The sequence below is a fragment of the Elephas maximus genome, chromosome 21 (genome assembly GCF_024166365.1).
Source record: "Elephas maximus indicus isolate mEleMax1 chromosome 21, mEleMax1 primary haplotype, whole genome shotgun sequence".
In the NCBI taxonomy this organism is placed as follows: Eukaryota; Metazoa; Chordata; class Mammalia; order Proboscidea; family Elephantidae; genus Elephas; species Elephas maximus.
Window position 1 is genome coordinate 55293687 of NC_064839.1, and position 72089 is coordinate 55365775.

General features: G+C 41.6%; 3 protein-coding genes across 3 annotated transcripts; all 3 read left to right on the top strand.

The window, feature by feature from the left end:
• The first annotated feature begins 2969 nt into the window (after positions 1-2969).
• LOC126064575 (protein FAM90A27P-like) lies at positions 2970-4991 on the top strand. The gene is made up of 3 exons (XM_049863782.1): positions 2970-3049; positions 3511-3619; positions 4287-4991. The coding sequence occupies exons 1-3, from the start codon at positions 2970-2972 to the stop codon at positions 4989-4991; spliced, it is 894 nt and encodes a 297-aa protein (XP_049719739.1).
• A 29567-nt stretch (positions 4992-34558) lies between these two features.
• On the top strand, positions 34559-36627 carry LOC126064576 (protein FAM90A27P-like). Its single transcript, XM_049863783.1, has 3 exons — positions 34559-34638; positions 35070-35178; positions 35836-36627. The coding sequence occupies exons 1-3, from the start codon at positions 34559-34561 to the stop codon at positions 36625-36627; spliced, it is 981 nt and encodes a 326-aa protein (XP_049719740.1).
• Positions 36628-53510: 16883 nt separating this feature from the next.
• On the top strand, positions 53511-55617 carry LOC126064577 (protein FAM90A27P-like). The gene is made up of 3 exons (XM_049863785.1): positions 53511-53605; positions 54049-54157; positions 54826-55617. The coding sequence occupies exons 1-3, from the start codon at positions 53511-53513 to the stop codon at positions 55615-55617; spliced, it is 996 nt and encodes a 331-aa protein (XP_049719742.1).
• The last annotated feature ends 16472 nt before the right edge of the window (positions 55618-72089 follow it).

A 72089-nucleotide genomic window follows, 5' to 3' on the forward strand; every position in this document is an offset into this window, starting at 1 on the left:
GCCTTAGAGTGAATGGTTTACATTACCTTGGGAGCAGATCTAAAGATTTGATTAGGTCATCTGAGCCTGGGACTCAGGAATTACCTGTGGGTTAAAGAAAAAGACTAAAGAAAATAATCAAAGCCATTGGGGTAGAGTCGATTCCTACTCATGGTGACCCTATGGGACCTAGGATATCTGCCTCATAGGGTTTCCAAAGAGCAGCTGGTGGATTCAAACTTTCTTGGACTCAGACTCCATCTTCTCAGCTCTTCAGCCCGGCAAAGCACAAGCATCTGCAACCCTACCCCACTGGCCCCTCTCAAGAGATTCGGCCCTTCCAATTCAGCCTGAATCCATTTCCTCTTTGACTCCTTATCATGCACCCAACTCATGTCCATATCCCGCTGTAACCAAGTGTCTATCTGTGAGATCTGAATAGACTGTGTAGGGCCAAGTGCCTTGAGAACTTGTGTCCTGGAAGGTCTGAGGAAGCAGATTGTCAGTACTCTTGTGCCCAGTGTTATTTGTCTGGGAAGAAGCCTGGACCCTACGACCTTTGTGGCCAGGACCTGGCACTGTCCCCACCAACATCCAGCTCTACCATCTTGGTACCACATGAAAGTCTGGGATCTTCTTTTCACATTTTCCCTCCTGTCTTCCATTGGATTCTTTCTTCAGCTAGTACTGCTTCAGGTTCCAGATTTTTTTTTAAAAAACTGGAAATATTAAGCAACAAATTGACAAATTACCTGATTAGATAACTGTGATGGTATTAGATTAACTAGAATAGGTAGATGTGATTGGATTTAGGAAGTCGAATTATTGATTGATTGCATTAGAGTGAATGAATTACATTACAAAAGGATCCAATCCAAAGATTTAATTAGATCAACTGTGTTTCGGTTCTATTGGATTAATTGAATGTGATTGGATTGGGTCGATTGGATTAAAGAGCACATAAATTACGTGACTTTGAGACAACATAAAAGCTTGTGAGTCCATTGTTCTTAGTCAGTCCAGTCCAGTCTTCTCTTCAGGTTTGTGAGCTCCTCTCCCGGCTATTTAGCCTATTCGGACTCTTTGAGAAGGAATCCTACTCCCTAGTTTGGAATCACTCGTTTTGGAAACTGTACCATGGAGTCAGCCCAGAATCCACCTATTGAGGACCTGTTGACAAAGCCACAGACAGCTGGGCTTCAGGTTAGTCTTTTTTTTTTTTTTAATTTTATTTCTTTTCAATGCTCAGAGATATAGTACTTGTGAAAATCTACAGTGGTTTGGCTCTTGGTATGGAGGTAAGCATTGTTTAGCATTTTAAAGACTGATAACATGCATCATTCTGAATTTAATTATTACATTAAAATTTGAGTTTCAAAGTAAATATATCGCAGTGCCCTGACTTGTGTGGGATAGTGCATGAGTAGTTGTAGAGTCCTGGTGGTTTTGCCAAACTAATTAAAAAACTAAATAACTAAATTGTGCATTCTTATTTCATGTAGATTCATTGTGCATTTATTAGAAATGAGTTATAAAGTGAGACAATGAAGGTAAACCGGTAAATAAAACAGTCCAGGTCATCAACTGTGAAGGTCCCAATCTACTAAGGGAGACAATGATTTTCGGTGTTCATTCGTCATTGGAAATTGCCTCCTCTCATGGAAAAGGTGAAGCCCTGGTGTTGCAGTGGTGAAGCACTGGGCTGCTAACCACAAGGGTGGCAGTTTGAGTCTACCAGCCACTCCTTGGAAACCCTATAGGGTAGTTTTACTCTGTCCTATGGGGTTGCTATGAGTCGGAATCGACTTGACTGCAGCATGTAAAGGGTAGAAGTTTTAGCTTTTAAGAAGAAAATGTTTTTTTTCCCCAGACTTTTATATACATCTAATAAAGAATAGGCATACCATTCCCATAGCCTTCTTTTTTTTTGTAAGTCTGGGGAAACTTAGGCTTTTTTTTCCTAGTACAGTCGATTATGCTAAACTATCAAAATCAGAACCAGGCATTCAATGGTACAAATCCTAATTCACCAATTATGTGACAAGAGTTTGATCTGAGGGAAGCTCCCTTTTTGGGAGGAGGTAATCGTGGTAGAGGGTGAGATCACTATGTGAGCAGAGGAAAGTGTTCTAGATTTGCCTTAGTGAACAGGAAGACACCTTCATACCGAATGTGAGGTGAAGGCGTATGAGGAATTTTGTCTCGGTCTATATACAATATTTTCCTTATCTTATGATTCAGGAAACCAAGTCAATTTCTGAGGAAGACTGGCCTGAAGCTTGAAGGAGCTGAGGCAGATGGCAGTTGATTACACATAGCGTCAGCCTGACAGACCCCATAAAGTCCAGACCATGAAGAGACAATGGAGAGGATCGGTGGCGCAGAGCGTTCCCCAACCAGAGCAGAAGGATCCCAGGGTAAGTGGAGGCTTGGACCTCTCAGGAACCAGAAGGGCTGAATGGATACCAGAGAGATGGTTTGAACATGTAAACTTCTGTGTCCTTAACTCAGTTGTTCTTTCCATTTAAGGCTGGTCCTGTTTGCGACCTTCTCACCGGGCTAATTAGCCCATTTATAGTATTTGAGGAGGAGTCTTACTCCCTCGATAGTGTCCTTTCCTGCCTAGTGTTTGTGAATTTCTTGAAATCTGGCTCATAATCCTCATCCTTAGACTTCCCAGTTGTTCCTCCCAGTGTCCTGCTCTGACATGGGCAGGGCCATAATCTCCTGAAATTCCTTACACATATCGGGCCATGTGCAGATGTTCCCTCCTCAAAACAAGACCTAACTATGAAAATCTGATCTTATATTGAGCTTTGAAATCTGCCTGTTATTTCTGCTGAGTCACCAACCACCCCTTTCTCCACCCACAGAGGAAGTGCAAGAATTGCGGACCTTTTGGTCACACAAGAAGTAAGAGGTGCCCCATAAAATGCTGGAGTAGGGTTGTAGTGCCCAAAGCCTTGGGCTCAAAGAAGATGAAGGAGAACATGGAGCCTAAGAAACCCCAGGAACCTCAGACTCTTTGGCCGTTTAACAACTTGGAAAGAGAGAAGGAACAAAGACAAAGGTGAGGAACATGGAAAGTCCTTGTGTATTGAAATAGATGATGTGTTTTCATCTCTATGCCGTGTGTCCTGTCATCAGGGCAACTGGAGAGAAATAGGACAGGGTAACTGGAAAGAAATAGCCAAGAGCTCAATATGCTCCAGGTGTCCACATTCAGGAGATCATTGTAGTCCCGGATAATCCCTAAGGGGAGGGACCAGGGTAAATCTTGGAGCTTTGCCCATGGCGGGGACAATACAACAGAATCTCGCTTAAGGTAGAGAATGGACAAAATGTGGGGGGCTGAATGAGGTTGTAGGATGAATCTGAGATGAGGGACTGGGCAGCCTTGGAAAAGATCACAGTGATTCAATACCTCCCTCATCCTGAAACAATAGGACTGGGCCCCTGGAATTCTTATCTTAAGTTGGGAGAGTAACCTGGGGTGTGTCCTCTTAACATGTTTTTTTTGTTTCCCATCAGGCAAGGAGAGCATGACAGAAAAGCTCCACTCCAGAAATTTCCCGAGAGACCCGAAGGGAAGCAGCAGCAAAATTGGAAAGAATCAACAGAATCTTGTGACTACTTAAGGGTGAGTCAACCAGGTTCCCTGCTCTATTTCTCTTCTGTGTAAGCGAGTTTTTCTTCACTCCCATGCCCCTTCTGTGGCAAGAGGTTTTAAAATTGTGTTCTGGCCAATAGGATACCAAATTTTTTGTATAAACTTCAGATGTCATTTTCCATTTGTTTCTTTGTTTTTGCAGTATTCCTTGCGTGCCTACCAAAAACATGCTAGTGGGAGCATTTCTGCGCAGAGGTATAAGTGATTTAATCAGATGCCTTCCAAGAGGTAGACTCCTACATGGGAAAATATGCATCTTTTAAGTTGTGTTATATGTTTCCAAATATCTCTTGAAAAAACATTAGGCATCCTTCTGCCTTCAAAAGACCTTTAGGTATGTCCACTCCATCGAAGTCTGTAGGAAAGGGCTTGTTCCACATCATTAAGCAAGAGACGGTAGTAAAAAAGTTGATAGTTTTCAGTGTGATGGGAACAATATATCCAGCTGATATTGTAGTTTATTTCCCCTGAGCCTACCTGAGTTTGGGTAGCTCTTCATATACAAAGAGACTGCCTGTATTTCTTCTACTGTTAGAGAAAATTCGAAAACTTCCATGCCTTTATGTTGGTGGATTTTTCTTTTCCACTTGACTTGGAGGAAATCCTAATATATGTCCTGCAGTGTCTTCTCCCACAGCACCCTTGCAGGCCCATGCCCATTCACACTACCACGATGCGATCTGTCTTGGACCCTTCTCTCAGAAACTGGCCACATGTAAGGAAACCTGACCTGAAATCTATCTTCCCTGAAAGGTCTCCTATCCAAGATCATGATCCAAGCTTTTTCTCATGTCATGGACAAACTAAAGAAGAAGAAGTGGGTATCACTGGCTCTTCTCAGCCAGCAACCAAACACTTTGGCCAGGACTGTACCCTCATGGCCAAGACAGCAGACAACAGATGTGATGCTTGTGCTCATTATGTTTCCCGGCCAGCCACAAAAACCCTTGCTCTGGGCCATGTCCTCAGCCCCCAAGCACAAGCCAAGGGTCCTGATAGGATCTCAAAATCCAGTCCACAGCCTGCCAGAGGTAGAAGGGGCCAGGACTCTCCACTTAGAATCCAGGCACCAGGAACAAGATCTGTCCAGACCCCCGTACAGATTTGCTTGAATCCTGCGAAGAAAGCAAAACTCACGACCCTCCAGATTCTCCAACAGAGCAGTCAGAGACCTGATGTGGGAGCTGGCCAGCCTCTTTCCAGTACAACTGAATTTGGACCCAAAGGGCCACCCCAAGTCACCAGGATGACTGTCCTCCAGCCTCCACACAGTACACCTCAACTGAATACTGTCGAAATCAGCCCTATCCTTCCACCCCCAATTTCTAGCCACGTTCCATGACAGCCACTCAGAATTGTCTTCACAAAAATAGAAAATGGACAGTGGAGCTCCAGGTTCAGAAAATCTCCCACTTCTCTCCTTCCTGAGTAGTCTACACCTCTTGTAGGGAGCCCTTAGGTTCTTGAGAATTGTGAGAGACACAGTTCCCGGATTCTAGTGAGGCTTCTGGCTTCCTTTTAAGGAGAGTGACTGGGAGTGAGACCTCTATGGTAGGAACCTCAACCTCCAGTGTCCCACGAATTGATTGTGACTAAATGAGCACAGAGGGGAAAGATGCAGGGAACAGGGTGTATTTGTTGAATCACATCCTCAGATGTGGTGGGAGTGCAATGGTGGAATCTCAAGTCTTGTCAAAGACAGGCATGCTGAGACTGCCTTTTTAATTTTTTATATTAAGTTGTACATAATATGGACCTTATGCAAGAGGCTTATAGTAGTTGTTGTAATTTAGTTTTTTTTGTAAGGAACTAAGTCAATATGGGAGTAAATGTTCAAGTATAATGTCACTGGAAGCTATGTAATTAACTGTATTTGGTGTGAAAATGACTAGATTTTAGAAAGACTTAAAGAACCCATCAGTGGGATCTGTCTCATTGAAGCAGTGCCCTGTACTGAGGCTAAGGTTTTGAGTCTGTGGGAATGTTTAAGTGAAACCAGCATTGGGAATATTCTATTGATCTTGTTTGTTATTAACATTTACTGTAAAGTTGTATTGTAAATTTTCTTCAATGTTAATAAAATGTTCACAGGTATGACATTTTGTGTGGGTATTTTTATTTGCACATAATCTAAACACCAAAGGTCCATATAAATATGTATTTGTTTGATTAAGTGGATAGTGAAAAAGAACTTTCATACACACAGTTTATTCTTGGACTTAGAATTTGCTAGAAATATGCATTTTCAGGTGCAACCCAGCCCTACTGCATCCAAATAGCAATATTCTCAATTGATTCATGTGCGGATTAAGTTGTGAGAAGCACTACTTGTGGACTGATTTCTCTCATATGAGTCACTTGGTGAACTTTAATTTACATGGGTGCTTAGCCCAGAAATAGAAATTTACTGTGTGTTGTATGAGGCTTGGGCCTGAGGATTGTTAAAGATTCTGCAGACGAATCAAGTGTTCACCAGAGTGTGAGAAGCACTGCGTATGATGGGCAAAGCTAACTCTTCAAGCTTTTGCTATCTACATTTGCTAACCTGATCAAGAAAAAGGGGCTGGCTTTTAAGGGAGTTTGATTTCCTTAGGAATCGCAAATAACTTGCTTCTCCCTCCATATGCAGCACCGCTTCCTAGAGTGCTTTTTTATATCTTCGGGACCTCATTCCTTCAGCATAGCTACCTACTAGTTGTGCGATAAGGTGCATGAGAAAGATGTGGAGATATGAAGAAAGTAGACACAATGTACACATGAAGAGAAAGGTATCAGGAACCCTATCTAATAAGTGTCTCATATCCAAATTCAAAAAAACAAAGAGAAGAACTTTTGCAACCAAAGCACAAATATACAAACAACCCAATTAAAAAAGTGGGTAAAGGACTTTGCTGTGGATTGAATCGTGTCCCCTTAAAATGTGGCTAGGCCGATTCCCAGTATTGTGTGATTGTCCACCATTTTGTCATCTGATGAGTTTTCCCTGTGGGGTGTAAATCGACGATGTTAATGAAGCAGTGTTTGAGACAGTTATATTGATGAGGGAAGACTCAATCTACAAGAAGCAAGAAAACTCTCAAAATAGAAGAACATTGTAAACTGGTTGTAAGATAAATAAACATTATGTATACATGTATGCATATGCATATTTGCATACATCCATACTTTCATACATACAAAAGGAAAAAAAACCAAAGCCGTTGCTGAGGAGTTGATTTTGATTCAGATGCGACTCTACACATCTGCCCCATAGGCTTTCCATGGCCACCATCTTTTTGGAAGCTGATTTCCACATGATTGGACCTCTGATGTCTGTTAGCAGCCAAGTGCTGAATCCTGCTTAGCCAGAGTTTGACCTCTCTCTGTCTAAACATTAGCAGCTGAGCTCTCATCCTCTATGCCACCAGGTCTCCAAATAAACATAGGGTTGTTGATCTGGTGGTGGTACCCGCTGAGTCAGCCAAAAACCAGGACCTTGACTGGCTTGACCTGGAGTATTGCCCAACGGTTGTGGGTTTTTTTCTTTTTTTTAATTTTTTTTGACTATGCTTTTAAGATAGGATTTTTGCAATTTGGAGGAAAATTCCTTTCAGAAATTACTGTGATGTGATGAATGTGATTCCTAAAAAGCCTTCTGATATGGTTTGAATTCCTTTATCTAAAGCTGAGGTTTTACTTTTGTGAGCAAGATGTATTTCAAACTAGCTCCATTCTTAAGGATTACAATTGATGCCAAATATTTCATTTTAAATGTTTCAGTTCTAAGTCCAGATGAACAGACTCAATATACAGGATCCTGTCTAGATGATACTCTCCCAATTTTTTCACATTTAAAATAAATCACTCTCACGATAATGTTATCTACCTAGGTTGTTGTAACTTCTCTATTGTATGAGTAAAAATATCATTGTTGTCAGAATATAATCAATGTTTCATTGAATTAAAGAGAGTCCGGATGTCAGTAGGTAGGAGGAGGGACTCTTTATAAAAGCTCTAAGTCTGTGGACATCATTCCAGAACTGACTGTTGGTAGAAGACACTGGAAGCCAGAGAAGAACCTGCTGATAGGAAGTGTCCATGGCTTAGCAATGTACAAAGCAAGCAGATGTCCTATATGCTGGTGTTATCTTGAAAACCCCATGTACCTGAAATGTGGCAATGCCTGCTGCTTTCCTGCTTCAATTCACTGCAGATGCAGCCTCGTGGGAAACTTTATTGTGTCCATTCTGCCCTCTGATTACTAGAAGAAGGACATCAGAGAGATTTTCCAGCTGTATGAGGTGGTTTCCAGTATCAGGAACTGGAGCCCCAGCTGGGACCTATTCTACGTATGGTCGAAAGGATGCTGAAGTTCCAAGTGGATATGACCTTAGATGTTGACACAGACAACAATAACCTCCCAGTCCAAGCTGTGATGGATACTCAGATTTCATCCACAATTGGGAAGATCATGCTGAGAGATTTAACTTCGTGTGTGTCTTTGGCTCCCCTCTGTTCACCTCTGGCAGCCATTACTGGGAGGTGGATGTGGAAACAAGCCCAGAATGGGATCAGGGTTTTTGCAAAGAAGCAGATAATCTGTAAGCCCCACCAGGTCTTCACCACTTGCATGTTGTATGTTAGGTGCCCTTGAGTCAGTTCCAACTTATAGCTACCCTATGTACCACAGAACAAAGCACTGCCCAGACTTGCACCATCCTCACAAGTATTGTTGTGCTTGAGCCCATCATTGCAGCCATCGTGTCAATTGATCTCATTGAGGGTCTTCTTTTCTGCTTACCCTCTACTTTACTAAGTACGATGTCCTTCTCCAGGGACTGATCTCTCCTGACAACATGTTTATAGTATGTAAGAAGCAGTCCCGCCATCTTTGCTTCTATGGAGCATTCTGGTTGTACTCGTTCCGAGACAGATTTCTTTGTTCTTGTGGCAATCTGTGTATTTTCAATATTCTTCACCAAAACAACAATTTAAAAAGATTAATTCTTCGGTGTTCCTTATTCATTGTCCAGCTTTCACATGCATATGATGTGATTGAGAATACCACGGCTAGGGTCAGGTGCACCTTAGTCTTCAAGGTAACATCTTTGGTTTTCAATGCTTCAAAGAGGTCCCTTGTAGCAGATTTGCCCAATGCAATGGGTCTTTTGATTTCTTGATTGTAATATGAAATTCTTGACAACTTCGATCTTTTCTCCATTTATTATGATGGGGCTTATTGGTACAGTTGTGAGGATTTTTGTTTTCTTGATGTTGAGATGCAATCCACACAGAAGGCTTTGGTCTTCAGTCTTCATCAATAAGTGTTTCAACTCCTCTTCACTTTCAGCAAGCAAGGGTGTGTCATCTGCACAACACAGGTTGTTAATAAGTCTTCCTCCAATCCTGATGCCCCATTCTTCCTCATATAGTCCAGTTTCTCGGATTATGTGCTCAGCATAGAGATTGAATAGGTAAGGTGAAAGGATGCAACCCTGGCGCACACCTTTTCTGACTTTATACCATGCTGTATCCCCTTTTTCTGTATGAAAAACTGCCTCTTGATGTATGTACATGTTCCTCATGAGCACAGTTAAGTGCTCTGCAATTCCTATTCTTCTCAATGTTTTTCATAATTTGTTATGATTCACACAGTCAAATACCTTTACATAGTCAATAAAACACAGGAAACATCCTTCTGTTATTGTCTGCTTTCAGCCAGGACCCATCTGTCTTCAGCAATGATACCCCTGGTTCCATGTCCTCTTATGAATCCTGCCTGAATTTCTTGCAATTATCTGTTGGTACACTGCCAGAGCTGCTTTCGAATGATCTTCAGCTACATTTTGCTTGCATGTGATTTTAACGATAGTTTTCATTAACTTGTGCATTCTTTGGATCACCTTTCTTGGGAGTAGGCATAAATATGGATCTCTTCCAGCTGGGTGACCAAGTAGCTGTCTTCCAAATTTCTTAGCATAGAGGAGTGCGCACTTCCAGTGCAAGATCCATATGCTGAAATATTTCAACAGATATTCCGTCAACTCCTGGAGCCTTGTTTTTCACCAATGCCTTCAGTGCAGCTTGGACTTCTTCCTTCAGTATTATTGGCTCCTTATCATTTTTTTATCATATGCTACCTCATGAAGTGGTTGAATGTTGACGAATTCTTTTTGGCGTAATGACAGTGTATTCCTTCCATCGTCTTCTGATACTTCCTGCATCGTTTAGTATTTTCCCCATGGAGTTCGCCACTGTTGGAAATTGAGGCTTGATTTTTTTTCTTGAGTTCTTTCAGCTTCAGAAATGCCGAGTGTCTTTGCCTCTTGGATTTATATCTCCAGGTCTTTGCACATGTCATTATAATATTTTCCTTTGTCTTCTCCAGCCGCCCTTTGAAATCTCATCTTCAGTTCATGTCGGTATTTTTATTTGCACATAATCTAAGCACCAAAGGTCCATATAATATTTATTCATTTGATTAACTTGAGAGTAAACAATACTTCCATACCCACGGTTTATTCTTGGACCTAGAATTTGCCAGAAATGCAGACTTTCAGGTACAACCCAGCCCTACTGCATCAAAATAGCAATATTCTCAATTGATTCATGTGCAGATTAATTTGTGAGAAGCACTACTTGTGGACTGATTTGTCTCATATGAGTCACTTGGTGAACTTTAATTTACATGGGTGCTCAGCCCAGAAATAGAAATTGAGTGTGTGTTGCGTGAGGCTGGGGCAAGGGGATTGTTAAAGATTCTGCAGATGAATCAAATGTTCACCAGAGTGTAAGAAGCACTGGATCATGGTGGGCAAAGCTAAATCTTTAAGGTTTTGCTATCTACATTTTCTACCTTGATCAAGAGAAAGAGGCTGGCCTTTTAGGGAGTTTGATTTCCTTAGGAACAGCAAATAACTTGCTTCTCCCTCCATATGCAGCACCTGTTTCTAGAGTGCTTTTTTATTTCTCCGGGGCCTCATTCCTTTAGCATAGCTACCTACTAGTTGTGCGATAAGGTGCATAAGAAAGATGTGGAGATATCAAGAAAGTGAAGAGACAATGTACAGATTGGGAGAAAATAATCAGGAGCCACATCTAATAAGGGTTTAAAATCCAATTTTTTTTAAATTAATTTTTATTAAGCTTCAAGTGAACATTTACCATTCCAATCAGTCTGTCACATGTAGGTTTACATACATCATACTCCCTTCTCCCACTTGCTCTCCCCCTATTGAGTCAGCCCTTTCAGTCTCTCGTTTCGTGCCAATTTTGGCATCTTCCCTCTCTCTCTATCTTCCCATCCCCCCTCCAGTCAAGAGTTACCAACACACTCTCCAGTGTCCACCTAATTTAATTAGCTCACTCTTCATCAGCATCTCTCTCCCCCACCGCTGACCAGTCCTTTTCATGCCTGATGAGTTGTCTTCGGGGATGGTTCCTGTCCTGTGCCATCAGAAGTTCTGGGGAGCATTGTCTCTGGGATTCCTCTAGTCGCATTAGGTCTGGTCTTTTTATGAGAATTTGGGGTCTGTATCCCATTGTTCTCTTGCTCCCTCAGGAGTTGTCTGTTGTGCTCCCTGACAGGGCAGACATCGATTGTGGCCGGGCACCAACTAGTTCTTCTGGTCTCAGGATAATGTAGGTCTCTGGTTCATGTGGCCCTTTCTGTCTCTTCGGTTCTTAGTTGTCATGTGACCTTGGTGTTCTTCCTTTGCCTTTGCTCCAGGTGGGTTGAGACCAATTGATGTATCTTAGATGGCCGCTTGTTGGCATTTAGGACCCCAGGCGCCACAATTCAAAGTGGGATGCAGAATGTTTTCATAATAGAATTATTTTGCCCGTTGACTTAGAAGTCTCCTCAAACCATGTTCCCCAGACCCCAGCCCCTGCTCCGCTGACCTTTGAAGCTTTCATTTTATCCCGGAAACCTCTTTGCTTTTAGTCCAGTCCAATTAGGCTGACCTTCCTTGTATTGTGTTTTGTCTTTCCCTTCACCCAAAGCAGTTCTTATCTCCTGATTGATCAATAAAAAACCCTCTCCCTCCCTCCCTCCCTCCCTCCCCCCTTTGTAACCACAAAAGTATGTGTTCTCCGTTTTTTCTATTTCCCAAGATCTTATAATAGTGATCTTATACAATATTTGTCCTTTTGCCTCTGACTCATTTCGCTCAGCATAATGCCTTCCAGATTCCTCTATGTTATGAAATGTTTCAGAGATTCGTCACTGTTCTTTATCGATGCGTAGTATTCCATTGTGTGAATATACCACAATTTATTTAACCATTCATCCGTTGATGGACACCTTGGTTGCTTCCAACTTTTTGCTATTGTAAACAGAGCTGCAATAAACATGGGTGTGCATATATCTGTTTGTATGAAGGCTCTTGTATCTCTAGGGTATATTCCGAGGAGTGGGATTTCTGGGTTGTATGGTAGTTCTATTTCTAACTGTTTAAGATAACGCCAGATGGATTTCCAAAGTGGTTGTACCATTTTACAATCCCACCAGCAGTGTATGAGAGTTCCAATCTCTCCGCAGCCTCTCCAACATTTATTATTTTGTGTTTTTTGGATTAATGCCAGTTCAGTTGGTGTGAGATGGAATCTCATCGTAGTTTTAATTTGCATTTCTCTAATGGCTAATGATCGGGAGCATTTTCTCATGTATCTGTTGGCTGCCTGAATATCTTCTTTAGTGAAATGTGTGTTCATATCCTTTGCCCACTTCTTGATTGGGTTGCTTGTCTTTTTGTGGTTGAGTTGTGACAGAATCATGTAGATTTTAGAGATCAGGCGCTGGTCGGAGATGTCATAGCTGAATATTCTTTCCCAGTCTGTAGGTGGTCTTTTTACTCTTTTGGTGAAGTCTTTAGATGAGCATAGGTGTTTGATTTTTAGGAGCTCCCAGTTATCTGGTTTCTCTTCATCATTTTTGGTAATGTTTTGTATTCTGTTTATGCCCTGTATTAGGGCTCCTAGGGTTGTCCCTAATTTTTCTTCCATGATCTTTATCGTTTTAGTCTTTATGTTTAGGTCTTTGATCCACTTGGAGTTAGTTTTTGTGCATGGTGTGAGGTATGGGTCCTGTTTCATTCTTTTGCAAATGGATATCCAGTTATGCCAGCACCATTTGTTAAAAAGACTATCCTTTCCCCAATTAACTGACACTGGTCCTTTGTCAAATATCAGCTGCTCATACATGGATGGATTTATATCTGGGTTCTCAATTCTGTTCCATTGGTCTATGTGCCTGTTGTTGTACCAGTACCAGGTTGTTTTGACTACCGCAGCTGTATAATAGGTTCTGAAATCAGGTAGAGTGAGGCCTCCCACTTTCTTCTTCTTTTTCAGTAATGCTTTGCTTATCCGGGGGTTCTTTCCCTTCCATATGAAATTAGTGATTTGTTTCTCTATCCCCTTAAAATATGACATTGGTATTTGGATTGGAAGTGTGTTATATGTATAGATGGCTTTTGGTAGAATAGACATTTTTACTATGTTAAGTCTTCCTATCCATGAGCAGGGTATGTTCTTCCACTTAAGTATGTCCTTTTGAATTCCTTGTAGCAGAGTTTTATAGTTTTCTTTGTATAGGTCTTTTACATCCTTGGTAAGATTTATTCCTAAGTATTTTATCTTCTTGGGGGCTACTGTGAATGGTATTGATTTGGTTATTTCCTCTTCGGTGTTCTTTTTGTTGATGTAGAGGAATCCAAGTGATTTTTGTATGTTTATTTTATAACCCGAGACTCTGCCAAACTCTTCTATTAGTTTCAGTAGTTTTCTGGAGGATTCCTTAGGGTTTTCCATGTATACGATCATGTCATCTGCAAATAGTAATAGCTTTACTTTCTCCTTGCCAATCTGGATACCTTTATTTCTTTGTCTAGCCTAATTGCCCTGGCTAGGACTTCAAGTACGATGTTGAACAAGAGCGGTGATAAAGGGCATCCTTGTCTGGTTCCCGTTCTCAGGTGAAATGCTTTCAGGTTCTCTCCATTTAGAGTGATATTGGCTGTTGGCTTTGCATAGATGCCCTTTATTATGTTGAGGAATTTTCCTTCAATTCCTATTTTGGTAAGAGTTTTTATCATAAATGGGTGTTGAACTTTGTCAAATGCCTTTTCTGCATCAATTGATAAGATCATGTGGTTTTTATCTTTTGTTTTATTTATGTGATGGATTACATTAATGGTTTTTCTGATATTAAACCAGCCTTGCATACCTGGTATAAATCCCACTTGATCAGGGTGAATTATTTTTTTGATGTGTTGTTGGATTCTATTGGCTAGAATTTTGTTGCGAATTTTTGCATCTATGTTCATGAGGGATATAGGTCTAAAATTTTCTTTTTTTGTAATGTCTTTACCTGGTTTTGGTATCAAGGAGATGGTAGCTTCATAGAATGAGTTGGGTAGTATTCCGTCTTGTTCTATGCTTTGAAATACCTTCAGTAGTAGTGGTGTTAAGTCTTCTCTGAAGGTTTGGTAGAACTCTGCAGTGAAGCCGTCTGGGCCAGGACTTTTTTTTGTTGGAAGTTTTTTGATTACCGTTTCAATCTCTTTTTTTGTTATGGGTCTATTTAGTTGTTCTACTTCTGAATGTGTTAGTTTAGGTAGGTAGTATTTTTCTAAGAATTTATCCATTTCTTCTAGGTTTTCAAATTTGTTAGAGTACAATTTTACATAGTAATCTGAAATGATTCTTTTAATTTCATTTGGCTCTGTTGTGATGTGGTCCTTCTCGTTTCTTATTCGGGTTATTTGTTTCCTTTCCTGTTTTTCTTTAGTCAGTCTAGCCAATGGTTTATCAATTTTGTTAATTTTTCCAAAGAACCAGCTTTTGGCTTTGTTAATTTTTTCAATTGTTTTCTGTTCTCTAATTCATTTAGTTCAGCTCTAATTTTTATTATTTGTTTTCTTCTGGTGCCTGATGGATTCTTTTGTTGCTCACTTTCTATTTGTTCAAGTTGTCGGGACAGTTCTCTGATGTTGTCTCTTTCTTCTTTTTGTATGTGTGCATTTATCGATATAAATTGGCCTCTGAGCACTGCTTTTGCTGTGTCCCAGAGGTTTTGATAGGAAGTATTTTCATTCTCTTTGCTTTCTAAGAATTTCCTTATTCCCTCCTTGATGTCTTCTATAACCCAGTCTTTTTTCAGGAGGGTATTGTTCAGTTTCCAAGTATTTGATTTCTTTTCCCTAGTTTTTCTGTTATTGATTTCTAGCTTCATTGCCTTGTGGTCTGAGAAGATGCTTTGTAATATTTCGATGTTTTGGGTTGTACCAAGATTTGTTTTGTGACCTAATATGTGGTCTATGGTAGAGAATGTTCCATGTGCACTAGAAAAGAAAGTATATTTTGCAGCAGTTGGGTGGAGAGTTCTGTATAAGTCTATGAGGTCAAGTTGGTTGGTTGTTGTAAGTAGGTCTTCCGTGTCTCTATTGAGCTTCTTACTGGATGTCCTGTCCTTCTCTAAAAGTGGTGTGTTGAAGTCTCCTACTATAAATGTGGAGGTGTCTATCTCACTTTTCAATTCTGTTAAAATTTGATTTATGTATCTTGGAGCCCTGTCATTGGGTGCGTAAATATTTAATATGGTTATATCTTCCTGATCAATTGTCCCTTTTATCATTATATAGTGTCCTTCTTTATCCTTTGTGGTGGATTTAAGTCTAAAGTCTATTTTGTCAGAAATTAATATTGCTACTCCTCTTCTTTTTTGCTTATTATTTGCTTGATATATTTTTTTCCATCCTTTGAGTTTTAGTTTGTTTGTGTCTCTAAGTCTAAAGTGTGTCTCTTGTAGGCAGCATATAGACGGATCGTGTTTCTTTATCCAGTCCGTGACACTCTGTCTCTTTATTGGTGCATTTAGTCCATTTACATTCAGCGTAATTATAGATAAATAAGTTTTCCGTGCTGTCATTTTGATGCCTTTTCATGTGTGTTGTTGGCCTTTTCATTTTTCCACATACTTTTTTGTGCTGAGAAGTTTTTCTTAGTAGATTGTGAGATCCTCATTTTCATAATGTTTAACTTTATGTTTGTTGAGTCGTTACGTTTTTCTTGAGTTATGGAATTGATATTCCTTTTTGTGGTTACCTTATTATTTACCCCTATTTTTCTAAGTAAAAACCTAACTTGTATCGTTCTATATCGCCTTGTATCACTCTCCGTCTGGCAGTTCAATGCCTCCTATATTAGTCCCTCTTTTTGATTATTGTGATCGTTTATCTATTGATTTCCATGATTTCCTGTTATATGTATTATTTTGTTTATTTATTTATTTTTTAGAATTAATCTTACTTTGTTTGTTTTTGTGCTTTCCCTATTTGAGTTGCGTTGATATCAGGACGTTCTGTTTTGTGACCTTGTATTGTGCTGGTACCTGATATTATTGGTCATCAGGCCAAACAATCTCCTTAAGCATTTCTTGCAGTCTTGGTTTAGTTTTTGCAAATTCTCTAAACTTGTGTTTATCTGTAAATATCTTAATTTCTCCTTCATATTTCAGAGAGAGTTTTGCTGGATATATGATCCTTGGCTGGCAGTTTTTCTCCTTCAGTACTCTGTACACGTCGTCCCATTCCCTTCTTGCTTGCATGGTTTCTGCTGAGTAGTCTGAACTTATTCTTATTGATTCTCCCTTGAAGGAAACCTTTCTTTTCTCCCTGGCTGCTTTTAAAATTTTCTGTTTGTCTTTGGTTTTGGCAAGTTTGATGATAATATGTCTTGGTGTTTTTCTTTTTGGATCAATCTTAAATGGGGTTCGATGAGCATCTTGGATAGATATCCTTTTGTCTTTCATGATGTCAGGGAAGTTTTGTGTCAGGAGTTCTTCAACTATTTTCTCTGTGTTTTCTGTCCCCCCTCCCTGTTCTGGGACTCCAGTCACTTGCAAGTTATGCTTCTTGATAGAGTCCCACATGATTCTTAGGGTTTCTTCATTTTTTTAAATTCTTTTATCTGATTTTTTTTCAGCTATGTTGGAGTTGATTCCCTGGTCCTCCAGAAGTCCCAATCTACATTCTAATTGCTCGAGTCTGCTCCTCTGACTTTCTATTGCGTTGTCTAATTCTGTAATTTTATTGTTAATCTTTTGGATTTCTACATGCTGTCTCTCTATGGATTCTTGCAACTTATTGATTTTTCCACTATGTTCTTGAATAACCTTTTTGAGTTCTTCAACAGGTTTATCAGTGTGTTCCTTGGCTTTTTCTGCATTTATCCTAATTTCATTTGTGATATCTTTAAGCATTCTGTAAATTAGTTTTTTATATTCTGTATCTGATAATCCCAGGATTGTATCTTCATTTGGGAAAGATTTTGATTCTTTTGCTTGGGGGGTTGGAGAAGCTGTCTTGGTCTGTTTCTTTATGTGGTTTGATATGGACTGCTGTCTCCGAGCCATCACTGGGAAACTAGATTCTCCAGGTAATCAGCTAAAAAAAAATGCAGTCAGATCCCTATCTGAATTCTCCTTCTGGCTCAGGGTATTTGGGTGTTAATGGAGCTGCCTGGGGAGGGTGGGGGATGGATCAGAGAGCTAGGCGTGTAGCACCACAGAATATAGAGCTGATCCCCGCGTTCACGCTCCGCCCCCCGTCTGCCAGAATCCTGGCAGGACGGCTCCCCGGCTGGGACGCTATTCTCCCCGCTCCAAGACCAGTCACTTCCTCCCGGGGATTTCTCCCTCTGGTGTGCTGCAGGGCTCACAAAAACTGGGTGGGCGTGGCCCTCACGCACAGCTGGGCCCGCCCCCGGGGTCTATTAAGTGGAATGCGCTCACACCCGGCCCGCTCTCGCCAAGATCCCAGCAGTTCCGCTCCCCAGCTGGGACACTGTTCTCCCTGCTCTGAGTTCAGTCACTTCCTCCCGGGGATTTCTCCCTCCGGTGTGCCGCACCGCTCGCGTGAACTGGGTGGACGTGGCCCTCACGAACGTCTGGGCGCCCCCCCCGCTTTAGGGAAATATAGGTGATCCCCACGCTCGCGACTCGCCCGCCTCTCGCCAAACTCCCAGCAGGACGGCTCTCCGGCTGGGACGCTGCTCTCCCCGCTCCAAGATCTGTCACTGCCTCCTGGGTGTTTCTCCCACCGGCTGCGTCGGTACGCCGCCGGCGCCAACCAGCTAGAGTTCCTCCCGGGATGGGTTCGGGGGGGTAGGGCTGGGCCCCTTGTCGGTGCCGTCTGCCTCCCTGGGCTTTGCCCCAGCCCGGGCTCCGAAGGTCACTTGCCTGGTACGCTGGCTGTTAGTTCTGAAAACGATCACTGTCTGCCCGTACTTGTTCGTTCTCCGTCTCTAAGTCTGTGTTTGTTGTTCAGAGTTCGTAGATTGTTATATATGTGATCGATTCACTTGTTTTTCCGAGTCTTTGTTGCAAGAGGGATCCCCGGTAGCATCCACCTAGTCCGCCACCTTGGCCCCACCTCCCTAAAATCCAAATTTAAAAAAGAAAGAAAACAAGTTTTGCAACTTAACCACAAACATACAAACAACCCAATTAAAAAATACTGCCAAGGGTCTTTGTTATGGATTGACTTGTGCCCCCCTACAGTTGTCAACATGGCTAGCCTGTGATTTCCAGTATTGTGTGATTGTCTACCATTTTGTCATCTGATGTGATTTTCCTGTGTGATGTAAATCTATGATGGAAGGCCATTGTAAACTGGTTGCAAAATAAATAACATTTACTGAGATAATAAGATAAATAAACATTATGTATACACGTATGCACATTCATTTTTGCATACATGCACACTTTCATACATATGTAAACAAAAATACCGAAACCTGCTGCTGAAGTTAGTTTTGATTTCCATGTGACTCTACAGGACAGAATAGAGCTGCCCCATAGGATTTCCAAGGCTGCCATCTTCTTGGAAGCTGATTTCCACATGGTTGGACCTCCGATCTCTGTTAGCAGCCAAGTGCTGAACCCTGCTTAACCAGGGCTTGATCTCTCTCTCTGTCTAAATATTGGCAGCTGAGCTCTCATCCACTGTGCCACCAGGGCTTGAAATATACATGTTGTTGTTAATCTGGTGGTCTTGCCTATTAACTCAACAAAAATCCTGGACCTTGACTGTCTTGACCTGGAGTATTGGGGAACAGTTTTGGAGATTTTTACTATGCTTTTAAGAGAGGATCTTTACAATCTGGAGAAAAAGTCCTTTCAGAAATGACTGTGGTGTGATAAATGTGATTTCTAAAAAAGCTTCTGATATGGTTTTAATTCCTTTTCCCAGAGCTGAGGTTTTCCTTTTGTGAACAAGAAGTATTTCAAACTAGCTCCATTCTTAAGGATTACAACTGATACCAAATATTTTATTTTAAATGTTTCAGTTCTCAATCCAGGTGAACAGACTTAATATTCAGGATCTTGTCTAAATGATACTATAGCAATTTTTTCATATTTAAAATAAATCACTCTCAAGATAAAATTATCTACTTTGGTTGTGGTGACTTCTCTATTGTATCAATAAAAATCTCATTTATGCCAGAACTTAATCAAAGTCTGACTGAGTGAAAGAGTCAGTATGTTGGCAGGTGGGAGGAGGGACTCTCCTTATAAAAGCTCCAATTCTGTGGACATCATTCCAGAACTGACTGTTGGTAGAAGACACCGGAGGCCAGAGAAGAACCTGCTGATAGAAAGTGTCCATGGCTGAACAATGAAAAAGCAAGCAGATGTCCTATATGCTGGGGTTATCTTCAAATCCCCATGTAGCTGAAATGTGGATATGCCTGCTGCTTTACTCCTTTCATACACTGCAATGCAGCCTCGTGGGAAGGTTTATTGTGTCCTTTCTTCCCTGAGGTTACTAAGAAGAAAGACATCAGACAGGATTTCCACCAGCTTGAGGTGATTTCTAGTATCAAGGAACTGGAGCCTCAGCTGGGACCTATTCTACGTATGGACAAAAGGATGCCGGAGTACCAAGTGGATATGACCTCAAAAGTTGAAACAGACAACAGTAACCTCATAATTTCTGAGGACCAGCAGAGCATTGGATACTGAGATTTCATACACAGTTGGGAAGATAGTGCTGAGAGATTTAACTTTATGTGTGTCCTTGGTTCCCCTACCTCCACTTCTGGCAGCCGTTACTGGGAGGTGGACGTGGGAAGAAGCCCGGAATGGGATCAGGGTGTTTGCAAAGAACCAGATAATCTGTAAGCCCCACCAAGGCTCCATCTCTTGCATGTTGTTGTTGTTAGGTGCCCTTGAGTCAGTTCCAATTCATAGTGACGCTATGTAGCACAGAACAAAGCAATGCCCAGTGTTGCCCTTTCATCACGATCGTTGTTATGGTTGAGCTCATTGTTGCAGCCATTGTGTCAGTCCATCTCGTTGAGGGCCTTCCTCTTTTCTGCTGACCCTGTACTTTACGAAGCATGATGTCCTTCTCCAGGGACTGATCCTTCCGGACAACATGTCCAGATTATGTAAGATGCAGTCTTGCCATCCTTGCTTCTAAGGAGCATTCTGGCTGTAATTCTTCCAAGACAGATTTGTTTGTTCTTTTGGCAGTCCATTGTATATTCAATAGTCTTCGCCATACCACCATTCAAAAGAGTCAATTTTAGGTCTTCCATATTCATTGTCCAGCTTTCACATGCATATGGTGCGATTGACACTACCATGGCTTGGGTGAGGTGCACCTTAGTCTTCAGGGTGAAATCTTTGGTTTTCAACACTTTAAAAAGGTTCTTTCAGCGGATTTGCTGAATGCAATGCATCTTTTGATTTCTTGACTGCTGCTTCCATGGGTGTTGACTGTGGGTCCAAGTATAATGAAATTCTTGACAGCTTTAATCTTTCTTCCGTTTATTATAATGTGGCTTATTGATACAGTTGTGAGGATTTTTGTTTTCTTGAGTTGAGCTGTAATCCATACTGTGGTCTTCAGTCTTCATCAGTAAGTGTTTCAACTCCTTTTCACTTTCAGCAGGCAAGGTTTTGTCATCCACATAACGCAGGTTGGTAATGAGTCTTCCTCCAATTCTGATGTCCCTGTTTTCTTCATATAGTCGGGTTTCTTGGATTATCTGCTCAGCATACAGATTAAACAGGTAAGGTGAAAGTGTACTACCCTGATGCACACCTTTCCTGACTGTATACCATGCAGTATCCCCTTGTTCTGTCAGAACAACTGCCTCCTGATGTATGTAGAGGTTCCTCATAAGCCCAATTAAGTGTTCTGGAATTCCCATTCTTTGCAATGCTCTCTATTATTTGTTATGATTCACACAGTTAAATGCCTTTACACAGTCAATAAAACACAGGTAAACATCCTTCTGGTATTGCCTGCTTTCAGCCAGGACCCATCTGACGCCAGCAATGATACCCCTGGGTTCATGTCTTTTTCTGAATCTGGCCCGAATTTCTTGCGGTTGTCTGTTGATACATGGCTGCAGCTGCTTTGGAATGATTTTCAGCAAAATTTTTCTTGCATGTGATATTAATGCTTAACGTGATAGTTTTCAATAATTTTCTCATTCTGTTGGATCACTTTTCTTGGGTATAGGCATAAATATGGATCTCTTCCAGCCAGTTGACCAGGTAGCTGTCCTGCAAATTTCTTGGCATAGAGGAGCCAGCATTTCCAGTGCTGCATCCATTTGTTGAAACATTTCAATTGTTATTCTGTCAACTCCTGGGGCCTTGTTTTTCACCAATGCCTTCAGTGCAGCTTGGACTTCTTCCTTCTGTATCATGGGTTCCTGATCATATGATAACTCTGGAAGTGGTTGAACATAGACCAGTTCTTTTTGGTGTAATGACTCTGAGTATTCCTTCCATCTTCTTTTGGTTCTTCCTGTTTTGATTAATATTTTCCCCCTAGAATTCCTTACTGTTGGAACTTGAGGCTTGAATTTTTTCTTCAGTTCTTCGAGCTTCAGAAATGCCGAGTGTGTTCTCCCCTTTTGGTTTTATATCTCCAGCTCTTTGCACACGTCAGTATAGTAGTTTACTTGTTTTCTCCAGCCACCCTTTGAAATCTTCTGTTCAGTTCTTTTTCTTCATCATTTCTTCCTTTTGCTTTAGCTGCTTGATGTTGAAGAGCAAGTTTCAGAGTCTCTTCTGACATCCATTTTGATCTTTTCTTTCTCTCTTGTCTATTTAACGGCCTCTTTCTTTGTTCATTTATGATGTCTTTGATGTCATTCCACAACTTGTCTGGCCTTCAATCATTAGCCTTCAATGCAACAAATCTATTCTTGAAATGATCTCTAAATTCAGGGGGGATATGCTGAATAGTATATTTTCGCTCTTATTGGCTTGTTGTAATTTTCTCAGTTTTAACTTGAACTTGCATAGGAGCACTTGATGGTCTGTTCCACAGTTGGCCCTTGGCCTTCTTCTGACTGATGATACCGAACTTTTCCATCATCTTTTTCCACAGATGTAGTCGATTTCATTCCTTCTTACTCCATCTGGTGAGGTACCCATATACAGTTGCCGTTTATGTTGGTGTAAAAGATATGTGCAATGAGGAAGTCGTTGGTCTTTTGAAATTCTATCATAGCATCTCGCATAGATCTCTGGAATTCAGCACACTGTGCCAAAGCAATAAAGGAGGAAACTTGGATTACAACTGGGAGCCCAGGGACTGCTGTCAGCTTGCTAAACTCTGTACCTCCTTCCACATGGAGTTAGCATGGAGGAAAGTAGATCTCAAGTGCTTCAGTCATTCTGTCCTGTTTGGGACATTGTCCTTTTTTAACTGTCAGAAGTAAGAGTCACCAATTGGGGGGTGACTGCAGAGTTTAGAGGTGGAACCGGGAAGGGCTGTGTCTAAATAAGTCCCAAATGGGCAGGAACTAGGAGGACACCTTCTTAAATGGCCTGTGGGGGTGGATTCAAAATGAAGGCAGAGGATGTGGCTTGGAGTTCCTTTTGTGAAGTGTCCAGGGTCTCCACTGTGGTTCCTGTGTGTCTGGGATGAAAGGGCAAGACTCCATGTCCAGATCCTGGCCAGAGAGAGCCTGAGCTAAGATAGGAGGCCCTTCAGCCCCTGTTCTTTGGACTGGATACTTACTTCAGGAAACACATCCAAGCTAACTCAACATAGGAATCGGAATTTACTTGCCAGTTTCGTTCCCTGTGTCTTTGACTCAGACTCCATCTTCTCATTTCTTCAGTCTCACAACACACAATCACCCACCACCCTACCCTGCTGCCCTCCCTGAATGGTCTCTGAATATTTAACTGAGTATTTGTTCATTTTCCCTTTAACTTTTCTTTATACACCGACGTCCCATCCAAATCCCCCATCACACGGTGACTATCTGTGAGATTCCAGTAGACTCTGTACTGTCAGATGCCTTGAAAACTTGTGTCCTTCATGGTGTGAGGGTGGTAGAAATATCAATATTCTTGTGCCCAGTGTTACATGTCTGGGAAGAAGTCTAGACCCTAAGACCTTGTTGGTCAGTACCTGGCCCTGTCCCTACCCACATCAAGCTTTTCCACCTTGGTAACACATGATTGTTTTGGCCCATTCATTCATGCTTTACCTTCCTTCTTCCATTTAATTACTTCTCCTATAGTAGCTGATTTGGATTCCTAATTTTCCTAGACACTGACAGCGTAGCCTCAAGTCCCAATGGGCAGAAGTGCAGGCCACCTGTTGCCTGGAATGGGAGCCGAGGCAGGCTTCTTTCCCCCAGGTTCAAGTTGATTACACCTAGGAACCTGTATACATTTTTTTGGATCACCTGGCATGTGGTGAAGGTGGCTAAGAACAGAGTGCTCTATCCAGAAAGGATCCGTCTCAGCTTGTTTACCATCAACATGCTGCATTGCATGCATTTTGAGCTGTGGCGTCACCTCTCACCAAGGCCTCTGGAATTAGTACAAGTGAGAAGAAAGCAATGCAGATCAGAAACCCAGATTATGACAGTTGTGGCAGGGTCACTCAGTCAGCTTGCTAGGTTCTGCAGTTCCCTTTGAAGTGACATTATGATGATGGACAAGCCTTTGTCACTCAACTGTTCTTGAGTCTATGAGTTTTTTGGGACATGTCCTGATTCTACCCATCCAGAGAGAGATCGTAGGTGGGAGGAGGGTGTGGATTCAATTGCGAGGTGACCTGAGTTTATCTCCCCTTTGACTCTTCATCATGCACACAACTCTCATACATTTTCCCCTGTGGCTCAGTGCCTAACTGTGAGATCTGCATAGACGGTGTAAAGTCAGATACCTTGGGAACTTGTATCTCAGAAAGTCTGAAGAAGGCAGATTGTCAGTACTCTTGCATCCAATGTTACATGTCTGGGAAGAAGTGTGGATGCTACGACTTTGGTGGGGAGGACATTGCATCTTCCTTGTCCACATCCTGCTCTACCACCTTGATCTCACATGAATGTTTGGGCCCCTCCATTCACGCTTTACCTCCCTTCTTGCACTGGATTTCTTCTGCTAGTAGCTATGTCCGTTCTTGATTTTCCTCAGAAGTCTGAGGTTGCCGTGGACAAAAGGAGACTTCACCTCTTGGCTGGCATCAAAGATCAGAAACCCAGATTATGACAGTGGTGGCATGGACACTGAGTTGGCTGTCTAGGATCTGAACTTCCTTTCAACTTGATATTAGGATGGTGGGGAAGGCTTTGTCACGCAGCTGTTCCTGTGTCTCTGGCCTTTGTTGGATACATCCAGTTGTTCCCATCTGGCAACACATCACAGGTGGGGGGGTGGAGTCACCCGGGAGGTGGAAAGTGGAAAGGCTGTGGCTGATAAGGTCCAACGTGGTATGGGTTATGGTGTATCTCACTAGGTGGACTCCAGGATGGAGTACAGATGAAGATGAGGGAGTGTATTCAAGGTCAGTTTGCAACGTGTGCTGGGCCTCCCCCACCGATCTTGAGAGGCTGGGAAGAAAGCCCAGGATCCCAGGGCCTGTTCCTGACCAGAGAGCCTGAGTGCAGACAGAAACTCCTTCAACTTCGGTTTCTTCGGCTGGGGTCTTCCTTCCAGAAGCCCATCCAAATCCAATTTTTTTTAGGGATCTCCACTTACCTGCTAGTTGTCTCCTCTGATCTCAACCCCTGACTCAGGTCTCCATCTCCCATCTCTTTAGCCAAACAGCACTACCACATCTCACCTGCACTACCCCAAGGTTTCTTACACATGGTATCTGCCCAACTAACTCAGCCTGAGGTTGTTCCCCTCCTATTCAATAGGTTTAACTCACATAGGAGAGAAACCATATTTTTGCAATGAATGTTCAAAAACCTTCAGTTTTCATTCATCACTTAGTTGACATATGCTAATTCATACCCACCCCGGTGCAATAAAAATGTCATCAATATGGGAAAGTATTTAGACAATGCTCTAACATTATAGAATAGAAAATTACTCACACGGGAATAAAATAATATAAAGGTGAACCATGTATCAAAGCTATTAGACAATGTTGTAACCTTAGACAACATGAAAGAACTCACATTGGGGGAAAACCCTATGTCAATAATCACTGTGTTAGATACTTCAGTAAGTATACAAATCTTCAACAACATGAACACTTTCACAATAGAGAGACACCATAAATGTCAACAATGTGGGAAAGCATTTATTCAAAGTTCTCATCTCGGACAACATGTAAGAACTCACATAGGAAGGAAACTCTATGTTTGTAATCATTGTGGAAGGGCGTATAGTTACTATTCAATCCTTCAACAACATGAATTCATTTCTACTGGAGAGAAACCATATAAATGTCAGCCATGTGGGAAAGCATTTAATAAAAGTGCTAGCCTTCAAGAACTTGTGAGAAGTCATGCTGGAAAGTAACTTATAAATACAACGAATGTGTAGAAGCCTTTAGACTTAGCTGCCAAGTTTATATGCACAGAGAAGCCACACAGGGGTGATACACTGTATCTGTCATCAGCTCTCACCTTTATACAGACCAGAGAACCCATACGATGTAGATATCCTATTTTTGTGATACATGGGGTGAGCTTTTACCAGAAATTTTCCATTTTAATCTACCAGAGAATTCACATGGAGATAAATCCTACTGCTGTAATAACTGTGGAAGAATCTTCACCTGGATTTTGAGCACTGGAATACTCAAGAAAACTCAGAGTAGGAATAAATCTTGAAAAAGTCAAAAAGGCAGGAAAGGCTTTGCGAGGAGTAGCAAGCTGCTTGGGGAGCACCAGATAATTCATAATGCAGAGAAAATACCATGAAAGAAAAGTGCAAATCTCATTACTCATGGAACAACACGTTTGGGACATGAGAGGATTCCCACCTATCTGAAAGTGTACAAAACACTTTCGGTGGAGTGCATGAATGAACGTCTACAGTGATCACTCATCCCTAAGTCAGCATTAAAGATGTCACTTTGATGAAATACTAATTCTAAAGCTAAGTTAAAAAGCCTTCACCTGGAGTTCACCTTAGAGAACTCATACTGGGAGAGGTGAGGCCAAGATGTTTGAGTAATCAGATGCTTCCTTTGGTCCCTCTTACAACAAAGATCCAAAAATACTGGTGTATTGAATATTTATGACAGTCTAGGAACTCTGAACATTAAAGACAATGTTCAGGAATGTGACTGAGTGGCATGGGCAGGGAGAGAGGGTTCAGAAGTAGTGAGGATTTGCCACACCTGACCTGCCTTGAACTGGCACCCTGGAGGCCAGGATCAGCTGGCACCAGCATTGAGGCAATATAAAAAAAAACTCATCGTAGGAAAATCCTCAACAAAGAATTTTTAGCATGCAATTGAGGTAAGAAATCAGATCTCTGTCCAATGCCTAATTGGTACAAATACATACCATAAACATACGGAATGGTAAAATGGTTTTAGAAATTAGGAATATAATATTTGATAACAAACAGCAAAAACAAAGCAAACCACTTCAACAGATCAGTAGTTGCAGATATGTAGACACTAATAGTTCTTGAAAAATGTATTTACGTTGGTACATATCTAAAGAACAGGAAACATTGTGTTGAGTAATATTGGGCAATTTTTCTTTTAATGTTCCTGCTGTTATTGTTGGTGACTTGAACACTTTCTATTTTTATGTGTATCTAAACATATTTACAAAGATCGGGGTCAATTAGAAAATAAATGTAGATGGTAGGTGAAAGACTTAGAACATAATTTGATGGATGTTGTCTATTTTATTAGTTTTCAAGGGGTACATACATTGGAAAGAAGAATAGAAACATGGAAAAATAAATGTTTTGTGACTAAATACTCATGATGCATTTATTTCTTATGCTTAAAATGTCATCCGTTATTGTCCTCATAACTTAACAGGGAACAAAAGTTTCATCTTTAAGAGGAAACATATTTGTGAGCCCTGGAGGATTTTGAGCGCCTTGGCGGAAACATCACCAGAATTCAGGGTCAGAAAATGGGTCATTTTCTACATTCAGATTTGTTTTCCAGGGAACATTTTCCCCCTGAAGAACACAGAGGTATCTGAGAGAAAGAATAGGTGGGAGATCTTTGCAAACAGGGAGAGAGTCTCATTTTCTAAATACCACAGGACTCCTGGAGGTGAATACACTAACTCACCGATATTGAGTCACAAAGCACTGCACATTTGATATCTATTATGCAAACATTTTCTACAAATTCCCCTTATTTGTTCTTGATAAAATGATCCTGAAAAAGAAAATCTTGAAGAAATAAATATTTGCAAGGGTAGATTCCATTTTCTAAGGTAAACTTTCATGAAATCTGGCCAGGGAGAGCTGCATAATAAGTTGTAGCCCCTCTCAGAATAATTCCTTTTTGTTTCTTGTCTATAGTATGTATGATAACCTTAAGAGCTATTAAAGAATAAGGTGGTTGAGGTATGACTTTCCGGGACCCATAAAGCACTGCATGCAGCTTGCAACATATATGATGTGTGTATATCTATAAGATCATCTGATCCTAAAGGGGATTGTGACTCAGAAATATTTAGGCATCCTTGGGATAAATGGTTCATGTAGGAGAAGCATCAGGTATCTAGTGTAGGTTGGAAGACAGGTGCTTCAGCCAGTGTCACAGATGTTGCTTTCAAGCAAGGTGTGAAAAATTCCCCACAATCTTGTGCCGTGAGTGGATACCACAATTTTTATTTGGTGGTTTATTTTTATATTGTATTTCATCTAAAGTATGTTATTAACTTCCTCATCAAGTGTTCAATTAGTTAACAGGTATTTGGTGAGGATCTCTGATGTTTCAGACCATGACTTTTTTCTGGTGCTTAAGTAGAAATGATACAATATCTCTCTCTTCAGATAATTTACATTCTAGTGTATGCAATAAAAACAAATTGCAGAATACCATGTCTGATAATGAAAGACTAAAGTGGATAAATTCTTACAGATGATTTGCATGGCATAAGTAACAATCCAGCTGTTGTAATCGTGAATGCAGGAGAGATCTGTATAAATGATAAACACAGGTTCTATCTAATGGAAGGCATTTCTTCATGCAGAGATGTGTGTGACTGAGCTCTTTCCAAGAGGAGGAAAATGCATTCTGAGCAGAAGTTGATTTTGTTCTGAACTCTTCAAACGAGAATGAATTTATGTCCTAGGAAGTGTCTGTGGGCAGAATCGAGTGAGAATGGTGAATAGAGAGGGCAGCTCATGGTGCTTCTGAAGGAGTCATGGTGAAGATTAAGGGTCTCGTGGCGACGGGAAAAGTGGGCAGGTTTGTGATATACTTTGGAGCCTGAGCTGACAAGGAATGCTGGTGGATTGCTGGTGAAAATGGAGCACTGTGCCATAGCATCTTGTTGCCTCCAAGTGTGAGTGCAAGGTCAGTATCCCACTGGGTTCCCCTGACCCCAGGGAGTGGTGAAGTAGAAGGCTGAGTCACACTGCATCCTTATTGCAGGGTGGGTTGGTGCTTCAATCTCACTGTGGCACCCTGATACCAAGGGAGGGGAAGGAAGACGAAATCATCTTTCCTGCTTCCATTGTGCTCCACTTTGTTGATGCTAAGTGGGGGTGGATGCTCAGATGCCCAGCAACCACCCGTGACACATAGAAGAAATGAGATTGTGGACATGAATTCCTATTACACCTGTTTTGCACTGCCATGTTGAAATTCACTGCTGCTGGATGGGTGTGGAGCTTCAGCTTCATGGCGTTTCTCAGTGACAACAGGGAGGGGAATATCTGGTGCTTTTATTAGCCCTGACTTATTCCATCCTGTTCTGTATTGCTATAAGAAGGGGGTAAAATTTCAGCTTCCCAGCCATGCACCCTGACCTTATGTTACCACAAAAAAAAAAAAAAAAAAAAAAAAAAAAAACTTCTACCTGTATCCGGTGGAAAAACACAGAATATTAGCTGCCTGCTAAGTGATTTAGACTACATGAGTCAGGAGAATGCTATAGCAGTCCTGCTTTCCATCTTGCTGATCTTGGATTTGTGAGCTCCTACGGTTGTGTGAGTCAGGAGAAACCTCTTTCCTGCCTCATTGACTTGGGACTTCACAACCTCTAAAAACCACCTGAGCCATTTCCTTGTTATAAATCTCTCTCTCTCTCTATGTATTTATACGCTTTCCTGGTTCTGCTTCTCTAGAGAATCAGCCTAAAACAATGCATCTACGCAAAGAAAATAAGTCTCACAACTGGACCAGTAAGCAACATCATGATAAACAGAGAAAATATTGAAGCTGTTAATCATTTCATTTAACTTGGATTCAGGATCAACGCCCATGGAAACAGCAGTCAAGAAATCAAACGACACAGTACATAGGACATATCTGCTGCAAATGACCTCTTGAAAGTGTTAAAAAGCAAAGATATCACTTTGAAGACTAAAGTGCACTTGACTCAAGCCATGGTGCTTCAGTCACCTCACATGCACAGGAAAGCTGCACAATGAATAACGAAGACGGAAAGAGAGCTGATGCCTTTGAATTATGGTGTTGAATGTATCAAATATATACCATGAAGAGACAGAATTTTGACCAAATTTGTCTTGGAAGAAGTACAGCCAGGAGCAAGAATTGCTAGACTTTGTCTCACATAGTTTGGATATTATCAGGAGGGGCCAGTCCCTGGAGAAGGACATCATGCTTGGTAAAGTGGAAGGTCAGGGAAAAAGACATTCAAGGAGATGGATTGACACGGTGGCTGCCATAATGGGCTCAAGCATGCAACAATTGTGAGCATGGTGCAGGATAGGGCACTTTTCCATTCTGTTGTATGTAGGGTGGCTATGAGTTGGAACTAACTTGACAGCACCTAATGACAATGGCAACGTGTATTTGTTTATTTCACATAGGTGAGATCACATAATATTTCTCCATTTGAAAACCAGAGACTAATGGTTAGAGTATTTTGCCCCTAAACAGACCTTCATGTGTAATAAATTCTGAAATATCAGAGTTGGTTTTGCACATGAGTAAGGAAATAATTACTCCCTCATGTTGGAAAGAAAACCCTGGTGGTGTAGTGGTTAAGTGCTATGGCTGCTACCTTAAAGGTCAGCAGCTCAAACCCTCCAGACAATCCTTGGAAACTCTATGGGGGTGTTCTACTGTGTCCTATAAAAATAGGGTCGCTATAATTCAGAATCAACTTGACGGTAACAGGGTTTGGTTAAGTTTTGGCAACGTTGGAAAAGTGGAAGACCCTCAACGAGGTGGATTGACACAGTGGCCGCAACAATGAGCTCAAGCTTAACAACGATTGCAAGGATGGCTCAGGACTGGGCAGTGTTTTGTTCTGTTGTGCATAGGGTCGCTATGAGTCGGAACCGACTCGACGGCACCTAACAACAACAACAATGTTGGATGGGACCTCTGGTGGTGCAGTTGTTAAGAGCTCGGATGCTGTCCAAATGTCAGCAGTTGAAATCCACCAGCCACTCATTGGAAACTCTATAGGGCAGTTCTATTCTGTCCTATAGGGCCGCTATGAGTCGGAAAGGACTGGACGGCAACAGATTTGGTTTTTTTGGTTGGTAATCTTGGATGAAAATAAATGTAATCATATGCCCATCTCCCAAAATTTTTAAATATGTATGTGAAATGTATCAAGGGCTAAGTATAGAATTGGAAAAATATAGAGATACATTAGAAAATGTAGGGTAAAATTTCATGATTTCAGGGCTTGGAAGATTTTTAAAAACAATTTTTATTGTGCTTTAAGTGAAAGTTTACAAATCAAGTCAGTCTCTCATACAAAACATTTATATACAACTTGTTATATACTTCTAGTTGCTCTCCCCCTTAGGAGACAGCACACTCCTTCCTTCCACTCTATATTTTCATGTCCATTCGGCCAGCTTCTGACACTCTCTCCCCTCTCCTCTCCCCTTCCAGACAGGAGCTGCCCACATAGTCTCATGTGTCTACTTGATCCAAGAAGCTGACTCTTCACCTGTATGATTTTCTGTCCCATAGTCCAGTGCCATCCCTGTCTGAAGAGTTGGCTTTGGGAATGGTTTCTGTCTTGGGCTAAGAGTAGGTCTGGGGATTATGACCTCTGGGGTCCTTCTAATCTCAGTCAGACCACTGAGTCTGGTGTTTTTATGAGATTTTGAGGTCTGCATCCCACTGGTCTCCTCCTCCATCAGGCCTTCTCTGTTGTGTTCCCTGTCAGGGCAGTCATCGGTTGTAGCCGGGCACCATGTGGTTCTTCTGGTCTCAGGCTCATGTAGTCTCTTGTTTATGCAGCCCTTTCTGTGTCTTGGGCTCAGAATTACCTTGTGTCTTTGGTGTTCTTCATTCTCCTTTGTTCCAGGTTGGTTGAGTCCCATTGATGTATCTTAGATGGCTGTTTGTTAGCATTTAAAGGCTTGGAAGATTTTTTTTTAAATTATGAAAACTACAACTGCAAATATTAAACTGGAAATCTTAAAAAACAAATTGACAAATTAGATGATGAGATCATTGCAATTATATTAGATTAACTAGATTAGGTAAATGTGATTGGATTAACTCAAATTGAATTTGATTGGGATGATTGCCCTAGAGTGAATGGTTTACATTACTTTGGGAGTGGATCTAAAGATTTGATTAGATCATCTGAGACTGGAACTCAGGAATTACCTCTGGATTAAAAAAAGAAGACTAAAGAAAACAATCAAACCATTGGGATGGAGTCGATTCCAATTCATGGTGACCCTGTGGGACTTAGGATAACTGCCTCATAGGGTTTCCAAAGAGCAGCTGGTGGATTCAAACTTTCTTGGACTCAGACTCCATCTTCTCAGCTCTTCAGCCCGGCAAAGCACAAGCATCTGCAACCCTACCCCACTGGCCCCTCTCAAGGGATTCTGCTCTTCCAATTCAGCCTGAATCCATTTCCTCTTTGACTCCTTATCATGCACCCAACTCATGTCCATATCCCGCTGTAGCCCAATGTCTATCTGTGAGATCCGAATAGACTGTGTAGGGCCAAGTGCCTTGAGAACTTTTGTCGTCGAAGGTCTGAGGAAGCAGATTGTCAGTACTCTTGTGCCCAGTGTTATTTGTCTGGGAAGAAGCCTGGACCCTACGACCTTGGTGGCCAGGACCAGAGACTGTCCCCAGCGACATCCAGCTCTACCTACTTGGTCCTACATGGTAGTCTGGGCCCTTCTTTTCACATTTTCCCTCCTGTTTTCCATTGGATTCTTTCTTCAGCTAGTACTGCTTCAGGTTCCAGATTTTTTTTTTTTTTCAAACTGGAAATATTAAGCAAGCAACAAATTAACAAATTACCTGGTTAGATAACTGTGGTGGTATTAGATTAACTAGAATAGGTAAATGTGATTGGATTAAGCAAATCGAATTATTGATTGATTGCATTAGAGTGAATGAATTACATTACAAGGGATCCAATCCAAAGATTTAATTAGATGAACTGTGATTGGGTTATATGGATTAATTGAATGTGATGGATGGAATTGATTCGATTAAAGAGCACATAAATCACATGACTTTGAGACAGCATAAAAGCTTGTGAGTCCATTGTTCTTAGTCCAGTCCGGTCTTCTCTTCAGGTTTGTGAGCTCCTTTCCTGGCTATTTAGCCTATTCAGAGGCTTTGAGAAGGAATCCTACTGCTTATTTTGGAATCTCATGCCCTGGAACCTGTACCACGGAGCCATCCCAGTATCCATCCATTAAGGATCTGTTGACACAGCCACAGACAGCTGGGCTTCAGGTTAGTCTTTTATTTATTTTTTTAATTTTAACTTCTTTTAAATGCTCAGAGATATAGTCCTTTTGAAAATCTACAGTGTTTAGGCACTTTGTATGGAGGTAAGCATTGTTTAGCATTTTAAAGGCTGATAAAATGTATCATTCTGAATTCAATTATTGCATTAAGATTTGAGTTTCAAAGTAAATATAGCCCAGTGTCCTGCCTTGTGTGGGATAGTGCATGAGTAGTTGTAGAGTCCTGGTGGTTTTCCCAAAGTAATTAAAAGACTAAAGAATTAAATTGTGCATTCTTATTTCATGTAGATTCATTGTGCATTTATCAGAAATGACTTATAACGTGAGACAATGAAGGTAAACCACTAAACAAAACAGTCCAGGTCATCAACTGTGAAGGTCCCAATCTACTAAGGGAGACAATGATTTTTGGTGTTCATTCGTCATTGGGAATTGCCTCTTCTCATATAAAAGGTGAAGCCCTGGTGTTGCAATGGTTAAGCACTGGGCTGCTAACCACAAGGGTGGCAGTTTGAGTGTACCAGCCACTCCTTGGAAGCCCTATAGGGTAGTTTTACTCTGTCATATAGGGTTGCTATCAGTCGGAATCGACTTGACTGGAACATGTAAAAGGTGGAAGTTTTAGCTTTTAAGAAGAGAATATTTTTTCACCCAGACTTTTATATAAATTTAACAAAGAATAGACATACCATTCCCATAACCTTTGAGTTTTTTGTAAGTCTGGGGAAACTTAGGCTTTTTTTTCCTAGTACAGTCGATTATGCTAAATTATAAAAATCAGAACCATTCATTCAATGGTACAAATTCTAATTCACCAACTATGTGACAAGAGTTTGATCTGAGGGCAGAGAGCTCCCTTTGTGGGAGGAGGTAATCATGATAGAGGGTGAGATGACTTTGCGAGCAGAGGAAAATGATCTAGACTTGACTTAGTGGGCACCTTCGTACCGATTGGGAGATGAAGGCGTATGAAGAATTTTGTCTCCGTCTATATACAATGTTTTCCTTATCTCGTGATTCAGGAAACCAAGTCAATTTCTGAGGAAGACTGGCCTGAAGCTTGAAGGAGCTGAGGCAGACGGCAGTTGATTACACATAGGGTCAGCCTGACAGACCTCATAAAGTCCAGACCATGAAGAGGCAATGGAGAGGACCGGTGGCACAAAATGTTCCCCAACCAGAGCAGGAAGATCCCAGGGTAAGTGGAGGCTTGGACCTCTCAGGAACCAGAAGGGCTGAATGGATTCCAGAGACATGGTTTGAAGATGTAAACTTTTGTGTCCTTAACTCAACTGTTCTTTCTCATTTAAGGCTGGTCCTGTTTGCGACCTTCTCACTGGGCTAATTAGCCCATTTATAGTGTTTGAGGAGGAGTCTTACTCCCTAGTTAGTGTCCTTTCCAGCCTAGTGTTTGTCAATGTCTTGAAATCTGGCTCATAATCCTCATCCTTAGACTTCGCAGTTGTTCCTCCCAGTCCCCTGCTCTAACATGGGCAGGGCCATAATCCCCTGAAATTCCTTACACGTATCGGGCCATGTGCAGATGTTCCCTTCTCAAAACAAGACCTAACTATTAAAATCTGATCTTATACTGAGCTTTGAAATCTGCCTGTTATTTCTGCTGAGTCACCAGCCAGCACTTTCTCCACCCACAGAGGAAGTGTAAGAACTGCGGAGCCTTTGGGCACACAGCAAGGAGTAAGAGGTGTCCCATAAAGTGCTGGAGTAGGGTTGTAGTGCCGAAAGCCTTGGGCTCAAAGAAGATGAAGGAGAACATGGAGCCAAAGAAACCCCAGGAGCCTCAGACTCTTTGGCCCTTTAACAACTTGGAAAGAGAGAAGGAACAAAGACAAAGGTGAGGAACATGGAAAGTCCTTGTGTATTGAAAGAGATGATGTGTTTTCATCTCTATGTCGTGTGTCCTGCCATCGGGGTAACTGGAGAGAAATAGGACAGGGTAACTGGAGAGAAATAGCCAAGGGCTGAATATGCTCCCGGATAATCACCAAGGGGCGGGGCCAGGGTAAATCTTGGAGCTTTGAACTTGAACATGGCAGGGACAATACAACAGAATGTAGCTTACAGTACAGAATGGACAAAATGTGGGGGTGAATGGGTTGTAGGATGAATCTGAGATGAGGGACTGGGCAGCCTTGGAAAAGATCACAGTGATTCAATACCTCCCTCATCCCAAAACAATAGAACTGGGACCCCAGAATTCTTATCTTATGTTGGGAGAGTAACCTGGGGTGTGTCCTCTTAACACGTTTTTCTTTTTCCCATCAGGCAAGGAGAGTATGACAGAAAAGCTCTACTCCAGAAATTTCCCAAGAGACCCGAAGGGAAGCAGCAGCAAAATTGGAAGGAATCGACAGAATCTTGTGACTACTTAAGGGTGAGTCAAGCAGGTTCCCTGCTCTATTTCTCTTCTGTGTAAGTGAGTTTTTCTTCACTCTCATGTCCCTTCTGTGCCAAGAGGTTTTAAAATTCTGTTCTGGCCAATAGAATTTCAAATTTTTGTATGCATTTTGGATGCCATTTTCCCTTTGTTTTTGTAATATTTCTTGTGTGCCTACCAAAAACATGCTAGTGGGAGCATTTCGTGCATAGGTATAAGTGATTTAGTCAGATGCCTTCCAAGAGGTAGACTCCTACATGGGAAAATATGCATCTTTTAAGTTGTGATACATATTTCCAAATATCTCTTGAAAACACATTAGCCATCCATCTGCCTTCAAAAGACCTTTAGCCATGTCCACCCCATAGAAGTCTGTAGGAAAGGGCTTGTTCAACGTCATTAAGCAAGACACGATAGTACAAGAGTTGATAGTTTTCAGTGTGATGGGAACAATGTATCTAGCTGATATTGCAGCTTATTTTCCCTGAGCCTAACTGAGGTTGGGTACCTCTTCATATCCAAAGAGACTGCCTGTATTTCTTCCACTGTTAGAGAAAATTCGAAAACTTTCATGCCTTTATGTTGGTTGATTTTTCTTTTCCACTTGACTTGGAGGAAAGCCTAATATATGCCCTGCGGTGTCTTCTCCCACAGCACCCTTGCAGGCCCATGCCCGTTCACACTACCAAGATGCGATCTGCCCTGGACCCTTCTCTCAGAAACTGGCCACCTGTAAGGAAACCTGACCAGAAATCCATCTTCCCTGAAAGGTCTCCTATCCAAGATCACGATCCAAGCTTCTTCTCATGTCACGGACAAACTAAAGAAGAAGTGGATATCACTGACTCTTCTCAGCCAGCAACCAAACACTTTGGCCGGGACTCTACCGTCCTGGCCAAGACAACAGACAACAGATGTGATGCTTGTGCTTATTATGTTTCCCAGCCGGCCTCAAAAACCCTTGCCCTGGGCCACGTCCTCAACCCCAAGGCACAAGCCCAGGGTCCTGATAGGATCTCAAAATCCAGTCCACAGCCTGCCAGAGGTAGAAGGGGCCAGGACTCTCCACTCAGCATTCAGGCACCAGGAAAAAGATCTGCCCAGACCCCCGAACAAAACTGCTTGAATCCTGCGAAGAAAGCAAAACTCACAACCCTAGAGATTGTGCAACAGAGCAGAAAGAGACCTGATGTGGGAGCTGGCCAGCCTCTCTCCAATTCAACTGAATTTGGACCCAACGGGCCACCCCAAGTCACCGGAATGACTGACCTCCAGCCGCCACACAGTACACCTCAACTGAATACTGTCGAAACCAGCCCTATCCTTCCACCCCCACTTTCTAGCTCTGTTGCACGACAGCCACTCAGAATTGTCTTCACAAGAATGGAAAATGGACAGTGGAGCTCCAGGTTCAGAACATCTCCCACCTCTCTCCCTCCTGAGTAGCCTACACCTCTTGTAGGGAGCCCTTAGGTTCTTGAGTATTGTGAGAGACACAGTTCCCGGATTCTAGTGAGGCTTCTGGCCTCCTTTTAAGGGGAGTGACTGGGAGTGAGACCTCTATGGTAGGGACCCTCAGCCTCAAGCCTCACATCAATGGATTGTGACTAAATGAGCACAGAGGGGAAAGATGCAGGGAACAGGGTGTATTTGTTGAATCACATCCTCAGATGTGGTGGGAGTGCAATGGTGGACTCTCAGGTATTGTCAAAAGACAGACATGCCGAGACTGCCTATTTTAATTTTGCATATTAAGTTGTATATAATATGGACCTTATGCAACAGGCCTATAGTAAACAGTTGTTGTAATTTAGTCATTTTGATAGGAACTAAGTCAACATGGGAGTAAATATTCAAGTATACTGTCACTGGAAGCTATGTAATTCATTGTATTTGGTGTGAAAGTGAGTAAGTTTTGGAAAGACTTAAAGAACCCATCAGTGGGATCTGTCTGATTTAAGCAGTGCCGTGTACTGAGGCTAAGGTTTTGAGTCTGTGGGAATGTTTAAGTGGAAACCAGCATTGGGAATATTCTATTGATCTTTTTTGTTATTTACATTTACTGGAAAGTTGTATTGTAAATTTTCTTCAATGTTAATAAAATGTTCACAGGTACGACATTTTGTGTGGGTATTTTTATTTGCACATACTCTAAACCCCAAAGGTCCATGTAAATATGTATTTGTTTGATTAACTGGATAGTAAGAAGAACTTCCATACACACAGTTTATTCTTGGACCTAGAATTTGCTTGAAATACGCATTTTCAGGTGCAACCCAGCCCTACTGCATCAAAATAGCAATATTCTCAATTGATTCATGTGCAGATTAAGTTGTGAGAAGCACTACTTGGGGACTGACTTGTCTCATATGAGTCACTTGGTGAACTTGAATTTACACGGGTGCTTAGCCCAGAAATAGAAATTTACTGTGTTGCTATCTACATTTGCTAACCTGATCAAGAAAAAGGGGCTGGCTTTTTAGGGACTTTGATTTCCTTAGGAATAGCAAATAACTTGCTTCTCCCTCCATATGCAGCACCTGTTTCTAGAGGGCTTTTTTATGTCTCCGGGACCTCATTCCTTTAGCATAGACACCTACTAGTTGGGCGATAAGGTGCATAAGAAAGATGTGGAGATATGAAGAAAGTAAAGACACAGTGTACACATGAGGAGAAAGGTATGAGGAACCCTATCTAATAAGTGTCTCATATCCAAATTCAAAAAAAGAAAGAGAGGAACTTTTGCAACCAAAGCACAAATATACAAAGAACCCAATCAAAACAGTGGGCAAAGGACTTTGTTATGGATTGAATTGTGTCCCCTTAAAATGTGGCTAGGCCGATTCCCAGTATTGTGTGATTGTCCCCCATTGTGTCATCTGATGCGATTTTCCTGTGTGATGTAAATCGACGATGTTAATGAAGCAGTGTTTGAGGCAGTTATATTGATGAGGCAAGACTCAATCTACAAGAAGCAAGAAATCTCACAAAATGGAAGAACATTGCAAACTGGTTGTGGAATAAAATTTACTGAGATAGTAAGATAAATAAACATTATGTATACATGTATGCATGTGCATATTTGCATACATCCATACTTTCATACATACAAAAAGAAAAAACCCAAACCCCTTGCTGAGGTGTTGATTTTGATTCAGATGTGACACTACAGATCTGCCCATAGGCTTTCCAAGGCCGTCATCTTTTTGGAAGCTGATTTCCACATGGTTGGACCTCTGAGGTCTGTTAGCAGCCAAGTGCTGAATCCTGCTTAGGCAGAGTTTGACCTCTCTCTGTCTAGAACATTAGCAGCTGAGCTCTCATCCCCTCTGCCACCAGGACTCCAAATAAACATAGGGTTGTTGATCTGGTGGTGGTACCTGCTGAGTCAACCAAAAACTAGGACCTTGACTGGCTTGACCTGGAGTATTGCAGAACGGTTTTGGGTTTTTTTTTTTTTTTTTTTTTTACTATGCTTTTAAGACAGAATCTTTGGACTCTACAGAAAAATTCCTTTCAGAAATTACTGTGGTGTCATGAATTCAATTCCTAAAAAGCCTTCTGATATGGTTTGAATTCCTTTATCTAAAGCTGAGGTTTTACTTTTGTGAGCAAGAAGTATTTCAAAATAGCTCCATTCTTAAGGATTACAATTGATGCCAAATATTTCATTTTAAATGTTTCAATTCTAAATCCAGATGAACAGACTTAATATACAGGATCCTGTCTAGATGATACTCTCCCATTTGTTTCATATTTAAAATAAATCACTCTCAAGATAAAATTATCTACTTAGGTTGTTGTAACTTCTCCACTGTATGAGTAAAAATATCATTGATGTCAGAATATAATCAATGTTTGATTGAATTAAAGAGAGTCAGGATGTCAGTAGGTAGGAGGAGGGACTCTTTATAAAAGCTCTGAGTCTGTGGACATCATTCCACAACTGACTGTTGGTAGAAGACACTGGAAGCCAGAGAAGAACGTGCTGATAGAAAGAAAGTGTCCATGGCTGAACAATGGAAAAAGCAAGCAGATGTCCTATATGCTGGTGTTATCCTGAAAACCCCATGTACCTGAAATGTGGCAATGCCTGCTGCTTTCCTGCTTCAATTCACTGCAGATGGAGCCTTGTGGGAAATTTTATTGTGTGCATTCTGCCCTCTGATTACTAGGAAGAAAGACATCAGATAGAATTTCCAGCTGCATGAGGTGGTTTCCAGTATCAAGGAACTGGAGCCCCAGCTGGCACCTATTCTGTGGACGAAAGGATGCTGAAGATTCAAGTGGATATGACCTTAGATGTTGACACAGACAACAATATCCTCGTAATTTCTGAGAACCTGTGTTCGACAATGAGTTTTCATCCACCATTAGGAAGATTGTGCTGAGAGATTTAACTTTGTGTGTGTCTTTGGCTCCCCTCTGTTCACCTCTGGCAGCCATTACTGGGAGGTGGACGTGGAAACAAGCCCAGAATGGGATCAGGGTGTTTGTAAAGAAGCAGATAATCTGGAAGCCCCACCAGGTCTCCACCTCTTGCATGTTGTTGTTAGGTGCCCTTGAGTCAGTTCTAACTCATAGCTACCCTATGTACCACAGAACAAAACACTGCCCAGTCTTGCACCATCATCACAAGTATTGTTCTACTTGAGCCCATCCTTGTAGCCATCATGTCAATTGATCTCATTGAGGGTCTTCTTCTTTTCTGCTGACCCTGTGCTTTCCCAAGCAGGATGTCCTTCTCCAGGGACTGATCTCCCCTGACATCATGTCTATAGTATGTAAGAAGCAGTCCCGCCATCTTGGCTTCTAAGGAGCATTCTGGTTGTACTTGTTCCAAGACAGATTTCTTTGTTCTTGTGGCAGTCCATGATATATTGAATAGTCTTCACCAACACAACAGTTTAAAAAGATTAATTCTTCGGTGTTCCTTATTCATTGTCCAGCTGTCACATGCGTATGATGCGATTGAGAATACCACGGTTTGGGTCAGGTGCAGTGTAGTCTTCAAGGTGACATCTTTGGTTTTCAACGCTTCAAAGAGTTGCTTTGTATCAGATTTGCCCAATGCAATGGGTCTTTTGATTTCTTGACTGATTTCTTGATTGTAAAATGAAATTCTTGACAACTTCGATCTTTTCTCCATTTATTATGATGGGGCTTATTGGTACAGTTGTGAGGATTTTTGTTTTCTTGATGTTGAGATGTAATCCACACAGAAGGCTTTGGTCTTCAGTCTTCATCAATAAATGTTTCAACTCCTCTTCACTTTCAGCAAGCAAGGGTGTGTCATCTGCACAGCACAGGTTGTTAATGAGTCTTCCTCCAATCCTGATGCCCCATTCTTCTTCATATAGTCCAGTTTCTTGGATTATGTGCTCAGCATAGAGATTGAATAGGTAAGGTGAAAGGATGCAACCGTGACGCACACCTTTTCTGACATTATAGCATGTGGTTTACCATTTTTCTGTGTAAAAAACTGGCTCTTGGTGTATGGACATGTTCCTCCTGAGCACAGTTAAGTGCTCTGCAGTTCCAATTCTTTGCAATGTTTTTCATAATTTGTTATGATTCACACAGTCAAATACCTTTACATAGTCAATAAAACACAGATAAACATCCTTCTGGTATTGTCTGCTTTCAACCAGGATCCATCTGACATCGGCAATGATACCCCTGGTTCCATGTCCTCTTCTGAATCCTGCCTGAGTTTCTTGCAATTTTCTGTTGATACACTGCCACAGCTGCTTTGGAATGATCTTCAGCAAAATTTTGCTTGCATGTGATATTAATGATAGTTTTCATTAACTTGTTCGTTCTGTTCGATCACCTTTCTTGGGAGTAGGCATAAATATGGATCTCTTCCAGTCGGCTGGCCAAGTAGCTGTCTTCCAAATTTGTTGCCATAGAGGAGAGAACACTTCGAGTGCAGCATCCATATGCTGAACTATTTCAACTGCTATTCCGTCAACTCCTGGAGCCTTGTTTTCACCAATGCCTTCAGTGCAGCTTGGACTTCTTCCTTCAGTATTATTGGCTCCTTATCATATGCTACCTCATGAAGTGGTTGAATGTCGACCAATTCTTTTTGGTATAATGACTGTGTATTCCTTCCATCTTCTTCTGATACTTCCAGGGTCGTTTAATATATTCCCCATGGAATTCGTCACTGTTGGAAATTGAGGCTTGAATTTTTTCTTCAGTTCTTTCAGCTTCAGAAATGCCGAGTGTGTTTTTGCCTTTTGGATTTGTATCTCCAGCTCTTTGCACATGTCATTATAATACTTTCCTTTGTCTTCTCCAGCCGCCCTTTGAAATCTCCTGTTCAGTTCTTTTACTTCATCATTTCTTCCTTTTGCTTTAGCTGCTCGATGGTGAAGAGCAAGTATCCGAGTGTCTTCTTACATTCATTTTGGTTGTTTCTTTCCTTCCTGTCTATTTAATGACCTCTTATTTTGTTTATATATGATGTCCCTTCACAACTTGTCTAGTCTTCGATCATTAGTGTTCATGCATCAACTCTAATGTTGAAATGATCTGTAAATTCAGGTGGGATATACTCAAGGTTGTACTTTGGCTCTTGTGGGCTTGTTCTAATTTTCTTCAGTTTCAACTTGAACTTGCATATGAGCAATTGATGGTATGTTCCACAGCTGGCCCGTGGCCTTCCTCTGACTGATGGTACTAAACTTTTCCAACATCTCTTTCCATAGATGTAGTCGATTTGATCCCATTTTACTCCACCTGGTGGTGTCTCCATATATAGTAGCCATTGATGTTGGTGAAAAAAGGGATTTGCAGTGAAGAAGTTGTTGGTCTTTCCAAATTCTATCATATAATCTTGCGTAGATCTCTGGAAATCAGCACACTTAGTGACAAAGCAATGAAGAAGGAAAGTTAGATCACAACTTGAATCCCAGGGCCCACTGTCACCTTGCTAAACTCTGCACCTCCTTCTGCCTGGTTTTAGGGTGGCGGGAAAGCAATTCTCAATGAAGTGCTTCAGTCATTTTGTCTTGTTTGTGACATTGTCCCTTTCTACCTAAAAGAAGTAAGAGTCACAATTTGTGGGTGGCAGTGGCATTTGAATGCAGAACAGGGAAGTGCTGTGTCTAAATAAGTCCCAAATGAGGAGGAACCAGGAGGATGCCTTTTGAGATGCTTTCTAGGGGTGGATTCAGAATGAGAGTAAAGGAAGTGGCTTGGAGGTCCTTTTGCAAGCCATCCAGGGCCTCCATCCTGGCTCCTGTGGGTCCAGGAGGAAAGGCCAGGACTCCATGTTCTGATCCTGGCCAGAGAGAGCCTGAGCTAAGATAGGAGGCCCTTCAGCTCCTGTTCCTTAGCTTGGATACTTACTTCAGAAAACCCATTCAAGCCAACTCAACTTAGGAATCCCAGCTTACTTGCCAGTGCCCTCCTCTGTGTCTTTGACTCATGCTCCATCTTCTCATCTCTTCAGTCTCACAACACAGAAGGACCTCCCACCCTACTCTGTTGTCCTTTCTGTATGGTCTCTGCCTATTTAACTCAGTCTGAGTTCATTTTCCCTTTCACTTCTCTTCATGCACTCAACTCGCATCCGCATCCCCCCACTACACAGTGACTATCTGTGAGATTCCAGTAGACTGTGTATGGTTAGATGCATTGTGAACTTGTGACCTTGATGGTCTGAGAGTGGTAGAAATGACAGCATTGTTGTACCCAGTGCTACATGTCTGGGAAGAAGCCTTGATTGTAAGACCTTGTTGGTTAGTACCTGGCACTGTCTGTACCCACATCAAGCTCTACCACTTTGGTCCCATAAGAATGTTTTGGCCCTTTCATTTTACTTTACTTCCCTCTTTCATTGAATTTCTTCTTCCCTAGTAGCTGCTTTGGGTTCCTAATTTCCCTAGACATTGCCAGCATAGTCTCAGTTGTCTATGGGCAGAAGGGCAGGCCCCGTATTGCCTGGGGTGGGGTGCCAGGCAGGCTTCTTTCCCCCAGGTTCAAGTTGATTACACCTAGGAACCTGTATATACCTTTTTGGATCACCGGACATGTGGTGAGGGTGGTGAAGAACTGACTGCTCTATACAGGAAGGCTCAGTCTCAGCTTGTTTACCATCTACATGGAAATCCCCCCAGAAACCATTGGCAGAGCTTGAAGAGGGGCACTGGCAAATGATGGGGAAATCTGGGACTGGGAGATAGCCCAGCAATTCTAAAAAGCCCTATTGCATGCATTTGAAGCCTGAAGTCACCTCTCATCGAGGACTTTGGAATTTAGTACACTTGAGAAGAAAGCATGACAGATCAGAAACCCAGATCATGACAGTTGTGGTAGGGTCACTCAACCAGCTTGCTAGGTTCTACAGTTACCATGAAACTGATATTATGACGATGGACAAGCCTTTGTCACTGAGTTCCTCCTGTGTCTGTCTTTTGTGGGACATGTATTGAATCTACCCATCTGGAGACAGATTACAGGTGGGAGAGAGGGTCAGGATTCTGTTGGAAGGTGGGCTGATTCTATCTCTCCTTTGACTCTTCAGCATGCACACAACTCCCGTACATTCTTCCCTGTGGCCCAGTGCCCAGCTGTGAGATCTGAGTGGACTGTGTAAGGTCAGATGGCTTGGCAGCTTGTGTCCCAGAAATTCTGAGGAAGGCAGATTGTCAGTACTCTTGTGTCCAGTGTTACATCTCTTGGAAGAAGCATGGATCCCACAATTTTTGTGGCCAGGCCCTGGAACCTTCCCCACCCACATCTGGCTCTATCATCTTGATCTCACATGAATGTTTGGGTCCCTCCATTCATGCTTTATCTCCCTTATTCCCCGCGATTCTTTCTGCTAGTAGGTATGTCAGTTCTCTATTTTCCTAGATGTTGCCAGCATTCTGAGGTTCTGAAGGGCTTAAGGAGAGTCCACTTCTTGGTTAGCATCAAAGGTCTGGAGCCCAGGTCATGACAGTCTTGGTAGGGACACAGAGTCGTCTTGGTAGGCTCTGTAGTTCCTTTCAACCTGATATTAGGATGGTATGCAAGTCTTTGTCATTCAGCTGTTCCTATGTGTGTGGCCGTTTTGGGATACATCCAATTCTACCCATCTGGGAACAGATCAGAGGTGGACGGGGAGAGTCAATTGGGAGGTAGAATGTGGAAAGGCTATGGCTGATAGGTCCAATGTGGTATGGGTTATTAGGTATCACACTAGGTGGTCTCCGGGGTGGAGAACAGATGAAGGCAAGGGAGTCTATTCAAGGTCACTTTTGCAATGTGTGCAGGGTTTCCACCAGTGATCTTGAGAGGCTGGGAAGAAAGCCCAGGATCCCAGGGTCTGTTTCTGGCCAGAGAGCCTGAGTGCAGACGGGAACCCATTCAACTTCTGTTTCTTCAGCTGGGTCCTTCCTTCCAGAAGCCCATTCAAATCCAACTATTGTTTTTAAGACTCTCCACTTACCTGCCAGCTCTCTCACCTTATCTCAGCCTCTGACTCAGGTCTCCATCTCTCATGTCTTCAGCCAAACAACACTTCCTCTTCACACCTGCACTATCCTAGGGTTTCTAATTCACAAACAGGCTCTGCCCACTACCTGAGCCTGAGGTTGTTCTCCTCCTATTCAACAGGTTTAACTCACATAGGAGAGAAACCATATACTTGCAATGACTGTTGACGAGCCTTCAGTTTTCATTCATCATTTAGCCAACATATGCTAATTCATACTGACCAGAAGTAATACAAAGGTCATCAATATGGGAAAGTCTTTAGACAATGCTCTCACATTAGAGAATATGAAATTACTCACATGGGAATAAAATCATATAAAAGTGAGCCGTGTATGAGAGTTATCAGAAAATACTGTGACCTTAAACAACATGAAAGAACTCACACTCGACACAAACTCTATGTTAGTAATCACCGTGGAAGAGACTTCAGTGACTATACAAACACTTTCACAATAGAGAGAAATCATAAAAGTCAGGCCTGTGGGAAAGCACTTATTCCAAGTTTTCATCTTGGGCAACATGAAAGAACTCATATAGGATAGAAGCTCTATGTTTGTAATCATTGTGGAAGGGCGTATAGTTACTATTCAATCCTTCAACAACATGAATTCATTTATACTGGGAGCAACCATATAAATGTCATCTATGGGGTAGAGCATGAAAGTGCTAGCTTTCAAGAATGTGTGAGAAGTCACGCTGGAGAGGAACCTATAAATACAGTGAATGTGAAGAAGGCTTTAGACAAGGCTCCCAAGTTTATATACACAGAGAACTCACACAGGGTTGATCTATCATTGTCTATCACCTTTATACACACTGGAAAACTCATACAATATAGACATCCTATTTTTGTAATAGAAGAAGTTGAGCCTTTACCAGAAAGTTTCCATTTTACCTCCCAGAGAATTCACATGGACAGAAACCTTACTTCTGTAATAACTGTGGAAGAATCTTCATCTGGAGTTCCAGCACTGGAATACACAAGAAACTCAGAGTAGGAATAAATCTTGAAAAAATAAAGAAGGCAGGAAAGGCTTTGCCAGGAGTAACAAGCTGCTTGGGGAGCACCAGATAATTCATATGGCAAAGAAAATTCTATGACATAAACATGGAAATCTCATTACTCATGGAACAACACTTTTGGGACATGAGAGGATTCCCACATGTACAAAACACTGTCAGTGCAATGAATGAATGAAAGTCTACAGTGATCACTCATCCCTAAGTCAGCACTAAAGATGTCACATTGATGAGATCCTAATTCTACAGTCCAAGTGAAAAAGACTTCATCTGGAGTTCACCTTAGAAAACTGATACTGGGAGAGGCGGGTCCAAGATGGTGGAGTAGTCAGACGCTTCCCGTGGTCCCTCTTATGACAAAGATCTGAAAAAAAACAAGTGTATCAATTATATATGACAATCTAGGAAACCTGAACATCAAAGGCAACATTGTGGAATTGGACTGAGAGACAGCAGGAGGGAGAGAGGGTTCAGAAGCAGTAAGGATTTGCCAGACCTGACCTGGCTTGAACTGGTACCCTGCAGGCTGGGATCAGCAGGCAGCAACATTGAGGCAATATAAAGAAAGCTCATACTAGGAAAATCCTCAACAAGAATTTTCAGCATGCAATTGAGCTAAAAAATCAGATCTCTGTTCAATGCCTACTTATTGTAAATACATACCATAAAGATACAGAATGGTAAAATGCTTTTAGAAATCATGAATATAGTATTTGGTAAAAAAACACAAAAACAAAGCAAACCACTTCAACAGATCAGTACTTGCAGATACGTAGACACTAGCAGTTTTTGAAAAATGGATTATGTTGGTAGATATCTTAAAAAACAGGAACATTGTGTTGAGTCATAATGGGCAATTTTTCTTTTAATGTTTTTGCTGTCATTGTTGATCTCGTGGACACTTTTTATTTTTATGCATATCTAAACATAATTACAAAGATTGGGGTCAGTCAGAAAATAAATGTAGATGCTAGGTGAAAGGCTGAGAACAAAATGTGATGCATGTCCTCTATTTTATTAATTTCAAACGTGTACATACATGGGAAAGATGAATGGATACGTGGAAAAATAAATGTTCTGTGACTAAATCCTCATGATGCATTTATTTCTTATGCTTGAAATGTCCTCTGATATTGCCCTAGTCACTTAAAAGGGAATGAAAGTTTCATCTTTAAGAGGAAAAACATTGGTCAGCCCTGATGGATTTTGAGCACCTTGGTGGAAACATTACCAGAATTCAGGGTCAGAAAATGGGTCATTTTCTACATTCAGATTTGGTTTCCAGGGAATATTTTCTCCCTGAAGAACTCAGAGGTATCTGAGAGAATGAATACGTGGGAGACCTTTGCAGACATGGAGAGGGTCTTGTTTTCTGAATGCCACAGAACTCCTGGGGCTGAATACAGTAACTCACCTGTGTTGAATCACGCAGCTGTGCTCCTTTGATATCTATTATGCAAACATTGTCTACAAATACCCACTGTTTGCACTGGATGAAATGAACCTGAAAAAGAACATCCTGAGGAAATAAATATTTGAAAGGGTAGATTCCATTCTGTAAGTGAAACTTTCATGAAAGCTGGCCAGGGAGAGGGTTGAAGCTGCATGATAAGTTCTCGCCCCTTTCAGAATAAGCCCTTTCCTTGCTTTGCTGTAGAATTTCTTATAACCTTGAGACCTATTAAGGAATAAATTGTTTGAGATATGCCTTTCGAGGGCTAACAAAGCACTTCATGTAGGCTGCAAAGTATATGATGTGTGTATATCTATAGCATCATGTGATCCTAAGGGGCTTGTGACTCAGGTATGTTTAGGAATCCTTGGCATAAATGATTCATGTAGGAGAAGCATCATGGGTCTAGCATAGGTTGCAAGACAGGTTCTTCAGCAAGTGTTACAGATGTTGCTGCCAAGCAAGGTGTGAGGTCAAGAATATTGTAGGAAACTGGGGAGGAAATTTCCCTACAATCCTGCGTCAGGAGTGAATACCACAAATTTTATTTTGCAGTTTATTTTTATTTTGTATGTTATCTAAAGTATCTTATTAACTTACTCATCAAATGTTCAATTTGTTAGCAGCTATTTGTTGAGGTCTTTGATGTTTCAGACCATGACTTTTTTGTGGTGCTTAAGTAGAAATGATGCAATGTCTCTATCTTCAGAGAACTTACATTCTAAAAAAAATATTCTAGTATAGGCAAAAAGTAAATTGCAAAATAAAATGTCTGATATTGAAAGGTTAAAGTGGATAAATTATTACAGACTGTTTAAATGTGTGACATAAGTAATAATCTAGCTGTTGTAATGGTGACTACCAGGAGAGATCTGTAAAAATGATAGACACATGGCCTATCTAACATAAGGCATTTTTTTATGCAAAGATGTGTGTGTTTGAACTCTTTTCATGTGGAGGAAAAGTCATTGTTTGAGGAAGCTGATTTTGTTCTCAAGTCTTCAGAGCACAAAGAATTTATGTCCAAGGAATCGCCTGTGGCCAATATAGAATGAGAACAGTGAATAGAGAGGACTGCTCATGATGCTTCTGAAGGAGTGAAGGGGAGGATTAAGGGTCCAGTGCAGGTGGGTAAAGTAAGCAGGTTTGTGATGTACTTTGGAGCCTGAGGTTGCAAGGAGTACTGGCGGATTACTGGTGAAAATGGGGCACAGCGTCATACCATCTTGTTGCCTCTAGGTGTGAGTACAAGGTCAGTTTCCTACTGGGTGCCCCTGCCCCCAGAGAGGGATGAAGTGGAAGTCTGACTCACACTGCCTCGTTATAGCAGGGTGGGTTGGTGCTTCATTCTCACTGTGCCGCCGTGATACCGAGGGAGGGGAAAGCAGAAGAAATCACCTTTCCTGGGTCCATTGTGATCTACTTTGTTGATGGTAGGTGTGGGCATTTGCTCAAATGCCCAGCAACCCTCTCTGACTCATGGAAGAAATGAGATTGTAGAACTGTTTTGCACTGCCATGTTCAAATTCATTGCTGCTGGATGGGTGTGGAGGTTCAAATTCTTGGGGTTCCTTAGTGATGACAGATGGGAGAAACCTGGTGCTTTTATTAGCTCTGACTTGTTCCATTTTGTTCTGTATTGCTATAAGAAGAGGATAAAATTTAACTTCCCCATGGTGCCCCCGACTGTATGTTAATAAGACAAAAAAAAAAAAAAAAAAGACTTCTACCTAATTCAGTTGGCAAAGGCATGGACGGTTATCTACCTGCTAAGTGATTTAGCCTATGTTAGTCGGGAGAAGCCTACAGTAGCCCTGCTTTCCAGCCTGCCGATCTTGGGTTCTCAAGCCCCTTGTGTTACATGAGTCAGAGGAAATCTCTTTCCTGCCTCACGGACTTGGGATATTACAATCTCTAACAACCGTGTGAGCCATTTCCTTGTTAAAAATCTCTCTCTCTCTCTCTATTTTTATGTTTTCCTGGTTTTGCATCTCTAGAGAATCCAGCCTAAGACAATGCCTCAACATAAAGAAAACAGAAATCCTCACAACTAGACCAATAAGCAACATCCTGATAAACAGAGAAAATATTGAAGTTTTTAAGCATTTCATTTAACTTGGATCCAGAATCAACGACCATGGAAACAGCAGACAAGAACTCAAGTGATACATTGTATTGGACAAAGCTGCTGCAAATGACCTCTTGAAAGTGTTAAAAAACAAAGATGTCCCTTTGAGAACTAAGGTGCACCTGACCCAAGCCATGGTGCTTCAATCATCTCAAATGCATGGGAAAGCTACAGAATGAATAAGAAAGATGGAAGGAGAATTGATGCCTTTGAATTGGTGTTGAATATCAAATATACCATGAACTGACAGAATTGCAAGAAATTTGTCTTGGAAGAAGCACAGCCAGAAGCAAGAATTTCAAGACTTTGTCTCACATAGTTTGGACATACCATCAGGAGGGAGTAGTGCCTGGAAAAGACATGATGCTTGATAAAGTGGAGGGTCAGGGAAAAAGACATTCAAGGAAATGGATTGATACAGTGCTTGCCACAATGGACTCAAGTATGCAAGAATTGTGAGCATGATGCAGGATGGGGCACTTCTCCACTCTGTTGTATATGGGGCGACTATGAGTTGGAACTGACTTGACAGCACCTAACCACAACGGGAACATGTATTTGCTTATTTCACATAAGTGAGATCATAGAGTGTTTGTCCATTTGAAAACCAGAGACTAATGGATAGAATATATTGCCCCTAAACAGCGCTCACGTATAGTAAATTCTGAAATGTCAGAGTTGGTTTCGCACATCAGTAAGGTAATAACTACTTTTTTTTAATGCTGGATAGGTGCTCTGGTGGCACAGTTTTAATAGCTCGGCTGTTATCCAAGTGTCAGCAGTTGGAATCTACCAGCCACTCCTTGGAAACTCTATGGGGCAGTTCTATTCTGTCCTATACGTTGGCTATGAGTAGCAATGGACTGGGTGGCAACGGGTTTGGTTTTTTTGGTTGTTAATCTTGGACGAGAACAAATGTAATCATATGCCTGTCTTTCATAATTTGTAAACATATACCTGAAATGTATCAAGGGCTATGTATAGAATTGGAAAAATATAGACATGCATTAGAAAATTTAGAGTAAAAGTTTCATGAGTTCAGGGCTTGGAAGATTTTTTAAAAAATATAAATAAAAACTACAACTGCTAATATTAAGCTGGAAATCTTAAAGAACAAATTGACAAATTAGATGCTTAGATTACCGTGATCGAATTAGATTAACAAGATTAGGTAAATGTCATTGGATTAATTTAAACTGAATTTGATTGGATTGATTGCCTTAGAGTGAATGGTTTACATTACATGGGGGGTTGGATCTAAAGATATGATCAGATCCCTTGAGACTGGAACTCAGCAATTACCTCTGGATTAAAAAACCAAACCAAACCAAACCAAAATAAAAAAGTAAAGAAAACAATCAAAGCCATTGGAGTGGAGTCAGTTCCGACTCATAGTGACCCTATAGGATATTGGATAACTGCCTCATATGGTTTCCAAAGAGCAGCTGGTGGATTTGAACTCTCTTGAACTTGGAATCCACCTTCTCGTCTCTTCAGCCTGGCAAAGTCCAAGAACCTGCCCACCCTACCCCACTGTCCCCTCTCAAAGGCCTCTGCCCTTCCAACTCAGCCTGAATCCATCTCCTCTTTGAATACTTATCATGTATCAACTCATGTGCATATCCTGCTGTGGCCAGGTGCCTATCCATGAGGTCTGAATGGACTGTGTAGGGTCACGTGCCTTGAGAACTTGTGTCCTTGAAGGTCTGAGGAGGGCAGATGGTCAGTACTTTTGTGCCCAGTGTTACTTGTCTGGGAAGAAGCCTGGACCCTATGACCTTGGTGGCCAAGACCTGACACTGTCCCCATGAACATCCAGCTCTACCATCTTGGTCCCAAATGAATGTCTGGGCACTTCCTTTCACACTTTCCCTCCCTTCTTCCTTTGGATTCCTTCTCTAGCTAGTAGCTGCTTCGGTTTCCAGATTTTTGTTTTTTTTTTTTTTTTACACTGAAAATCTTAAACAACAAAATAACAAATTAGATGATTAGGTAACGGTAATTAATTGTATTAGGTTAAGTAGATCAGGTAAAAGTGATTGGATTAAGTCAAACTGAATTATTGACTGATTGCATTAGATTGAGTGAGTTACATTTCAAGGGATCCCACCTTAAGATTTAATTAGATCAAGTGAGTTTGGGTTATGTTGCATTCATTGAATGTGATTGGATTGGATTGATTGGATTAAAGAGCTTACGAATCACATGACGTTGAGACAACCTAAAAGCTTGAGAGTCTGTCATTCTTGGTCAGTTGCTTCTGGTCTTCTCTCTAGGTTTGTGGCCTCGTATCCTGGGTAACTAGGCCATCCAGAGTCTTTGGGAAGGACTCTTACTCCCTATTTTTGAAACACCCTCAGAGTGACCTTTCCTCAGAAGTCTTGGAAACTGCACCTCGGAGCCGTCCCAGTAACCATCTATTGAGGATCCGTTGACAGACAGCCAAAGACAGCTGGGCTTCAGGTTAGTCTTTTTTCTTTTTTTAAATTTTAGTTCTTTTCAATGCTCAGAGAAATAGTACTTGTGACAATCTACAGTAGTTTGACTCTTGGTGTTGAGGTAAATATTCCTTAGCATTTTAAAGACTGATAAAATGCATCATTCTTAATTCTAATTATTACATTAAGATTTGAGTTTCAAATTAAAGATATTCCAATGCCCTGTCTGGGATAGTGCATGAGCAGGTATAGAGTCCTGGTAGTTTTGCCAAAGTAATTAAAAGAGTAAATAATTCAATGGTACGTTCTTAGTTAATGTAAATTCATTGAGCATTTATTAGAAACAAGTTATAAAGTGAGATGACGAAGGTAAACCACTAAGCCAAACAGTCCAGGTCGTCAATTGTGAAGGTCCCAATCTACTAGGGGAGACAATAATTTATGTGTTAATTTGTCATTGGAAATTGCCTCCTCTCATGTAAAAGGCGAAGTCTTGGTGTTGTAGTAGTTAAGCATTGGGCTGCTAACCCCGAGGTGGGCAGTTGGCATCCACCAGCTGTTCCTTGGCAACCCTATGGGGCAGTTCTACTCTGTCCTATTGGGTCGCTATGAGTTGGAATTGACTCAACTGCTTCATGTAAAGGGTGGAAATTTTAGCTTTTAAGAAGAGAACATTTTTTCCCAGACTTTTCTATACATTTGACAAAGAACAGACATAGTGTTCCCATAGCCTTCTATCCCTTTGTAAGTCTGGGGAAACTTTGGCTTTTTTTCCCTAATACAGTTGATTATGGTAAACTATAAAAATTAGAATCAGGCATTCAATGGTGTAAATTCTAATTCACTAATTATGTGTCAAGAGTTTTGTCTGAGGGAGGCTCCCTTTGTGGGAGGAGGTAATCATGGCAGAGAATGAGATCATGTTGCAAGCATAGGAAAATGATTTAGGTTTGACTTAGTCAGCAGAGAGGCACCTTCATGCCCATTGGGAGAAGAAGGTCCATGAGGAATTTCGTCTCCATTTATATAAAATATTTTCCTTATCTTGTGACTCAGGAAACCAAAAATCAATTTCTGAGGAAGACTGGCCTGAAGCTTCATGGAGCTGAGGCAGACGGCCGTTGATTACACATAGCGTCAGCCCCAGAGACACCATAAAGCCCAGACCATGAAGAGGCAAAGGAGAGGACCGGTGGTGCAGAGGGCTCCCCAACCAGAAGAGGAGGATCCCAGGGTAAGTGGAGGCTTGGACCTCCCAGGAACCAGAAGGGCTGCATGCATTCTAGAGAGATGGTTGGAACATATAACTTTCTATGTTCTTAACTTATTGTTCTTTCTCATTCAAGGCTGGTCTGGTTTGTGACATTCTCACCTGGTTAATTAGCCCATACATAGTTTTTGAGGGGCTATCTTTCTCCCTATTTAGTGTCCTTTCCAGCCTAGTGTTTCTTCAGTTTCTTGAAATCTGGCTCAAAAACCTCATCCTTACACTCTCTATTTGTTCCTCCCAGTTCCATGCTCTGACACGAGCAGGACCATAATCTCCTGAAATTCCTTACACTTATCGGGCCATGTGCAGATGTTCCCTCCAGCAAAACAAGACCTAACTATTAAAATCTGATAGCATCTTGACCTTTGAAAGCTGCCTGTTATTTTTGCTGAGTCACCAAGCACCCTTCTCTACCCACAGAGGAAGTGCAAGAACTGCAGAGCCTTTGGGCACACAACAAGAAGTAAGAGGTGCCCCATAAAGTGCTGGAGTGGGGCCACAGTACCCCAGGGCTTGGGCTTAGAAAAGATGAAGAAGGAGAACCTGGAGCCAAAGAAGCCCCAGGAGCCTCAGACCCTTTGGCCCTTTAAGAAGTTGGAAAGAGAGAAGGAACAAAGACAAAGGTGAGGAACACGGAAAGTCCTTGGGTATTGAAGTAGATGATGTGTTTTCATATCTATGGTGTGTGCCCAGCTATCTCTAGAGAAGGACAGAGAAATATCCAAGAGCTCAATATGCTCCAGCTCTTCACATTCAGGAGATAATTCTAGTCCCGGACAATCACTAAGGTGAGGGGTTTGGGCATATCTTGGAAGTTTGCACATGGTAGGGACAAAACAGCAGACTCTAACTTAAAGCACAGAATGGACAAAATTTAGGGTGCTGAATGAGTTTGGAGGATGAATCTGAGGTGAGGGATAGGCAGCCTTGGAAAAGAACACAGTGATTCAATACACCCCTCATCCCAAAAGCATGAATAGGACTGGGCCCCTGGAATACTAATCCTAGGTTAGGACAATAAGTTGGGGTATGTCCACTTAACAGTTTTTTTCTGTTTTCCAATCAGGGAAGAAGAGCATGAGAGGAAAGCTCTACTCCAGAAATTTCCCAAGAGACCCAAAGAGAAACAGCAGCAAAATTGGAAGGAATCGACAGAATCTTGTGACTACTTAAGGGTGAGTCAACCGGGTTCCCCACTCTATTTTTCTTCTTTGTAAGCCTGATTTTCTTCACTCTCATTCCCCTTCTGTGACAAGTGCCTTCAAAATTGTATTCTGGCCCACAGGATTCCAAATTTTTTGTATACATTTCCATGGCCATTTTCCCTTTGTTGCTTTGTTTTTGTAATATTTCTTGCATGCCTACCGAAACCACGCTAGTGGGAGCATTTCTGTGCATAGGTGTAAGTGAGTGAATCAGATGCCTTCCAAGAGGTAGACTCGCACATGGGATAATATGCATCTTTTCAGTTGTGTTACATGTTTCCAAATATCCCTTGAAAACACATTAGCCATCCATCCATCTTCAAAACACCTTTAGCCATGTCCACTCCATAGAAGTCTGTAGGAAAGGGCTTGCACTACATTATTAAGCAAGAAAGGATAGTACAAAAGTTGATAGTTTTCAGTCTGATGGGAACAATATATCCAGCTGATGTTGTACTTTATTTCCCCTGAGCCTAACTGAGGTGGGATAGCTCTTCATACACAAAGAGACTGCCTGTATTTCTTCTACTGTTAGAGAGAAGTTGATAACTTCCACGCGTTTATGTTTGGTTGATTTTTCTTTTCCTCTTGACTTGGAGGAAATCCTAATATATATCCTGTGGTGTTTTCTCTCACAGCATCCTTGCAGGCCCATGCCCTTTCACACTACCAAGACGGGATATGTCCTGGGCCCTGCTCTCAGAAACTGGCCACCTGTAAGGAAACCTGACTGGAAATCCATCTTCCCTGCATGGTATACTATCCAAGATCATGATCTAAGTTTCTGCTCATGTCATGGACAAACTAAAGAAGAAGAAGTGGATATCACCGGCTCTTCTCAGCCAGCAATCAAACACTTTGGCCAGGACTCTACCGTCATGGCCAAGACAACGGACAACAGACGTGATGCTTGTGCTTATTATGTTTCCCAGCTGGCCTCAAAAACCCTTGGTCTGGGCCATGTCCTCAGCCCCCAGGCACAAGCTGAGGGTCCTGATAGGATCTCAAAATCCAGTCCACAGCCTGCCAGAGGTAGAAGGGGCCAGGACTCTCCACTCAGCATCCAGGCACTAGGAAAAAGATCTGCCCAGACACCTGAACAGAATTGCTTGAATCCTGCAAAGAAAGCGAAACTCACGACTCTCCAGATACTGCAGCAGAACAGTCAGAAACCTAAATTGCGAAGTGGCCAGCCTCTCTCCAATACAACTGAATTTGGACCCAAAGGGTCACCCGAAGTCACCAGGATGACAGACCTCCAGCCTCCACACAGCACATCTCTACTGAATACTGTTGAAACCAGCCCTATCTTTCCACCTGCACTTTCTAGCCATGTTCCACGACAGCCTCTCAGAAATCGTCTTCACAAGACTGAACAATGGACAGTGGAGCTCCAGGTTCAGAACATCTCCCCCCTCTCTCCCTCCTGATTAGTCTACACCTCTTGTTGAGAGCCCTTGTGTTCTTGAGAAGTGGGAGAGACACAGTTCCCGGATTCTACTGAGGCTTCTGGCCTCCTTTTAAGGAGAGTGACTGGGAGTGAGACATCTATGGTTGGAACCCTCAGCCTGAAGCCTCACATGAATTGGTTGTGACTAAATGACCCAAGAGGAAAAAGATGCAGGGAGCAGGGTGTATTTGTTGAATGACATCCTCAGATGTGGTGTGAGTGCAATGGTGGAATCTTAGGTAATATCCAAAGACAGACATGCCGAGACTGCCTGTTTTAATTTTGTATATTAAGTTGTATATAAAAGAAACCCTATGCAACAGGCCTATAATAGTTTCTGTAACTTAGTTATTTTGTAAGAAACTAAGTTATATGGGAGTAAATATTCCAGTATAATGTCACTGGAATCTATGCAATTAAGTGTATTTGGTGTGAAAGTGACTAGATTTTGGAAAGACTTAAAGAGCCCTTCAGTGGGGTCTGTCTCATTTAAGCAGTGCCCTGTACTGAGTCTGTGGGAATGTTTAAGTGGAAACCGTTATTGGGAACAGTCTATTGATCTTTTGCTCTTAACCTTTACTGTAAAGCTGTACTGTAAATTTTCTTCAATATTAATAAAATTCACTAATATGACATTTTATCTCAGCATTTTTTATTTGCACATAATCTAAACACCAAAGTTCCATATAATATTTACTCATTTGATTAACTTGAGAGTAAACTAAACTTCCATACCCACAGTTTATTCTTGGACCTAGAATTTGCCAGAAATGCAGACTTTCAGATGCAACCCTGCCCTACTGCATCAAAGTAGCAATATTCTCAATAGATTCATGTGTATATTGAGTTGTGAAAAGCACTTCTTGTGGACTGATTTGTCTCATACGAGTCACTTGGTGAATTTTAATTTACATGGGTGCTCAGCCCAGAAATAGAAGTTCACTGTGTGTTGCATGAGGCTTGGACATGGGGATTGTTAAAGATTCTGCAGACGAATGAAATGTTCCCCAGAGTGTGAGAAGCACTGGGTTATGGTGGGCAAAGGTAGTTCTTCAGGGTTTTGCTATCTACATTTTCCACCCTGATCAAGAGAAAGAGACTGGCCTTTTAGGGAGTTTGATTTCCTTAGGAACAGCAAATAACTTGCTTCTCCCTCCATATGCAGCACCTGTTTCTAGAGTGTTTTCTTATTTCTCCGGGGCCTCATTCCTTTAGCATAGCTACCTACTAGTTGATTGATAAGGTGCATAAGAAAGATGTGGAGATATCAAGAAAGTGAAGAGACAATGTGCAGATTGGGAGAAAAGAATCAGGAGCCATATCTAATAAGGGTTCAAAATCCAAATTTAAAAAAGAAAGAAAACAAGTTTTGCAACTTAACCACAAATATACAAACAACCCCATTAAATAATACAGTCAAAGGTCTTTGTTACGGATTGACTTGTGTCCCCCTACAGTGTGTCAACATGGGTAGGCTGTGATTTCCAGTATTGTGTGATAGTCTACCATTTTGTCATCTGATGTGATTTTCCTGTGTGATGTAAATCCATGATGGAAGACCATTGTAAACTGGTTGTAAAATAAATAACATTTACTGAGATGATAAGATAAACATTTTGTGTACACATATCCATGTGCACATTTTCATACATACGTAAACAAAAATACCGAAACCTGCTGCTGAAGAGTTAGTTTTGATTTGCATGTGACTCGATAGGACAGAATAGAGCTGTCCCTTAGGATTTCCAAGGCTGCGATCTTTTTGGAAGCTGATTTCCACATGGTTGGACCTCCGATCTCTGTTAGCAGCCAAGTGCTGAACCCTGCTTAACCAGGGCTTGATCTCTCTCTCTGTCTAAATATTGGCAGCTGAGCTCTCATCCACTGTGCCACCAGGGCTCGAAATACATATGTTGTTGTTAATCTGGTGGTCGTGCTTGTTGAGTCAACAAAAATCCCGGACCTTGACTGTCCTGACCTGGAGCATTGGGGAACGGTTAAGGAAAATATTGTATATAGACGGAGACAAAATTCCTCATACGCCTTCACCTCACATTCAGTATGAAGGTGTCTTCCTGCTCACTAAGGCAAATCTAGAACACTTTCCTCTGCTCACATAGTGGTCTCACCCTCTACCACGATTACGTCCTCCCAAAAAGGGAGCTGCCCTCAGATCAAACTCTTGTCACATAACTGGTGAATTAGGATTTGTACCATTGAATGCCTGGTTTTGATTTTGATAGTTTAGCATAATCGACTGTACTAGGAAAAAAAAGCCTAAGTTTCCCTAGACTTACAAAAAAAAGAAGGCTATGGGAATGGTATGCCTATTCTTTCTTAGATGTATATAAAAGTCTGGGGGAATAAAATATTTTCTCCTTAAAAGCTAAAACTTCTACCCTTTACATGTTGCAGTCAAGTCGATTCCGACTCATAGCAACCCCATAGGACAGAGTAAAACTACCCTATAGGGTTTCGAAGGAGTGGCTGGTAGACTCAAACTGCCACCCTTATGGTTAGCAGCCCAGTGCTTAACCACTGCAACACCAGGGCTTCACCTTTTCCATGAGAGGAGGCAATTTCCAATGACGAATGAACACAGAAAATCATTGTCTCCCTTAGCAGATTGGGACCTTCACAGTTGATGACCTGGACTGCTTTATTTACTGGTTTACCTTCATTGTCTCACTTTCTAACTCATTTCTAATAAATGCACAATGAATCTACATGAAATAAGAATGCACAATTTAGTTATTTAGTCTTTTAATTAGTTTGGCAAAACCACCAGGACTCTACAACTACTCATGCACTATCCCACACAAGTCAGGGCACTGCAATGTATTTACTTTGAAACTCAAATTTTAATGTAATAATTAAATTCAGAATGATGCATTTTATCAGTCTTTAAAATGCTAAACAATGCTTACCTCCATACCAAGAGCCAAACCACTGTAGATTTTCACAAGTACTATATCTCTGAGCATTGAAAAGAAGTAAAATTAAAAAAAAAAAAAAAAAGACTAACCTGAAGCCCAGCTGTCTGTGGCTTTGTCAACAGGTCCTCAATAGATGGATTCTGGGATGACTCCATGGTACAGTTTCCAAGACGTGTGATTCCAAACTAGGGAGCAGGATTCCTTCTCAAAGACTCCGAATAGCCTGAATAGCCGGGAGAGGAGCTCACAAACCTGACGAGAAGACCGGACTGGACTGACTAAGAACAATGGACTCACAAGCTTTTATGTTGTCTCAAAGTCACGTAATTTATGTGCTCTTTAATCCAATCGACCCAATCCAATCACATTCAATTAATCCAATAGAACCGAATCACAGTTGATCTAATTAAATCTTTGGATTGGATCCTTTTGTAATGTAATTCATTCACTCTAATGCAATCAATCAATAATTCGACTTCCTTAATCCAATCACATTTACCTATTCTAGTTAATCTAATACCATCACAGTTATCCAATCAGCTAATTTGTCAATTTGTTGCTTAATATTTCCAGTTTTAAAAAGAAAATCTGGAACCTGAAGCAGTACTAGCTGAAGAAAGAATCCAATGGAAGATGGGAGGGAAAATGTGAAAAGAAGGGCCCAGACTTTCATGTGGTACCAAGATGGTAGAGCTGGATGTTGGTGGGGACAGTGCCAGGTCCTGGCCACCAAGGTCGTAGGGTCTAGGCTTCTTCCCAGACAAATAACACTGGGCACAAGAGTACTGACAATCTGCCTTCCTCAGACCTTGGAGGACACAAGTTCTCAAGGCACTTGGCCCTACACAGTCTACTCAGATCTCACAGATAGACACTGGGTTACAGCGGGATATGGACATGAGTTGGGTGCATGATAAGGAGTCAAAGAGGAAATGGATTCAGGCTGAATTGGAAGGTCAAAGTCCCTTGAGAGGGGCCAGTGGGATAGGGTTGCAGATGCTTGTGCTTTGCCGGGCTGAAGAGCTGAGAAGATGGAGTCTGAGTCCAAGAAAGTTTGAATCCACCAGCTGCTCTTTGGAAACCCTATGAGGCAGATATCCTAGGTCCCATAGGGTCACCATGAGTAGGAATCGACTCCACCCCAATGGCTTTGATTATTTTCTTTAGTCTTTTTCTTTAACCCACAGGTAATTCCTGAGTCCCAGGTTCAGATGACCTAATCAAATCTTTAGATCTGCTCCCAAGGCAATGTAAACCATTCACTCTAAGGCAATCAACCCAATCAAATTCAATTTGAGTTAATCCAATCACATTTATCTAATCTAGTTAATCTAATGTAATTGCAATGATCGCATCATCTAATTTGTCAATTTGTTTTTTTCAGATTTCCAGTTTAATATTTGCAGTTGTAGTTTTCATAATTAAAAAAAGAACTTCCAAGCCTTTAAATGCTAGCAAACAGCCATGTAAGATGCATCAATGAGTCTCAACCAAACTGGAACAAAGGAGAAGGAAGAACACCAAAAACACAAGGTAATTCTGAGCCCAAGACACAGAAAGGGCCACATAAACAAGAGACTACATCAGCCTGAGACCAGAAGAACCACATGGTGCCCGGCTACAACCGAAGACTGCCCTGACAGGGAACACAACAGAGAAGCCCTGATGGAGCAGGACAGTAGTGGGATGCAGACCTCAAAATCTCATAAAAGACCAGACTTAATGGTCTGACTGAGACTAGAAGGAACCCAGAGGTCATGGTCCCCAGACCTTCTCTTAGCCCAAGACAGGAACCATTCCCAAAGCCAACTCTTCAGACAGGGATTGCACTGGACTATGGGATAGAAAATCATACAGGTGAAGAGTGAACTTCCTGGATCAAGTAGATAGATGAGACTATGTGGGCAGCTCCTGTCTGGAGGGGAGATGAGAGGGCAGAGGGTGTCAGAAGCTGTCCAAATGGACAGGAAAATAGAGAGTGGAGGGAAGGAGTGTGCTGTCTTGTTAGGGGGAGTGCAACTAGAAGTATATTACAAGGTGTATATAAATGTTTTGTATGAGAGACTGACTTGATTTGTAAACTTTCACTTAAAGCACAGCAAAAATTGTTTTTAAAAATCTTCCAAGTCCTGAAATCATGAACTTTCACTCTACATTTTCTAATGTATCTCTATATTTTTCCAATTCTATACATAACCTTGATGCATTTCACATATATATTAAAAATTATGGGAGATGGCCATATGATTACATTTGTTTTCATCCAAGAATAACAACCAAAAAAACCAAACCTGTTGCCGTCCAGTCCTTTCCGACTCATAGCAGCCCTGCAGGACAGAATAGAACTGCCCTATAGAGTTTCCAATGAGGGGCTGGTGGGTTCCAACTGCTGACATTTGTAAAGCATCCGAGCTCTTAACAACTGCACCACCAGAGGTTCCATCCAACATTGTTGTTGTTGTTAGGTGTCGTCGAGTCGGTTCCGACTCATAGCGACCCTATGCACAACAGAACAAAACACTACCCAGTCCTGAGCCATCCTTGGAATCATTGTCACGCTTGAGCTCATTGTTGTGGCCACTGTATCAATCCACCTCGTTGAGGGTCTTCCACTTTTCCAGCGTTCCCCAAACCAAAAGAAACCCTGTTTCCCCAAACCAAATGAAACCTTGTTGCCGTCGAGTCGATTCTGAATTACAGAGACCCTATAGGACAGAGTAGAACTGCCCCACAGAGTTTCAAAGGATTGCCTGGCGGATTTGAACTGCCGACCTTTAGGTTAGCAGCCATAGCACTTAACCACTATGCGACCAGTGTTTCCTTGAAACCAATGTTTCCTTTACAAATTAGAGAGTAATTATTTCCTTACTGATGTGCAAAACCAACTCTGATATTTCAGAATTTATTACACATGAAGGTCTGTTTAGGGGCAAAATAGTCTAACCATTAGTCTCTGGTTTTCAAGTGGACAAATACTATACGATCTCACCTATGTGAAATAAGCAAATACACGTTGCCATTGTCTTTAGGCGCTGTCAAGTTAGTTCCAAATCATAGCCACCCTACATAACAGAATGGAAAAGTGCCCCATCCTGCACCATGCTCACAATTGCTGCATGCTTGAGTCCATTATGGCAGCCACTATGTCAATCCATCTCCTTGATTGTCTTTTTCCCTGACCTTCCACTTTACTGAGCATGATGTCCTTCTCCAGGGACTAGTCTCTCCTGATAATATGCCCAAACTATGTGAGACAAAGTCTCGCAATTCTTGCTCCTGGCTGTACTTCTTCCAAGAAAAATTTGGTCAAAGTTCTGTCTCTTCATGGTATATATTTGATACATTCAACACCATAATTCAAAGGCATCAGCTTTCTTTCAGTCTTCGCTATTCATTGTGCGGCCTTCCCGTGCATGTGAGGTGACTGAAGCACCATGGCTTGGGTCAAGTGCACTTTAGTCCGCAAAGTGATATCTTTGCTTTTTAACACTTTCAAGAGGTCATTTGCAACAGATTTGTCCAATGCACTGTGTCGTTTGATTTCTTGACTGCTGTTTCCATGGGCGTTGATTCTGAATCCAAGTTAAATGAAATGATTAACAGCTTCAATATTTTCTCTTTTTATCATGATGTTGCTCATTGGTCCAGTTGTGAGACTTTTTTTCTTTGTGTAGACGTATTGTTTTAGGCTGATTCTCTAGAGAAGCAAAACCAGTAAAGCGTATAAATACATAGAGAGAGAGAGAGAAAGAGATTTATAACAAGGAAATGGCTCAGGTGGTTTTTAGAGGTTGTGAAGTCCCAAGTCCACAAGGCAGCAAAGAGGTTTCTCCTGACTCACACAACCGCCGGGGCTCACAAACCCAAGATCGGCAGCTGGAAAGCAAGACTGCTATAGGCTTCTCCTGACTCACAGAGTCTAAATCACTTAGCAGGCAGCTAATATTCTGTGCTTTTCCACCCGAATCAGGTAGAAGTCCTTTTTTTTTTAGTAACATAAGGTCAGGGTGCCTGCATGGAGAGCTGAAATTTTACCCCCTTCTTATAGCAATACAAAACAAGATGGAATAACTCAGGGCTAATAAAAGAACCAGGTATCCCCCTCCCTGTTGTTACTGAGGAAATCCATGAAGCTGAACCTCCACACCCATCCGGCAGCAGTGAATTTGAACATGGCACTGCAAAACAGGTGTAATAGGAATTCATGTCCACAGCCTCATTTCTTCTGTGTGTCACGGGTGGTTGCTGGGCATCTGAGCATCCACCCCCACTTAATATCAACAAAGTGAAGCATGATGGAGCCAGGAAAGATGATTTCTTCTTCCTTCCCATTCCTTGGTATCAGGGTGCCACAGTGAGATTGAAGCACCAACCCACCCTGCAATAAGGATGCAGTGTGACTCAGCCTTCTACTTCACCACTCCCTGGGGTCAGGGGAACCCAGTGGGAAACTGACCTTGCACTCACACTTGGAGGCAACAAGATGCTATGACACAGTGCCCCATTTTCTCCAGCAATCCACCAGCGTTCCTTGTCAGCTCAGGCTCCAAAGTATATCACAAAGTTGCCCACTTTTCCCATCTCCACGGGACCCTTGATCTTCACCTTGACTCCTTCAGAAGCATCATCAGCTGTCCTCTCTATTCACCATCCTCACTCTATACTGCCCACAGGCACCTCCTAGGACATAAATTTCTTCTTGTTTGAAGACTTGAGAACAAAATCAACTTCTGTTCAGAATGCATTTTCCTCCTCTTGGAAAGAGCTCAATCACACACATCTCTGCATGAAGAAATGCCTTCCATTAGATAGAACCTGTGTCTATCATTTTACAGATCTCTCCTGCATTCACGATTACAACAGCTGGATTGTTACTTATGCCATGCAAATCATCTGTAAGAATTTATTCACTTTAGTCTTTCATTATCAAACATTGTATTCTGCAATTTGCTTTTATTGCCTATACTAGAATGTAAATTACCTGAAGATAGAAACATTGTATCATTTCTACTTAAGCACCAGAAAAAAGTCATGGTCTGAAACATCAGAGACCCTCACCAAATACCTGTTAACTAAATGAACACTTGATGAGGAAGTTAATAACATACTTTAGATGAAATATAATATAAAAATAAACCACCAAAAAAAATTGAGTTATCCACTCATGGCACAAGATTGTGGGGAATTTTTCACAACTTGCTTGAAAGCAGCATCTGTGACACTGGCTGAAGCACCTGTCTTCCAACCTATACTAGATACCTGATGCTTCTTCTACATGAATCATTTATCCCAAGGATGCCTAAACATTTCTGAGTCACAATCCCCTTTAGGATCAGATGATGTTATAGACATACACACATCATATATGTTGCAAGCTACTTGAAGTGCTTTAGGGGCCCTGGAAAGTCATACCTCAACCACCTTATTCTTTAATAGCTATCAAGGTTATCATACATACTATAGACAAGAAAGAAAAAGGAATTATTCTGAGAGGGGCTACAACTTATTATGCAGCTCTCCCTGGCCAGATTTCATGAAAGTTTACCTTAGAAAATGGAATCTACCCTTGCAAATATTTATTTCTTCAAGATTTTCTTTTTCAGGATCCTTTCATCCAGAACAAACAAGGGGAATTTGTAGAAAATGTTTGCATAATAGATATCAAAGCTGCCGTACTTTGTGACTCAATATATGTGAGTTAGTGTACTCACCCCCAGCCGTTCTGCGGCATTCAGAAAATGAGACTCTTTCCCTGTCTGCAAAGATCTCCCGACTATTCATTCTCTCAGATACCTCCGTGTTCTTGAGGGGGAAAATATTCCCTGGAAAACAAATCTGAATGTAGAAAATGAACCATTTTCTGATCCCGAATTCTGGTGTTGTTTCCACCATGATGCTCAAAATCCACCACGGCTCACAAATGTGTTTCCTCTTAAAGATGAAACTTTCATTCCCTTTTAAGTTACGAGGACAATAACAGATGACATTTTAAGCATAAGAAACAAATGCATCATGAGTATTTCGTCACAAAACATTTATATTTCCATGTTTCCATTCATCTTTCCCATGTATGTACACATTGAAAACTAATAAAATAGACAACATCCATCAAAATATGTTCTAAGTCTTTCACCTACCATCTACATTTATTTTCTGATTGACCCCGATCTTTGTAATTATGTTTAGACATGCATAAAAATAGAAAGTGTTCAAGTCATCAACAATAACAGCAGGAACATTAAAAGAAAAATTGCCCATTATTACTCAACACAATGTTTCCTGTTGTTTAAGATATGTACCAACGTAAATACATTTTTCAAGAACTATTAGTGTCTACGTATCTGCAACTACTCATCTGTTGAAGTGGTTTGCTTTGTTTTTGCTATTTGTTATCAAATATTACAGTCCTAATTTCTAAAAGCATTTTACTCTTCTGTACGTTTATGGTATGTGTTTATACTAATTAGGCATTGGACAGAGATATGATTTCTTATCTCAATTGCATGCTAAAAATTCTTTGTTGAGGGTTTTCCTACTATGAGTTTTTTTTATATTGCCTCAATGCTGGTGCCAGCTGATCCTGGCCTCCAGGGTGCCAGTTCAAGGCAGGTCAGGTGTGGCAAATCCTCACTACTTCTGAACCCTCTTTCCCTGTCCGTGCCACTCAGTCACATTCCTGAACATTGCCTTTAATGTTCAGAGCTCCTAGACTGTCATATATAATCAATACACCAGTTTTTTTGGATCTTGTTGTAAGAGGGACCACAGGAAGCATCTGATTACTCTGACATCTTGGCCCCGCCTCTCCCAGTATGAGTTGTCTAAGGTGGATTCCAGTTGAAGGCTTTTTAACTTTAGCTTTCGAATTAGTATCTCATCAATGTGACATCTTTAATGCTGACTTAGGGATGAGTGATCACTGTAGACGTTCAATCATGCACTGCACTGAAAGTGTTTTGTACACATGGGATTCCTCTCATGTCCCAAACATGTTGTTCCATGAGTAACGAGATTTGCACATTTATTTCATGGAATTTTCTCTGCATTATGAATTATCTGGCACTCCCAAAGCAGCTTGCTACTCTTAGCAAAGCCTTTCCTGCCTTTTTGACTTTTTCAAGATTTATTCCTACTCTGAGTTTTCTTGAGTATTCCAGTGCTCAAAATCCAGGTGAAGATTCTTCCACAGTTATTGCAGCAGTAGGATTTATCTCCATGTGAATTCTCTGGTAGATTAAAATGGAAAATTTCTGGTAAAAGCTCACCCCATGTATCACAAAAATAGGACATCTACATCGTATGGGTTCTCTGGTCTGTATAAAGGTGAGAGCTGATGACAGATATAGTGTATCACCCCTGTGTGGCTTCTCTGTGTATATAAACTTGGCAGCTAAGTCTAAAGGCTTCTACACATTCGTTGTATTTATAAGTTCCTTTCCAGCATGACTTCTCACAAGTTCTTGAAGACTAGAACTTTTATTATATGCTTTCCCACATGGCTGGCATTTATATGGTTTCTCTCCAGTAGAAATGAATTCATGTTGTTGAAGGATTGAACAGTAACTATACGCCCATCCACAATGATTACAAACATCGAGTTTCTTTGCTATGTGAGTTCTTACATGTTGTCCGAGATGAGAACTTTGAATAAATGCTTTCCCACATTGTTGACATTTATGGGGTCTCTCTATTGTGAAAGTTTTCATGTTGTTGAAATTTTGTATAGTTATTGAAGTATCTAACAAAGTGATTACTGACATAGGGTTTCTCTCCAGTGTGAGTTCTTTCATGTTGTCTAAGGTCACAATATTGTCTAATAGCTTTCATACCTGGCTCACCTTTATATGATTTTATTCCCCTGTGAGTTATTTCCTATTCTATAATGTTAGAGCATTGTCTCAATACTTTCCCATAATGATGACATTTTTATTGCTTCTGGGTCAGTATGAATTAGCATATGTCACTTAATGATGAATGAAACCTGAAGGTATTCAACATTCATTGCAAATACATGGTTTCTCTCCTATGTGAGTTAAACCTATCGAAAAGGAGGGGAACAACCGCAGGCTGAGTTATCTGGGCAGATCCTAATTGTAAGAAATGCTGGGGTAGTGCAGGTGAGATGTGGGAGTGCTGTTTGGCTAAAGAGATGAGAGATGGAGACCTGAGTCAGGGGTTGAGATCAGATGAGACAACTAGCAGGTATGAGGAGATCCCTAAAAAAAAAAGTTGGATTTGGATGGGCTTCTGGAAGGATGGCCCCAGCCAAAGAATTACAAGTTGAAAGAGTTTCCATCTGCACTCAGGCTCTCTGGTCAGGAACAGGACCTGGGATCCTGGGCTTTCTTCCCAGCCTCTCAAGATCAGTGGTGGTGACCCTGCACACATTGCAAAGTGACCTTGAATACACTCCCTCATCTTCATCTGTACTCCATCCTGGAGACCACCTAGTGAGATACACCATAACCCATACCACGTTGGACCTTCAGCCACAGCCTTTCCACGTTCCACCTCCCAGCTGACTCTACCCCCCTCCCCTGACCTGTGATGTGTTCCCAGATGGGAATAATTGGATGTATCCAACAAAGGCCATAGACACAGGAACAGCTGCGTGACAAAGCCTTGCCCAAAATCCTAATATCAAGTTGAAAGGAAGTACAGATCCTAGACAGCCAACTCAGTATAAACGCCATCACTGTCAGAAACTGGGTTTCTGATCTTTGATGCCAGCCAAGAGGTGGACTCTCCTTTGGCCCCCTGGGACCTCAGACTTCTGGCAACATCTAGGAAAATCAAGAACTGACATAGCTACGAGCAGAAGAAATCCAGTGGAAGAAGGAAAGTAAAGCGTGAATGGAGGGACCCAAACATTCATGTGAGATCAAGGTGGTAGAGCCGGATGTGGGTGAGAAAGGTGCAAGGTCCTCCCCACCAAAGTCGTAGCATCCACACTTCTTCCCAGACATGTAACATTGGACACAAGAGTACTGACAATCTGCCTTCCTCAGATTTTCTGAGACACAAGTTCCCAAGGTATCTGACTTTACACCATCTACACAGATCTCACAGTTAGGCACTGAGCCACAGGGGAAAATGCATGGGAGTTGTGTGCATGATGAAGAGTCAAAAGGGAGATAAACACAGGTCACCTCGCAACTGAATCCCCACTACCCTCCCACCTTTGATCCCTCTCTGGGTGGGTAGAATCAGGGCATATCCCACAAAAGTCACAGACTCAGGACCAGTTGAGTGACAAAGGCTTGTCCATCATCATAATGTCACTCCGAAGGGAACTGCAGAACCTAGCAAGCTGACTGAGTGACCCTGCCACAACTGTCATAATCTGGGTTCTGATCTGCATTGCTTTCTTCTCACTTGTACTAATTCCAGAGGCCTCAGTGAGAGGTGACTCCAGAGCTCAAAATGCATGCAATGCGGCATGTTGATGGTAAACAAGACAGGACGGATCCTTCCTGGATAGAGCACTCAGTTCTTAGCCACCTTCACCACATGTCAGGTGATCCAAAAAAATGTATACAGGTTCCTAGGTGTAATCAACTTGAGCCTGGGGGAAAGAAGCCTGCCAGGGCGCCCATCCCAGGCAACAGGTGGCCTGCCCTTCTGCCCACTGGGACTTCAGACTATTCTGGCAATGTCTAGGGAAATTAGGAATCCAAATCAGCTACTAGAGAAGAAGTAAGTCAATGGAAGAAGGGAGGTAAAGCATGAATGAACGGGCCAAAACAATCAAGTGTTACCAAGGTGGGAAAGCTTTATGTGGGTAGGCATAGGGCCAGGTACTGACCAACAAGGTCTTAGGGTCTAGACTTCTTCCCAGACATGTAACACTGAGCACAAGAGTACTGATATTTCTACCACCCTCACACCATCGAGGACACAAGTTTTCAAGGCAGCTGACAGTACAGAGTCTACTGGGATCTCACACATAGTCACCGTGTGATGGGGGGATGTGGATGGGACTTGGGTGTACAAAGAAAAGTTAAAGGGAAAATGAACTAATACTTGGTTAAATATTCAGAGACCATTCAGAGAGGACAGCAGGGTAGGGTGGTGGGTGATTGTGTATTGTGAGATTGAAGAAATGAGAAGATGGAGTCTGAGTCAAAGACACAGGGGAGGGAATTGGCAAGTAAGTTCCGATTCCTAAATTGAGTTAGCCTGCATGTGTTTCCTGAAGTAAGTGTCCAGCCCAAGGAACAGGGGCTGAAGGGCCTCCTATCTTAGCTCAGGCTCTCTCTGGCCAGGATCAGGACATGGAGTCTTGCCCTTTCATCCTGGACACACAGAAATCACGGTGGAGACCCTGGGCACATCACAAAAGGAACTCCATGCCACATTCTCTACGTTCATTTTGAATCCAACCCCAGAGACCATCTAAAAAGGTGTCCTTCTAGTTTCTGCCCATTTGGGACTTATTTAGACACAGCCCTTCCCGGTTCCACCTCCAAACTCTGCAGCCCTCCCCCCAAATTGTGACTCTTACTTCTGATAGGTGAAAAAGGACAATGTCCCAAACAGGACAGAATGACTGAAGCACTTGAGATTAATTTCCGCCATGCTCATACCACGTGCAAGGAGGTACAGAGTTTAGCAAGTTGACAGTGGTCCCTGGGCTCCCAGTTGTAATCCAAGTTTCCTCCTTTATTGCTTTGACACTGTGTGCTGAATTCCAGAGATCTATGCGAGATACTATGATAAAATTTTAAAGACCAACGACTTCCTCATTGCACATACCTTTTTCACCAACATAAATGGCATCTTTTTATTTATTTATTTTTATACATGGGGACCTCACCAGATGGAGTGAAAAGGAATGAAATCGACTACAATATCTGTTGGAAATGATGATGGAAAAGTTCAGTATCATCAGCCAAAAGAAGGCCAGGGGCCAACTGTGGAACAGACCATCAAGTGCTCATAAGCAAGTTCAAGTTGAAACTGAGAAAATTAGAACAAGCCCATAAGAGCCAAAATGCACTATTGAGTATATCCTACCTGAATTTAGAGATCATTTCAAGAATAGATTTGATGCATTGAAGACTAATGATCAAAGACCAGACAAGTTGCAGAATGACATCAAAGACATCCTAAAAGAACAAAGAAAGAGGCCATTAAATAGACAAGAGAGAAAGAAAAGACCAAAATGGATGTCAGAAGAGACTCTGAAACTTGCTCTTCAACATCGAACAGCTACAGCAAAAGGAAGGAATGATGAAGAAAAAGAACTGAACAGAAGATTTCAAAGGGAGGCTGGAGAAAACAAAGTAAACTACTATACTGAAATGTGCAAAGAGCTGGAGATATAAAACCAAAAGGGAAGAACACACTCGGCATTTCTGAAGCTGAAAGAACTGAAGAAAAAATTCAAGCCTCAAGTTCCAACAGTAAGGAATTCTATAGGGAATTTATTAAATGAAACAGAAAGAACCAAAAGAAGATAGAAGGAATACACAGAGTCATTATACCAAAAAGAATTGGTCTATGTTCAACCACTTCCAGAGGTTCATACGATCAGGAACCCATGATACAGAAGGAAGAAGTCCAAGCTACACTGAAGACATTGGTGAAAAACAAGTCCCCAGGAGTTGACAGAATATCAATTGAAATATTTCAACAAATGGATGCAGCGTTGGAAGTGCTGGTTCCTCTACGCCAAGAAATTTGGAGGACAGCTACCTGGTCAGCTGGCTGGAAGAGATCCATATTTATGCCTATTCCCAAGAAAACTGATCCAACAGAATGCACAAATTAATGAAAATTATCATTAATATCACATGCAAGAAAAATGTTGCTGAAAATTATTTCAAAGCAGGTGCAGCCATGTATCAACAGATAACTGCAAGAAACTCAGGCCAGATTCAGAAAAGGACATGAACCCAGGGGTATCATTGCTGGTGTCAGATGGATCCTGGCTGAAAGCAGACAATGCCAGAAGGATGTTTACCTGTGTTTTATTGACTATGTAAAGGCATTTGACTGTGTGAATCATAACAAATAATGGAGAGCATTGCAAAGAATGGGAATTCCAGAACACTTAATTGGGCTCATGAGGAACCTCTACATACATCAAGAGGCAGTTGTTCTGACAGAACAAGGTTATACTGAATGGTATAAAGTCAGGATAGGTGTGCATCAGGGTTGTATACTTTCACCTTACCTGTTCAATCTGTATGCTGAGCAGATAATCAGAGAAACCCGACTATATGAAGAAGAAAGGGGCATCAGAATTGGAGGAAGACTCATTACCAACCTGCGTTATGTGGATGACAAAACCTTGCCTGCTGAAAGTGAAAAGGAGTTGAAACACTTACTGATGAAGACTGAAAGCCACAGCCTTCCGTATGGATTACACCTCGACTCAAGAAAGCAAAAATTCACACAACAGTATCAATAAGCCACATTATAATAAAGGGAAGAAAGATTGAAGCTGTCAAGAATTTCATTATACTTGGACCCACAATCAACACCCATGGAGGCAGCAGTCAAGAAATCAAAAGATACATTGCATTCGGCAAATCTGCTGAAAGAACCTCTTTACAGTGTTGAAAACCAAAGACATCCCCTTGAAGCCTAAGGTGCACCTGAATTAACTCTTTTGAATTGTGGTTTTGGCAAAGAATATTGAATATACCATGGACTGCCAAAAGAATGAACAAATCTCTCTTGGAACAAGTACAACCAGAATGTTCCTTAGAAGCAAGCATGGCGAGACTGCTTCTTACATACTTTGGACATGTTGTCAGGAGGGATCAGTCTCGGGAGAAGGATATCATGCTTGGTACAGTACAGGGTCAGCAGAAAAGAGAGAGGCCCTCAACGAGATGGATTGTCACAATGGCTGCAACAATGGGCTCAATCATAACAACGATTGTGAGGATAGTGCAAGACTGGGCAGTGTTTCATTCTGTGGTACCATAGCGTCGCTATGAGTTGGAACTGACTCAAGGGCACCTGACAACAACAAGAACATGCAAGAGGTGGAGCCTTGGTGGGGCTTACAGATTATCTGGTTCTTTGCAAACACCCTGATCCCATTCCGGGCTTCTTCCCAGGTCCACCTCCCAGTAATGGCAGCCAGAGGTGGATGTAGGGGAGCCAAAGACACACATAAAGTTAAATCTCTCAGCACTGTTTTCCCAATTGTGTATGAAATCTCAGTATCCAATGCTCTGCAGGTCATCAGAAATTATGAGGTTATTGTTGTCTGTGTCAACATCTAAGGTCATATCCACTTGGAACTTCAACGTCCTTTTGTCCATACGTAGAATAGGTCCCAGCTGAGGCTCCAGTTCCTTGATACTAGAAATCACCTCATGCTGGTGGAAATCCTGTCTGATGTCTTTCTTCTTAGTAATCTCAGGGAAGAAAGGACACAATAAACCTTCCCACGAGGCTGCATCGCAGTGCATGAAAGGAGTAAAGCAGCAGGCATATCCACATTTCAGCTACATGGGGATTTGAAAATAACGCCAGCATATAGGACATCTGCTTGCTT

Bases quoted from the DNA above. Each gene is read 5' to 3' on its own strand.
- LOC126064575 (XM_049863782.1), top strand. From the start codon at position 2,970: ATGGAGCCTAAGAAACCCCAGGAACCTCAGACTCTTTGGCCGTTTAAC. The intron at 3,050-3,510 runs GTGAGGAACATG...GTTTCCCATCAG, and splicing joins GAGAAGGAACAAAGACAAAG to GCAAGGAGAGCATGACAGAA. The intron at 3,620-4,286 runs GTGAGTCAACCA...CTTCTCCCACAG, and splicing joins AATCTTGTGACTACTTAAGG to CACCCTTGCAGGCCCATGCC.
- LOC126064576 (XM_049863783.1), top strand. From the start codon at position 34,559: ATGGAGCCAAAGAAACCCCAGGAGCCTCAGACTCTTTGGCCCTTTAAC. The intron at 34,639-35,069 runs GTGAGGAACATG...TTTTCCCATCAG, and splicing joins GAGAAGGAACAAAGACAAAG to GCAAGGAGAGTATGACAGAA. The intron at 35,179-35,835 runs GTGAGTCAAGCA...CTTCTCCCACAG, and splicing joins AATCTTGTGACTACTTAAGG to CACCCTTGCAGGCCCATGCC.
- LOC126064577 (XM_049863785.1), top strand. From the start codon at position 53,511: ATGAAGAAGGAGAACCTGGAGCCAAAGAAGCCCCAGGAGCCTCAGACC. The intron at 53,606-54,048 runs GTGAGGAACACG...TTTTCCAATCAG, and splicing joins GAGAAGGAACAAAGACAAAG to GGAAGAAGAGCATGAGAGGA. The intron at 54,158-54,825 runs GTGAGTCAACCG...TTTCTCTCACAG, and splicing joins AATCTTGTGACTACTTAAGG to CATCCTTGCAGGCCCATGCC.